General features: G+C 36.9%; 1 pseudogene; it reads left to right on the forward strand.

Moving 5' to 3' along the window:
* Positions 1–27,036: 27,036 nt before the first annotated feature.
* On the forward strand, positions 27,037–27,137 carry LOC112445228 (uncharacterized; annotated as a pseudogene).
* The last annotated feature ends 44,952 nt before the right edge of the window (positions 27,138–72,089 follow it).

A 72,089-nucleotide genomic window follows, 5' to 3' on the forward strand; every position in this document is an offset into this window, starting at 1 on the left:
AAAGTAACCATCTCCCTTTAAACAATCTCCAAGAAAGCATGTGATGTCACTCAGCTTTCCTGTTTCACTTGATTTATCAGCAGCAAAAGCCCTTAGATGGTAATCTGCACAATATAAAAAGGAGGGCCAACAAAATACAAATTTTCTCATCCTCACTCTAACAAAAAAGTTATTCACAAGAACTTAGATCTCAGCCATTCTGACTGGCCTGAAATGGTACCTCATTGTGGTTTTGATTTGCATTTCTCTGATAATGAGTGAAATTGAGCATCTTTTCATGTGTTTGTTAGCCATCTGTATGTTTTCTTTGGAGAAATGTCTATTTAGTTCTTTGACCCATTTTTTGATTAGGTCGTTTGTTTTTCTGGAATTGAGTGGCAGGAGTTGCTTGTATATTTTTGAGATTAGTTGTTTGTCAATTGCTTCATTTGCTATTATTTTCTCCCATTCTGAAGGCTGTCTTTTCACCTTGCTTATAGTTTCTTTTGTTGTGCAGAAGCTTTTAATTTTAATTACATCCCATTTGTTGATACTATTTCATGCCAGTCAGAATGGCTGAGATCCAAAAGTCTACAAGCAATAAATGCTGGAGAGGATGTGAAGAAAAGGGAACCCTCTTACACTGTTGGTGGGAATGCAAACTCGTACAGCCACTATGGAGAACAGTGTGGAGATTTCTTAAAAAATTGGAAGTAGAACTGCCATACAACCCAGCAATCCCACTGCTGGGGATACACAACGAGGAACCCAGAATTGAAAGAAACATGTGTACCCCAATGTTCATCACAGCACTGTTTATAATAGCCAGGACATGGAAGCAACCTAGATGTCCATCAGCAGATGAATGGATAAGAAAGCTGTGGTACCTATACACAATGGAGTATTACTTAGCCATTAAAAAGCATACATTTGAATCCGTTCTAATGAGGTGGGTGAAACTGGAGCCAATTATACCGAGTGAAGTAAGCCAGAAAGAAAAACACCAATACAGTATACTAATGCATATATATGGAATTTAGAAAGATGGTAACGGTAACCCCATATGTGAGACAGCAAAAGAGACACTGATGTATAGAACAGTCTTTTGGACTCTGTGGGAGAGGGAGGGGGGGATGATTTGAGAGAATGGCATTGAAACATGTATAATATCATATAAGAAACAAATCGCCAGTCCAGGTTCGATGCAGGATACAGGATGCTTGGGGTTGGTGTACTGGGATGACCCAGAGGGATGGTATGGGGAGGGGGGTGGGAGTGCATTTCAGGATTGGGAACACGTGTACACCCGTGGCAGATTCGTGTTGATCTATGGCAAAACCAATACAATATTGTAAAGTAATTAGCCTTAATTAAAATAAATAAATTAAAAAAAGAACTTAGATAACCCTGGGTACTGGTTGAAAAGAGAGAAATACTGGGAACTTTGTAAATCAATAGACTGAATTGCTGAACTTCCTGATATTTCCCATAGGGAAGGCATAAGCATTTAATATATTCAGAAGTTTGATATTTGAAACTTTCTTTACCCAGAATTTCATAGGAAGTTTTTAATCTCATTTTTTATTCCACAGCGATTTAGATCAGCACTTTGCATGTAAGAGGTATTTGGTAAATGTTTATTAAGTTAAAATGACTTACTACCTCCACCTACATCCCATGCAACTAGTGAAGGATTTTTTTTTTAATCTAAGTTCATGTGTAGTCTGAAATTTTATTTCAATGGCTTCCTAACTCTTGGAACCTTTTGCTGTTGTTCACTGCTCAGTCTCTCAGTTGTGTCCAACTCTTTGCAACCCAATGGACTGCAGCACACCAGGGTTCCTTGTTCTTCACCATCTCCTGGACCTTGCTCAAACTCACGTCCATTGAGTCAGTGATGCCATCCAACCATCTCATTTTCTATTGTCCACTTTTCCTCCTGCCTTCAATATTACCCAGTATAAGGGTCTTTTCTAATGAGTCAGCTTTTCTCATCAGTTGGCCAAAGCATTGGAGGTTCAGCTTCAGCATCAGTCCTTCCAATGTATACTCAAGATTGACTTGCTTTAGGATTGACTGGTTGGCTCTCCTTGGTGTCCAAGAGACTCCAAGAGTCTTCTACAACACCACAGTTCAAAAGCATCAATTCCTAGATGTTTATCCTTCTTTATGTTCCAACTCTCACATCCATATATTACTACTGGAAAAAAAGTACAGACCTTTTTTGGCAAAGTAACTTCTCTGCTTTTTAATATGCCATCTAGAATTGTCACAGATTTTCTTCCAAGGAGCAAGCATCTTTTAATTTAATGGCTGCAGTTACAATCTGAAGTGATTTGGAGTCCAGGAAAATGAAGTCTGTCACAGTCTCTCCATCTATTTGCCATGAAGTGGTGGGACCGGATGTCATAATTTTTGGTTTTTCAATGTTGAGTTTTAAGCCAGCTTTTTCACTCTCCTCTTTCACCTTCATCAAGATGCTCTTTACTTCCTCTTCGCTTTCTGCCATAAGGGTGGTGTCATCTGCATATCTGAGGTTTTTATATTTCTCCCAGCAATACTTTATTCTAGCTTGTGCTTCATCCACCCTGGCATTTTGCATGATGTACTCTGCATATAAGTTCAATAAGCAGGGTGACAAAATACAGCCTTGACATACTCCTTTCCCAGTTTGGAACCAATCTGTTGTTCAATGGCCAGTTCTAACTATTGTTTCTGTAACTGCATACAGGTGTCTCTGGAGGCAGGTCAGGTGGTCTGGTATTTCCATCTCTAAGAATTTTCCACAGTTTGTTGTAATCCACATTGTCAAAGGCTTTAGCACAGTCAATGAAGCAGAAGTAGATGTTTTTCTGGAACTCTCTTGCTTTTTCTATGATCCAGCAGACATTGGCAATTTGATCTCTGGTTCCTCTATCTCTTCTAAATCTGGAAGTTCTTGGTTCACATATTATTGAACCCTACCTTGGAGATTTTTGAGCATTACCTTGATAGTGTGTGAATTTAGTGCAATTGTGCATTACTTTGGACATCATTTGGCACTGTCTTTCTTTGGGATTGAAATAAAAACTGACCTTTTCCCATCCTGTGACCACTGCTGAGTTTTCCAAATTTGTTGGCATATCGAGTGCAGCACTTTCACAACATCATCTTTTAGGATTTGAAATAGCTCAGCTGGAATTCCATCACCTCCAATAGCTTTGTCCATTGTCATGCTTCCTAAGGCCCACTTGACTTCACACTCCAACCTGTCTAACTCTCAGTAAGTGATCACACCATTGTTGTTTTCTGGGTCATTAGATTTTTTTTGTTTGTTTAGTCCTTCTGGGCATTCTTGCCACCTCTTCTTAATATCTTCTGCTTCTCATAGATCCATACCATTTCTGTCCTTTATTTTGCGCATTTTTGCATAAAATATTCCCTTGGTCTCTCTAATTTTGTTGAAAATATCTCTACTCTTTCCCATTCTATTGTTTTCCTCTATGTCTTTGCTTTAATCCCTGAGGAAGGCTTTCTTATCTCTCCTTGCTATTCTTTGGAACTTTGCATTCAGATGGGTATATCTTTCCTTTCTCCTTTGTCTTTTGCTTCTCTTCTTTCCTCAGCTATTTGTAAGGCCTCCTCAGACAATCATTTTGACTTCTTGCATTTATTCTTCTTGGGGATGATTTTGATCACAACCTCCTGTACAATGTTACAAACCTCTATCCATAGTTCTTCATCCACTGTATCAGATCTAATCCCTTGAGTCTTTTTGTCATTTACATTGTATAATTTTAAGGGATTTGATTTAGGTCATACCAGAATGGCATAGTGGTTTTCCCTTCTTTCTTCAACTAAAGGTCTGAATTTGGCAATAAGGAGTTTATCATCTGAGCCACAATCAGCCTCTGGTCTTGTTTTACTGCCTGTATAGAGCTTCTGCATCTTCAGCTGCAAAGAACATAACCAATCTGATCAGCATTGACCATCTGGTGATGTCCATCTGTGCAGTCGTCTTTTGTGTTGTTGGAAGAGGGTGTTTGCTATGACCAGTTTTTTCTCTTGGCAAAATTCTGTTAGCCTTTGCCCTACTTCATTTTGTACTCCAAGGCCAAATTTGCCTGTTACTCCAGGTAACTCTTGACTTCCTAAATTGCATTCCAGTCCCCTACGATGAAAAGGACATCTTTTTTGGTGTTAGTTCTAGAATGTCTTGTATGTCTTCATAGAACTGTTCAACTTCAGCTTCTTCAGCATTACTGTTTGGGGCATAGACTTGGATTGCTGTGATATTGAATTATTTTCTTGGAAATGAACAGAGATCGTTCTGTCATTTTTGAGACTGCACTCAAGCACTGCATTTCAGACTCTTTGTTGACTGATGAGGTCTTCTCCATTTCTTCTAAAGTATTCTTGCCCATAGTGAAAGTGAAGTTGCTCAGTCGTGTCCAACTCTTTGCAACCCCATGGACCCCATAGGGCTCCATGGACCTCTTTGTAGCCCACCAGGCTCCTCCATCCATGGAATTCTTCAGGCAAGAATACTGGAGTGGCTTGCCCACAGTAGTAGATATTAAATTCACCCTTTCTGTTCCATTTTAGTTCACTGATTCCTAAAATGTCAATATTCACTCTTGCCATCTCTTTGTTGACCATTTCCAATGTACCTTGATTTATGAACCTAACATTCCAGGTTCCTATGCAGTATTGTTCTTACAGCATCAGACTTTGCTTCCACCACCAGATAGTTCCAGAACTGGGTGTTGTTTACGCTTTGGCTCAGCCTCTTCATCCCTTCATGAACAATTTTTCTGATCTTGTCCAATAGCTTATTGGGCACCTAGCGACCTTTGGAGTTCATCTTTCATTGCCACAATTTTTTGCCTTTTCATATTGCTCATGATGTTCTCAAGGCAAGAATACTGAAGTGGCACGAATATGTGGCATGCTGGTATAAGTTCTTTTGATGAAGGTCACTGTTACTGCCACTACTGGAACCATCAGGCCAAACTACAGGGAGGGAACACAGCCCTGCATGTCAGCAGATAATTGGATTAAAGACTTACTGAGCATGGCTTCACCCACCAGATCAAGATGCAGTTTTCCAGCAGCCAGTCCCTCCCAGCAGGAATCTTCCACAAGACTCAACCTCATTCCTCAGAGGGCAGACAGAATGAAAAACACAATTCCAGAAAAATAACCAAACTGATGACATGTATCATAGTCTTATCTAACTCAATGAAACTATGAGCCATGACATGTAGGCCACCCAAGATGGACAGGTCAGAGTGGAGGGTTCTGTCAAAATGTGGTCCACTGGAGAATGATACTTTTGTAGAGAAACATTTATGTGAATTTCTATTTCTTTTTCCCCTGTTCTTAATGCCTATGAGACTATTAATCTCTTTTATTGCCATTCTTTCTATACCTTCTAGTTATCATTGACTCCTACTCATATGTTGCAGTCACTGTTAAAATAAATTGTCCATTTTTGCTCATTTCTCCACTGCATCTCACTTTCAGACTCTAAAAGTGTTTTGTAATGTTAAGGTCTACTCCAGTGTTCCACTGATTGTGTAACAACGTCCACAATGATTTCCTTGCAATTCATTACTTGATAGTGGGAAAAGAGGTGACAGACAGAAAGTCAGTGAGGGTAGGAGAGGAAGCAATTGGGAAAAACCTTGAAGAAAAATATTTTTAAAAGTCCTTCCTATAACTTCAATAAACCATCATGTAATATCATGAGGGAAGAAAAATAACTTCTACACAATCAAGTGGATGGAAACTGAACAATATAATAATCTTTTCAAAAGAGAGAATGTTAGAATGTAATAAAAAAGAGAGTCATTCTCTGGCTTCTTGTAATATTCAATATGACTATTTATAATATACTATTGTGAAAGTAAATGGACATTTATCTTCTAACAATAAACTATTCATAACAGTAATAAAATAACAAGCCAGTTATTTGTAAACCAGTGACAAATGCTTTGGGTGGTGACCAGTGTGCAGGAGAGGCCATTGGATTAGAAAATTACTATAATTTAGAGTGATGAAAGAGATGGCAATACCAGACCACCTGACCTGCCTCTTGAGAAACCTGTATGCAGGTCAGGAAGCAACAGTTAGAAATGGACATGGAACAACAGACTGATTCTAAATAGGAAAAGGAATATGTCAAGGCTGTATATTGTCACCTTGCTTATTTAACTTATATGCAGAGTACATCATGAGAAACACTGGGCTGGAAGAAGCATAAACTGGAATCAAGATTGCTGGGAGAAATATCAATAACCTCAAATATGCAGATGATACCACCCTTATGGTAGAAAGTGAAGAGGAACTAAAGAGCCCCTTGATGAAAATTAAAAAGAGCAGAGTGAAAAGTTGGCTTAAAGCTCAACGTTCAGAAAACTGAAATCATGGCATCTGATCCCATCACTTCATGGCAAATCGATGGGGAAACAGTGGCTGACTTTATCTTTGTTGGCTTCAAAATCAGTGCAGATGGTGATTGCAGCCATGAAATTAAAAGGCACTTACTCCTTGGAAGGAAAGTTATGACCCATTTAGAGAGCGTATTCAGAAGCGGAGACATTACTTTGTCAACAAAGGTCCGTCTAGTCAAAGGTACGGTTTTTCCAGTAGTCATGTATGGATGTGAGAGTTGGACTATAAAGAAAGCTGAGTGCCGAAGAACTGATGCTTTTAACTGTGGTGCTGGAGAAGACTCTTGAGAGTCCCTTAGACTGCAAGGAGATCCAGCCAGTCCATCCTAAAGGATATCAGTCCTGGGTGTGCATTGGAAGGACTGATATTGAATCTGAAACCAATATTTTGGCCACCTGATGTGAAGACCTGATTCATTTGAAAAGACCCTGATGTTTGGAAAGATTGAAGGCAGGAGGAGAAGTGGACGACAGAGGATGAGATGGTTAGATGGTATCACCGACTCAGTGGACATGAGTTTGGGTAAACTATGGGAGTTGGTAATGGACAGGAAGGCCTGGCATGCTGCGGTTCATGGGGTCACAAAGAGTTGGAGACGACTGAGCGACTGAACTGAACTGAGAGTGATTAATAGGTTTCTGCCATCATCCCATTTATATTTCACTTGAATTCCTGGGAAATTATAATTATGAACCACTTGGATTATATTTTGAAAAAATAAACAGCTCCCCACCTATGAGCCTGACCTAAGCAAGTTAATGAGGATAACGGTGTTTTAACCTTCTTTCATTCTTGGCATACCCTAGGGAGAAATTGCAGATGATAGTGAAAAATTGCTACCAGTTTAGAAAGGAAGAAATGCAACTGAAGAAATCCAGCTGGAGCAGACTGCTTCATATTTAGCAAGAAAAGCACATTTTGGGTATATAAATGAAACAATGATAAGGAAACATGTAAATTAAAACTATTGATATTTTACCGTCGACTAACCTTAAGTGAGAACACAATATTAGAAAGAATAGATGGAAATAGATTTTAAAATAAATGGGAAGGTAGATTCAAATAATGTTAATCAAGTAAGCAATTTACTTTTTAAAACAAGATACAAGCATACTTTGTCTTATTTTAACTAAACATATAAATAATTTTGAATTTAAAATGTTACACGACTATAATTATAACAAATTATGGACAAAATATTTTTCAGGCAGAGGTACATCAATTTTAAAGGCTGCATTCAATTTTACAAGTTTGTCAAGCTTCTAGCCTCTGTAAATGATGAGACAAAATAAATAGAATAGATAAATCTAAGGATGTAATACATTAATATATGTCTTATCTTCCCAGTAAAATGTCTTTTGTTTGCATGCATATTTTCTACACTTTTACTTATGGAAGTGAGAGTCACTCAGCCATGTGTGATTCTTTGTGACCCCATGGCCTGTAGCCTACCACACGCCTCTGTCCATGGAATTCTCCAGGCAAGAATACTGGAGTGGGTAGCTATTCCTTTCTACAGGGGATCTTCCCAACCCTGGGGTTGAACCCAGGTCTCCTTCATTTCAGGCAGATTCTTTACTGTCTGAGCCACCAGGGAAGCCCCTCTCTTTATCATAGTGTTCAACATAACACAGGGAAGAATCTTTCCCTTATAACACATGAAGATGAATATTGAAAATACTAATTTCATTTTTTATTACTCCAAGGGGGGGGGGAAACTCTATGAACCTTATTTTCTCCATATAAAAAAATGGAGATGACAAAAGACCCCCTTGATCAAGTTTTTATGAGAATCAGATGACAAACATACTTATAAACATGTAAGGAGGTTTACAAAGTGAGATATTTTGGTAACTTCCTCATAGTCACCATCATTCTGATAAATCTGCCAGGGGTGAAAGGATGATCAAATTAATAATGATCTAGAATCATTCTGGAACAACAGAGTTTTCTATATTTTGGTCAATCACCTCTATATTATAAATCAAAAAAATAAATATATATATGTACATATTTACTTATTTATATTTTAGATTATGAGGTTATAACCATGTAAATCTGAAAGAATATTTCATTTCACTTAATAATAGTGAACCATAATATAATATTTATTATGAACCAGGTACCATTTAATGTGTTTTACATAAAATAACTCATCTAATTCTCTACATAACTCTCTGAGTTAGATACTGTTAATATCCTCATCTTACAGATGCAGCAACTTAGGCAAAGAGAAGTTGAGTAATTTGGTCCCTCAGTTAGTGGTTGGACTAGATTTGAAACAGAAATCTAAGATCTTGGTATCTGCCACTATGTGATTCTGCCTCATTTCAATATTGATTGAGCAAGTATTATATGAAGTATGCAGTGCCAGGAAATAGAGCTATAATGCTGTACAAGATAAACAACATCATTGACCTCATGGACCTTAAAATGCAGAGTAGAGAGACATTTACCAAATACCCAAATGTAAAACTTCAACTTTGACTAGTGATATAAAAGAGTAGTACAGCATGCTCCAAGAACAGGAGCATTTGACCTAGTCCAAGAGGTAACTGAATGATTCCATGAGGAGTCTCAAGCTGAAATATGAAAGATGAACAGAATAACTAGGTGAAGAATAAAGGGAAGAACATTTCAAAAGGAGGAAATAACATGTGCAAGAGCTTTGTTATGGGAAGGAATATGGCACCATAGAAGACTTGAAAGACCAATTCCACCAACTTGCAGAAATGTAGGAGTGAGCGGAGAAATAGGATGAGACAGTTGTAATAATCATCAGGGTCCAGATCAAGCCAGGCCTCATAGCATTTATTGAAACTTTTGATTAATGATTTTTAGAGCCATGTGAATCTATTGACATGTTAAAAAAGAGTTTACATGCTAAAATTTACATTTTTAAATGATTATTCTGGCAGTTGAATGTAAAATATTTTGTTCTTTCCAAGATGGTAGTTTAGCACAAAATGCTAGATATCTATCTCTCAAATTCCATTATCCACCAAGTTTGATCCTGAAGGAATTTCACAGATGAATATCCTAGAATATAGGAAGTATAAGGAAAAGTGAAAAAAAATTCTGGAGACACAAAAAGCTATTTTGAACTGGAGAGACAGTGCTGAAGATTGTGAAGAACAATAAATTTAACCTCAAGGATACATACAGGAATTTTCAATCAACAATTAAAGAATATATATTCTTCTCAAGCACATATTGGGCATTTTCAAAAATGGAACATGTACTAGGTAACAGAATATATTAATTTTCAATTAATTAATTTTCAGTACTTGATAACAAATCAGTGTTGGTTTAGCTATATTTTCATCTGGTGACTAAAGTAGGAAAGAAGTCACTTTCAAACCCCTTTTGAAAATTGGCATGTTCATTTCCTTATGGCTGTACAAATCATGACAACTTTCTTCAAAGCCAAAAAGAAAAGAGATTTTCTATAGGTTCAAGTCACTAACCTCTAGATCTTCTTGTAAGGACTCAACTTATTAGGTCAGGTCCACCCAGGATAATCTTCCTTTGATTAACTAACAGTCAAGTAATTAGGGATTTTAATTACATTCTCAAAATGTCATCATCCTTGCCTTATAAGGCTTATATGGCTCTTCCCTGGTGGCTCAGACAGTAAAAGCATCTGCCTACAATGCGGGAGACCCAGGTTGAATCCCCGGGTTGGGAAAAACCCTGGAGAAGGAAATGGCAATCCAGTCCAGTACTCTTGCCTGGAAAGTCCCATGGACAGAGGAGCCTGATAGTCTACAGTCCACAGGGTCACAAAGAGTCGAACACGACTGAGCAACTTCACTTGTACTTTCACTTTCACCTTATAAAATAAATGAATCAGGTAGCAATAACCCATCACCTTGGCCATAGACTGTTGGTTTGAAGTTACAGGTACCATCCACATTTAAATGGAATTGATCATACGAGAGCATGACTCACTGCAGTTACCAAAGATGTGTCTGTAAGATACAATTGAAACAAAAACTTGTAAGAACAGATAATATGAAGACTATATTTTGATTCCTAACAGAAACAAGGTAGAAGTTAGTAACAATAAGACAAATTTAAATATCTATTATAAATATAAAACATTTAAGTCTAATTCACAGGACAAAAGAAAACACTTAAAACTGAATGATAATGAAGCATTATATATCAAAGTGATGGAATTGAGAAACTTTAAATCAGACACAATACAAAGACTGCCACTATCACTGATTTTATTCTATTACATTATAATGGAGATATAACCAGCAAAACTGAAAAGGAACAATTAAGTCATAAGGATTAAAAAGGAGGTAAATTGCCATTATTTGCACATGAAATAGTTGTCTACATAGAAATCCCAAAGTACACTACAGAAAAAATATTAAAATGAATAGAAGGGCAGCATTGGGCAGCTAGAAATCAATATTCAAAAGTCAAATGACATTTTATAAACCACAAATAACTAGGATCATTAAAAATTATAACAGCATCAAAAATGATCATTCCCTAAATATGTATCTAAAGACATTGATCATCTCTATAGGGAAAATAATAAAATTACATTGATATATTAAGGAAGACTTACATAGAAAGAGAGATATACCTGTTCAGGATAGAAGGTGATATAATAATGGTAGCACTTTTCCTTAATCTACAGATTTAGTGCAATTCCATCAAAATTTCAACAGTTTTTCATGCAGGTTGATAAGCTAGTCATAGGATTTTGTGGAAAATTATTCTAAAATTAGCTAAGATACTTCTGAGAAAAACAGCAGATTTGCTCTACCACTGCTTGGAATTATTATGAATAGAGTAGGGAAAGGGATCCAATGTTTTTCAAACTGAAGGGTTTGACACATTATCCCACTTTCACCATAATGATATATGTCTGTGGCAAATAATCTGATGAGAAAGAATCCAGTAGAAAGAATCCATAAATTTTCACATCATTTGTGGATCTAAATGTAGAGACTGATGGCTACAGTGTTTTTCTGGTTGTTGATCTTGTATCAATAAGGAACTTTTTTCATATGACCTAGATTCCCTGTTTTTTAATATATATATATGTACACATACATATATGGCATAAATATCATAAATGTATCTATAGCATATATATGGTATATAATTATATACTATATAATATATACTATAATTATGTAATATGTATAATTATAAAATTTTAAATAATTGTATTCATATATACACACACATGCACATACATATATACATAATATACATGTGAGTTATTCACTTAGTCATGCCCAACTCTTTGGGACCCAATGAACTGTAGCCCACCAGGCTCTTCTGGCCATGGGATTCTCCAGGCAAGAATACTGTAATGGGTTTCCATGTCCTTCTTCAGGGGATCTTCCCAACCCAGGGATCAAACCCAGGTCTCCTGCATTGCAGGCGGATGCTTTACCATCTTAGCTACTAGGGAACCCCATAATATAAATATGTTATGTATATAATTATATATTTTATATATACATGCACATATACATAATATATATTAATATAATGCAATTATTAAAATATTTTATAATTATACCATAATATATAATTATATACCATATATATGCTATAGATATATTTATACTGTATATGCTATATATAAGTCATAGATAAATAGATATAGATATATATAGATATAAAAACAAAAGGCATTTAGGTCACATAAAAAGAGTTCCTAATTGACATAACCAGATCAACAACCAGAAAAACACTTGCAACCACCAGTTCCTACACTTATACCCACTGATGATATGAAAGCTTATGGACTCTTTCTACTGGGTTGTCAGGTTATCTGCCACAAACAAGGGGTGCCTAACAATGAATTTCCTTTATTTTTTATACAAAAGTTAGGCAATCACCCTCTGTTCTCCCTCCTTCCCCCCAAAAACAGTGAAAAACCCCTTTGCTTGCTTAAGATTAAATGGAAAGTATCCTTGGTTCTTACCCTCACCTTCTGGAATATAAATGCATCTTTCCAAGTGCTAAATAAGCCTCAATTGTCTATTTTAAAACAGAAACATTGCAAGTTCTGGGCTTCAACCCTTTGGCATGTAAATACCAAGGGAGACAGAGTTCTAGTCTTCCTGGAACTTTGGGACTTATCCTAGGAGTCTAATCAGGACTGTAACTATTAGACCCTCTCTGGAAGAGATGGAGACATTTTATTGTTCCTTTGGGTCAAAGCAATTAACAGGGACAAATAGCTCCAATCTTATTCTTGTGTATGTGAAAAGCAAAATGGTCCTAGGAGAAATTAAGACAAATATTTTCTATCTTTATGTTTTTATGTCTCAGGAGGTTAAGGCTTTTTAACAGGAGAAGTGAGAACTCTAGAAAACTTTATTTCCTCACATCCACACATATATAAAAATTTGATATGTCAAATATAGCATAGTAGATAAATAGGGAAAGACTATTCAATAAAAGCAGGTGGAGAAAACGTTTATTCATAGGGAAAAACTGAATTTGGACCATTACACCATTAAAAATTAAATTTATGTAAGAAATTAAAAACCTTACATATAACAATAAAATGGTATAATGTTTAATGGGAAATATAGGTGAATATATTCCTGACTTAGGGGTAGAGACGAACTTCTAAAGAAAAAAAAATTTTTTTATGACATGATAAATTTGACTATATTAAAAGCAAAACTTCTGTCCACTTAGCAAATCTTTTAGGAGAGTAAAAACACAACATACACACACACACACACACACACACACACACACGAAAGAAAAGCAAAAAAATCACAAGCCATAGACTGGGAGAAAAAAAATGTATTAGAGCACATATAAACAAGAAAGAATAGTAACTGAAAAATATGAATATCATGTAAATCAATAAGAAGACACTAAATATACTCATAGAAAAATCAGCGAAAAAAGAGATATTTCAAGTGAAGGAAACATTTACAACCAATAGAAAGAGATCCTCTATTCCATTGACAATTAAGAAAATACACATAAAACTACAATGAGAAAACCCTATACTCTTTCAATTGGCAAAAATGTAACATTCGAATCAGTTCTAATGAGGTGGATGAAACTGGAGCCTATTATACCGAGTGAAGTAAGCCAGAAAGAAAAACACCAATACAGTATACTAAAGCATATATATGGGATTTAGAAAGATGGTAATGACAACCCTGTACGCGAGATAGTAAAGGAGACACATGTATAGAACAGTCTTTTGGACTCTGTGGGAGAGGGAGAGGGTGGGATGATTTGGGAGAATGGCATTGAAACATGTATATTATCATATATGAAGCGAATTGCCAGTCCAGGTTAAATGCATGATACTGGATGCTTGGGGCTGGCGCACTGAAACGACCCACAGGGATGGTATGGGGAGGGTGGAGGGAGGGGGTTTCAGGATGGGGAACACATGCATAGCTGTGGCGGATTCATGTTGATGTATGGCAAAACCAATACAATATTGTAAAGTAATTAACCTCCAATTAAACAAATTTATATTTTAAAAAATATAAAGTAGCAGCACGAAAAAATGTAATAAAATAAAACAAAAAGTATTCAATAAAAATAAATCAGGACAAGGCCAAGATTTAGAGACAGAGTGAATCAATAGGCTATATATTTCTGGTGGGAGAACATTTTCTTAATACAACCTTTTTGGAAAATAATTTTCATTATATTAGTTACATGTACAAAATATATGCTTGCAAATGTATACCATAAGACATGTAAAAACAGAAATATTAACAACAGTAAACAAAGCTGGAGCAACTTGAATGACAGCATATGGGGAGAAAATAAACAGGGATTATTCATTCAGTTCAGTAGCTCAGTCATGTCTGACTCTTTGCAAACCCATGGAGTGCACCATGCCAGGCTTCCCTGTCCATCACCAACACAGAAAACTTGCTCAAACTCATGTCCACCGACTTGGTGATGCCATCCAACCATCTCATCGGCTATCATCCCCTTCTCCTCCTGCTTTAAATATTTTCCGGCATCCGGATCTTTTCCAAGGAGTGAGTTCTTCACATCAGGTGGCCAAAGTATTGGAGTTTCAGCTTCAGCATCAGCCCTAATGAACACCCTGGACTGATTTCCTTTAGGATTCATTGGCTTGATCTCCTTGCAGTCCAAGGGACTACTCAAGAGTCTTCTCAAACACCACAGTTCAAAGGAATCAATTATTTGGTGCTCATCTTTCTTTATAGTCCAATTCTCACATCCATACATGACTACTGGAAAAACCATAGTTTTGACTAGACAGACCTTTGTTGGCAAAGTAGTGTCTCTGTTTTTTAATATGCTGTCTAGGTTGGTCATAGTTTTTCTTCCAAGGAACAAGCATCTTTTAATTTCATGGCTGCAGTCATTATCTGCAGTAATTTTGTAGCCACTGCCCCCCCAAATAAAGCCTGTCACCGTTTCCATTATTTCACCACCTATTTTCTATGAAGTTATGGGACTGGATGCCATGATCTTAGTTTTTTTAATGTCGAGTTTTAAGCCAAGTTTTTCACTCTCCTCTTTCACTTTCATCAAGAAGCTCTTTAGTTCTTTGCTTTCTGCCATAAGGGTGGTGTCATCTGAGTATCTGAGTTTATTGTTATTTCTCCTGTCAATCTTGATTACAGCTTGTGCTTCAACCAGCCCAGCATTTCACATGAGGTAGTCTCTATAAAAGTTAAATAAACAGGATGACAATATACAACCTTGATGTACTCTTTTCCCAATTTGGAACCAGTCTATTGTTCCATGTTTGGTTCTAACTGTTGCTTCTTGACCACCATACAAATTTCTCAGGAGACAGGTCAGGTGGTCTGGTATTCCCATCTCTTTAAGAATTTTCCAGTTTGTTGTGATCTGCACAGTCAAAGGCTTTGGTGTTATAAATAAAGCAGAAATAGATGTTTTTTTCTGGAACTCTCTTGATTTTTCAGTGATCCAGTGGATGTTGGGAGTTTGATCTCTGGTTCCTCTGCCTTTTCTAAAACCAGCTTGGACATCTGGAAGTTCATAGTTGACATATTGTTGAAGCCTGGCCTGGAGAATTTTGAGCATTGCTTTGCTAGCCTGTGAGATGAGTGCAATTGTGTGGTTGTTTGAACATTCTTTGGCATTTCCTTTATTTGGAATTGGAATGAAAACTGATCTTTTCCAGTCCTGTGGTCACAGTTGAGTTTTCCACATTGGCAGACATATTGAGTGCAGCACTTTAACAGCATCATCTTTTAGGATTTTAAATAGCTCAACTGGAATTCCATCACCTCCACTAGCTTTGTTTATGGTGATGCTTCCTAAGGCCCACTTGGCTTCACATACCAGGATGTCTGGCTCTTGGTGAGTGATCACATCATTGTGGTTTTCTGGGTCATGAAGATATTTTTTGTATAGTTCTTCTGTCTTCTTGCCATCTCTTCCTAATATCTTCAACTTTTGTTAGGTCCATAGCATTTCTTTTCTTTATTGTGTCCATCTTTGTATGAAATGTTCCCTTGGTATCTCTTATTTTCTTCAAGATATCTCTAGTCTTTCCCATTCCTTTGTTTTCCTCTATTTCTTTGCATTGATCACTGAGGAAGGTTTTCTTATCTCTCTTTGCTATTCTTGGAACTCTGTACTCAAGTGGGTATATATTTCCTTTTCTCCATTGCTTTTAGCTTCTCTTTTTTCTCAGCTATATTTGTAAGGCCTCCTCAGACAACCATTTTGCCTTTTTGCATTTATTTTTCTTGGGGATGGTTTTGACCTATCTCTTGTACAATGTCACGATCCTCCTCCCATAGTTCTTCAGGTACTCTGTGTATCAGATCTAATCCCTTGAATCTATTTGTCACTTCCACTGTATAATCATAAGGGATTCGATTTAGGTCATGCCTGAATGGTCTAGTGGTTTTCCCTACTTTCTTCAATTTAAGTCTGTATTTGTCAATAAGGAGTTCATAATCTGACCCACAATTCAGCTCCCAGTCTTGTTTTTGCTAACTGTATAGAGCTTCTCCATCTTTGGCTACAAAGAATATAATCAATCTAATTTCAGTATTGACCATCTGGTGATGTCCATGTGTATTGTTCTCTTGTGTTATTATTCATAAGATGAATATTCTTATGAGATGGATTATTTATAAGATGCAATATTTTTCATCAGTCAAAAAGTATAAACTGCAGTTACTAGGGAGTGGAACTGAAGAACATTGTCAATATTTCCCAGATGTGACTACACCAAATAAGCACTTCTGTATGAAAATTCAGTCTTGCTCCATGATAACTTTGAAATTGGTTATATAATTTAAAAAAATAAAAATAAAACAATATCATTCTATAGAACACTTAAGGAATGTAATATTATTTGTGAACTAAACATAACACAATATATGGAACAACAAGTAGACCTGAGGAATGTAAAAAGGAAGAGGTTAACAAAGTAAAAGAAAAAATAAAGTAGGAAACAGAGAAAGAGTAATAGTTTTGTCTTTAAAAAACATAGTGAAAACATGAAATCAAGAAAAGCAAAGATTAAACACGATCATATAACTTGAGAAAAAGGATAAAATTACAAAAATATAGGAATGATACATGAAAGATAATGTTAACATATTAGCAAGTTTTAATGAAATAAACCAAAGGCCCTAAATATGTGGAAACCTGAATGTTTAATAACTATCGAGAAAAAAAGAATGATAACCATCTCCAATTTCCCAAATATTTCCTAACTTAGATTGTTTAAAGTGTAAGATGTATTATATCTCCAATGAAAAATTATACGACTCAAAGTATTATGAAGCATATGAAACAATGTAAAATTTAGTAGCACAATCCTGATATTCAAACTTTTCAAATAAAATCCAAATAAAAAGGAAGTAAGAAAAGAAAACCAAGGATAAAACTTCACTACGAATATGTATAATATAAAAACCTAAATAAGATATTATCAATTTAAATCCATCATTAACTCAAAGTATAATCACAACGATAATGGCTGAGTTACAAAGTTATATGATTTTCACAGAACATGCAGAATCAGTTATTCCTGCCTGCTGCCTTCAAGCTCCTTGTATTGAGCTTAGATCAGGAGTCAGATTTCCTTCTCATTTATTTTTAATTGTCTCTCAGGGGCTCCCATCATATTTCTTTTTTTTTTTAATTTAATTTTATTTTTTAACTTTACAATATTGTATTGATTTTGCCATATATCAACATGAATCCACCACAGGAATACACATGCTCCCCATCCTGAACACTCCTCCCTCCTCCCTCCCCATAGCATCCCTCTGGGTCATCCCAGTGCACCAGCCCCAAGCATCCAGTATCATGCATTTAACCTGGACTGGTGACTCGTTTCATATATGATATTATACATGTTTCAATGCCATTCTCCCAAATCATCCCACCCTCTCCCTCTCCCACAGAGTCCAAAAGACTGTTCTATACATCTGTGTCTCTTTTGCTGTCTCGTATACAGGGTTATCTTTGCCATCTTTCTAAATTTCATATACATGTGTTAGTATACTGTATTGGTGTTTTTCTTTCTGGCTTACTTCACTCTGTATAATAGGCTCCAGTTTCATCCACCTCATTAGAAATGACTGTATTCTTTTTTTTTTTATTCAATTTTAATTTAAAAAAAATTATACATGTGTTCCCCATCCTGAACCCTCCTCCCTCCTCCCTCCCCATACCATCCCTCTGGGTCATCCCAGTGCACCAGCCCCAAGCATCCAGTATCATGCATTTAACCTGGACTGGTGACTCGTTTCATATATGATATTATACATGTTTCAATGCCATTCTCCCAAATCTTCCCACCCTCTTCCTCTCCCACAGAGTCCATAAGTCTGTTCTATACATCAGTGTCTCTTTTGCTGTCTCGTATACAGGGTTATCATTACCATCTTTCTAAATTCCATATATATGCGTTAGTATACTGTATTGGTGTTTGTCCTTCTGGCTTACTTCACTCTGTATAATAGGCTCCAGTTTCATCCACCTCATTAGAACTGATTCAAATGTATTCTTTTTAATGGCTGAGTAATACTCCATTGTGTATATGTACCACAGCTTTCTTATCCATTCATCTGCTGATGGGCATCTAGGTTGTTTTCATGTCCTGGCTATTATAAACAGTGCTGTGATGAACATTGGGGTACACGTGTCTCTTTCAGTTCTGGTTTCCTCAGTGTGTATGCCCAGCAGTGGGATTGCTGGATCATAAGGCAGTTCTATTTCCAGTTTTTTAAGGAATCTCCACACTGTTCTCCATAGTGGCTGTACTAGTTTGCATTCCCCCAAACGGTGTAAGAGGGTTCCCTTTTCTCCACATCCTCTCCAGCATTTATTGCTTGTAGACTTTTGGATAGCAGCCAATCTGACGGGCGTGAAATGGTACCTCATTGTGGTTTTGATTTGCATTTCTCTGATAATGAGTGATGTTGAGCATCTTTTCATGTGTTTGTTAGCCATCTGTATGTCTTCTTTGGAGAAATGTCTATTTAGTTCTTTGGCCCATTTTTTGATTGGGTCATTTATTTTTCTGGAATTGAGCTGTAGGAGTTGCTTGTATATTTTTGAGATTAGTTGTTTGTCAGTTGCTTCATTTGCTATTATTTTCTCCCATTCTGAAGGCTGTCTTTTCCACCTTGCTTATAGTTTCCTTTGTTGTGCAGAAGCTTTTAAGTTTAATTAGGTCCCGTTTGTGTATTTTTCCTTTTATTTCCAATATTCTGGGAAGTAGGTCATAGAGAATCTTGCTGTGATTTTTGTCAGAGAGGATTTTGCCTATGATTTCCTCTAGGAGTTTTATCGTTTCTGGTCTTACTTTTAGATCTTTAATCCTTTTTGCATTTATTTTTGTGTATGGTGTTAGAAAGTGTTCTAGTTTCATTCTTTTACAAGTGGTTGACCAGTTTTCCCAGTACCACTGGTTAAAGAGATTGTCTTTTCTCCATTGTATATTCTTGCCTTCTTCGTCAAAGATAAGGTGTCCATAGGTGCGTGGATTTATCTCTGGGCTTTCTATTTTGTTCCATTGATCTATATTTCTGTCTTTGTGCCAGTACCATACTGTCTTGATGAATGTGGCTTTGTAGTAGAGCCTGAAGTCAGGCAGGTTGATTCCTCCAGTTCCATTCTTCTTTCTTAAGATAGCTTTGGCTATTCGAAGTTTTTTGTATTTCCATATGAATTGTGAAATTATTTGTTCTAGCTCTGTGAAGAATACCGTTGGTAGCTTGATAGAGATTGCATTGAATCTATAAATTGCTTTGGGTAGTATACTCATTTTCACTATATTGATTCTTCCAATCCATGAACATGGTATATTTCTCCATCTATTAGTGTCCTCTTTGATTTCTTTCACCAGTGTTTTATAGTTTTCTATATATAGGTCTTTAGTTTCTTTAGGTAGATATATTCCTAAGTATTTTATTCTTTCCGTTGCAATGATGAATGGAATTGTTTCCTTAATTTCTCTTTCTATTTTCTCATTATTAGTGTATAGGAATGCAAGGGATTTCTGTGTGCTGATTTTATATCCTGCAACTTTACTATATTGATTAATTAGTTCTAGTAGTTTTCCGGTGGAGTCTTTAGGGTTTTCTATGTATAGGATCATGTCATCTGCAAACAGTGAGAGTTTTACTTCTTCTTTTCCAATTTGGATTCCTTTTATTTCTTTTTCTGCCCTGATTGCTGTGGCCAAAACTTCCAAAACTATGTTGAATAGTTATGGTGAAAGTGGGCACCCTTGTCTTGTTCCTGACTTTAGGGGAAATGCTTTCAATTTTTCACCACTGAGGATAATGTTTGCTGTGGGTTTGTCATATATATAGCTTTTATTATGATGAGGTATGTTCCTTCTATTCCTGCTTTCTGGAGAGTTTTTATGATAAATGGATGTTGAATTTTGTCAAAGGCTTTCTCTGAAAAGTCATTAAAGCACATATAGGTTAGTGGTGTGAGAACAGATGGCATGAGACACGATGGTAACTGTCTGCAGCTCGGACAGTTCCCATCGTATTTCATGCCCTCTGTTCTCATACCACTCCCCTATATGTGTTTTAATGACTCTCAGTTTCAAAGAAAAATAACTGGGATCCAAATTCATTTTCTCTTAGAGGACCCCTTGTCAATATCAGTTACAGACAGATATGTGTAGGAAGCAATCATCCCCATCCCACGGTTGCCAAAAGCAAAATTCACAAGGAAATTTGGAATAGAGGCTACACATATCATCATATATTACCAAGCCAAAAATACTGTTACATGTAAAATGATCTTGTAATACTTTTACAAACAGAAAAATAAATGATGAATGTATAAAGCAACATTAAATTTTGTATGCTGATTTTGAAAAAAAAGTAGCTTTGTTTTCTTGTGACTAATTTTATAAGCCCTCAATTTTTTTATTTATAAAATTTTAATTTAATTACTCTGAAATAAAATTACTAGTTATCATTATTCTTTTCATGGAAGTTTTAAAATCTATCAGTTCCAATCCTCTCACTGGATTGCATTACATGTCTCATTATCTATTTCTTAATATTTTTTGTATGGTATAGGGATTATAAATAGCTTTCTTCAGAGTTTAATCTTTGCATTCCAAAAAGAGCTCTTATAAAAGAAAAATCTTAACTTTCAAGACCTTTTTATCCCCCTTGTACTATAAGAGTCTGTTTTTGGAACTCAAGGCTACAAATTTGACTCTACGATCTCTGAGGTCTTCTGTGATCTCAGACACTATTCTCCAGAAAAGCAGGCAGTATACAGTTAGCAAAAAATGCCTCCTGGTATAGGAAGAATAATACTGCAATTATATTATTGATGGAGTATTTTTCTTAATTTAGTTTTATATTCCTTGATCTCAGACTCAAGAACATTGTAACAGACTGATCCCTTGGAGACAATGTTCCCTTCCTTTCTCTCATTTCATATTTCTGCCTATCCCCTTCTCCAAGATAATGCTAAATCTTGCTTTACTATATGAATGACAAAAGTAATGTGATTTAAACTGCAATGCTTAGTGGTAACTGAGAGTATTTCCTTTGTTTTTAAATGCTCATGTTTAAGGAAATGATATTTGGATTATGTATAGCTTCAATTTATTTACAATTTAACTCTGAACTCAATGTTCTTCTCTTCTCTATCCATGCACACTTTCCAATTCATTTCATTCAGTCTCATGGTTTTAAATGACATTTATGACTCAAAAATGCATAACTGCAGCCCTGATATTATGGATGTCTATTTAATATCTACTGTTAGATGTCTAAAAGGCATCTCATATTTAACACTACTGGTTAAGACTTCTAGGTATCAAAGTCTGAAGTAAAAATAAATATGATGGCATAATTTGAGAGGACAAATCCAGTTTAGTAAATGCAAGGAGTAAAAGGATAACGAAATGCAGTTTAGATTCATCAACAATGTTCACTTAATACACAGACATCTCAAGGTTTGCAAGATCATACCTCAGAGCAGCCCACAGTGGGAATAAAGACAGAGATTTACCTTCCAAGTCCTTTCTGTAGGGGGCATGAACATGTGCTTATGCATAACTGCATTCAAGAAAGGATTTGTTGACCCGCTGCTGGGAATGCTATAATGAGTCACACTCCAGCTATCACCTCCTTCAGAGAGCCATCTAATCCAATAGCACACATTTCCTGTGGCAGCTCACAACCAAAAGTGGATTACATAGGTAGAAAATTTAGGCCATATTGGTCTACTTCAGGACATTTCTAATGGGCTTTACATGCCTACCATAGGGTTAGCCAGTTTTGTTGAGTGTTTCTCACAGTTAAAATTCTCCCTCTATCTCATCTTACTTCTGTATCCTTCCATACAAGTGATAACCAACAATAAATATACAACATGCTAATGTAAGTATTTCTATGTTCCAACAAAGATTGACAATTTGATCTCTGGTTCCTCTGCCTTTTCTAAATCCAGGTTGTAAATCCAGGAAGTTCTCAATCCTTCAAGCTAGCTGAAGCCTAGCTTGAAGGATTTTGAGGATAACCTTGCTAGCATATGAAATGGGCATGCTTATATGGTAGTTTGAACATTATTTGGCATTGGTATTCTTTGGGATTGGAATGAAAACTAATATTTTCCAGTCCTGTGGCCACTGCTGTTTTCTAAATTTGCTGACCTGTTGAGTGTCACACTTTAACAGCATAATAACTTAGGATGTCAAATAGCTCAGATGGGACTCCATCACCTCCAATAGTTTTTTTTTTTTTGTAGTAATGCTTCCTAAAGCCCATTTAAATTAACACTCCAGTATGTCTGGCTCTAGGGGAATGATCACACCATCCTAGTTACCCGGGTCAGTAAGATCTTTTTTTAAAAGTTCTTCCATGTATTCTTGCCACCTTTTCTTAATCTTTTCTGCTTCTGTTAGGTCCTTACCGTTTCTGTCCTTTATTGTGCCCATCTTTGCATGAAATATTCCTTTGGTATCCCCAGTTTTCTTGAAGAAGTCTTTAGTCCTTAGAATTATGTTGTTTTCCTCTATTTATTTTTATTGTTCACTTAGGAAGGCTTTCTTATCTCTCCTTGTGATTCTCAGGAAATCTGCATTCAGCAAGATGTGTCTTTCTCTTTCTCCTTTGCCTTTTGCTTCTCCTCTTTCCTCAGTTATTTGTAAGGCCTCCTCAGACTACCATTTTGCTATTCTTGCATTTCTTTTTCTTTGAGAAGGTTTAGGTCACTGCCTCCTGTACAATGTTATGAACCTCTGTCCATAGTTCTTCAGGCACTCTATCTACCAGATACAATCCCTTTAATCTATTCTTTACCTCTGCTGCTGTATGATCATAAGGGATTTGATTTAGGTCATACCTGAATGACCTAGTGATGTTTCCTATTTTCTCCAATTTGAGCCTGGAGTTTTCAAAAAGGAGCTGATAATCTGAGCTTCAGCCAAATCCAGGCTTTGTTTTTGTTGACTATATAAAGCTTGTCCATCTTCAGCTGCAAAGTACATAACCAATCTGATTTCAATATTAACCATCTGGTGATGTTCACGTGTAGAGTTGTCTCTTGTGTTGTTGAAAGAGGGTGTTTGCTATGACCAATGTGTTATCTAGGCAAAACTCTGTTAGCCTTTGCCCTGCTTCATTTTGTACTCTAAGGCCAAACTTGCCTGTTACTTCAGGTATATCTTGACTTCCTACTTTGTATTCCAATTCTCTATAATGCAAAGGACACCTTTTTTGGTATTTGTTCTAGAAGGTCTTGGAGGTCTTCATAGAACTGATCAACTTCAGCTTCTTCAGCACTAGTGGTTGGGGCATAGAATTGGATTACTGTGATGTTGAATGGTTTTCCTTGGAAATGAACTCAGATAATTCTGTCAATTTTGAGATTGCACCAAGTACTACATTTCAGGCTCTTTTCTGGCTATCAAGGCTGCTCTATTTCTTCTAAAGGATTATTGCCCACAGTAGTAGATATAATTATCATCTGAATTAAGTCCGTCCACTTTAGTTCAGTGATTCCAAAATGGTGACATTCACTCTTGCCATTTTCTATTTAACCACTTTCAATTTACCTTGCTTCATGGACCTAATATCCCAAGTTCCTATGAAATATTGGTCTTTACAGTATTGAACTTTACTTTCACCACTAGACATATCCACAACTGAGTGTCATTTCAGCTTTGGCCCAGCCTTTTCATTTTTTCTGGAGCTGTTCATTGGGTTCTCAAGGCAAGAATACTGGGGTGGTTTGCCATTCCCTTCTCCAGTGGACCACGTTTTGTCAGAACTACTTCTGCTTCATTGACTACCATAAAGCCTTTGATTGTGTGGATCACAATAAACTGCAGAAAATTTTTAAAAAGACAAAAATACCAGACCACCTTACCTGTGTCCTGCATGAAGGTCAAGAAGCAACAGTTAGAACCCAACATGGAACAATGGACTGGTTCAAAATTGAGAAAGGAGTATGTCAAAGCTGTATATTGTCGTCATGCTTATTTAACTTCTGTGCAGAGAACATCATGCAAAATACTGGGCTGGATGAATAGCAAGCTGGAATCAAGATTGCTGGGAGAAATATTAACAACCTCAGATATGCAGATGATACCATTCTAATGGCAGAAAGTAAAGAGGAACTAAAGAACTTTTGATGAGGTTGAAAGGGGAGACTTAAAAAGCGGGCTTGAAAGTCAACATTAAAAGAACTAAGATCATGGCATCCATTCCCATCACTTCAAATAGAAGGGAGAAAAGTAGAAGTAATGAAAGATTTTATTTTCTGTCCATATAGTCAAAGCTATCATTTTTCCAGTAGTCATGTACAGATGTGAGAGTTGGGCCATAAAGAAGGCTGAGCGCTGAAGAATTGATGCTTTCAAATTGTGATGCTAGAGAAGACTCTTGAGAGTCCTTTGTACAGCAAGGAGATAAAACCAGTCAATCCTATAGGAAATAAACCTTGACTATTCATTGGAAGGACCAATGCTGAAGCTTAAACTCCAGTACTCTTGCCACCTAATGTGAAGAGCTAACTCATTGGAAAAGACCCTAATGTTGGGGAAAATTGAGGGCAGGAGGAGAAATGGGGAACAGAGAATGAGATATTTAGATGGCATCATAAACTCAATGGAAATGAGTTTGAGCAAACACCAAGAGATAATGAAAGACAACAAATCTTGATGTGCTGCAGTACATGGGGTCTCAAAGAATTGGCCATGACTTAGAAACTGAACAACATCAATGTAAGTATTTGTATCCAGAAAAGTCAGCCTACAACATCATCTGTCTCTCATTTCTCATTAGTCAAAGTCCATTTGATAAACAGTTAATTCCCCAAACATATGATATATCATCTGACCCCTTGGTAGTTACTTAAGGGCAAAATAGCATTCTAGTTCACTGGGGACTGACAGAGTTTTAGCACTGATAGTCCTGCTTGCTCAAACCTGGGCAATGCATAATAAATTTGTCACTATACTCAGGAAGACAGATCCCACACTACCTGGTGTGGAATTTCATTTAAATTTAGACATGGAAGAGTAAGTAGCAACTTGATACAGTACAGTTACCAATCATAAGACAGAAATGAGGCAACTGAGGAAATCTGAAAAGGAGCATGCTTTGTTTGTCCAGTTCATTGTCCAGAATTGCACTAATTCATACATACTTTCCAAAATGCTCCTCTCATTCTTCCTTATGTTGGTATGCAACACTGTCATTCATTAGTTGCTGAAGGCAAGAACTTTGGACTTCTCTTTTTCTCACAATCAATATGTAGTCCATCCTCAAATCCAGATGGTTCTACCTTCAAAATATATCCAGGATCTTATCCCTCCTAACTTTTCCCATCACTATCACCATATAGAAGTTACCATGATTTTTTTCCTGGACTTCTGCAAGACACTGCTTGACTGGTCGTCTTGACTTTAGTTTTCCCAATTCAATTAGTTCTCTAAACATTAAGCAGATGATTGTTTAAACAAGCAGTTCCGATAATGTTAGTCCTCTACTTGAATTTCTCTGAATACTCACCTTCACCCTTAAAATCTACAGTCTTGAGAGAACAAGATGGTGGGATAGGAGGGCATGGAATTCACCTCCCTTCAATGAAAACATCAAAAATACATCCACATGTGAAGGAATTTTCACTGAATAAAACTGGAGACTGAGAGAAAGACTATTTTCTGTAATAGTCTCTAAGTAAGATTTACACTGAGTTTAGAAGGAAGGGAAGACAAGCAATAAATTTGGGGCCTGCACCTCTTTGACAGAACACAGAAGAGGAAAATGATTATACAGGCTTGAAGATTCTCTCTGGGGAATAAGAAGTTTGAGCCTCATATTAAGCAACCCAGTCCTGGAGTTGAACACTGATAGTACAAATCTCCTTAATTTGAAAACAAGTGGGACTGAGAGCAAGACTGTAAGAAACCTAGACACCACTTATAAAGGGTATATACACATTTGTATAATCCCAAAATAAGGAGGAGTAAGAAGATTGAAACTGCCCAGGATCATGGCTGACTCTTCCCCACTGCCCTGGTATGTGCCCCAGCCTGAGCTACATGCCAGCTCTGCCTCCTCCTGCTCCATGGTGAAGGAATATAGTGGCTGAGAGGAGTGTACAATTGTGAGGAAACAAGTGGCTCAGACTCAGAAAGTCATCTAAACAGGGCAGGGGGAACCAACAATTTCTGGTGCTTATTTTGGGAGTAGACTGGATATCTGGTGCCAGGACCACTGCAACCCATACTCAATCCATGCCAAGTACCTGTATCAGACCCTTTTACTCCAGCACTGCTCCCCTTTAGAGTGAGGGTGATGATACTGGGAGATGGAGGGCACACATTTAGAGGGAACAGAGCCAACATGGGCCAAAAGCTCAGGGCTTATGCTCCAGGAACATGGAATCCAACCCCTCTACCAATAGGATGGTGTTCGCCACTGAACAGAAGAGGTGCCCCAGGTCAAACTTGACCATGATTCTAGAAATTCCATCTCCAGCCTCACCTATCCCCAAATGGCAGCACACCTAGGGGAAATATATGACCCATGTTCACTTCAAATCCAGATTTCTCACTGAAGAAACTGTGAACAGACTGTATAGGGACACTCCCACACAAGGATACCACATCAAGATCATCATATGGTGCTCACTGTGGCAGCACATATACTAAAATTGGGACAATATAGATTAGCATGGCCCCTGTGCAAGAATGACTTGCAAATTTATAAGCATTCCATATTTTTTATTTGAAGAATCAGTATTGTCAAAATGACTATACAATCCAGAGCAATCTACAGGTTCAATGCAATCCAAATAAAATTACCAACGGCATTTTATAGAGAATTAGAATTTACAAATTTACAATTTGTATGGAAACACAAAAGACCATGAATAGCCAAAACAATCTTGAGAAAGAAAAACAGAACTGGAGAAATCAGGCTCCCTGACTTCAGACTATAGTTAGTACAAATCTACAGTAATCAATACAGTATAGTCCTGGCACAAAATGGAAATACAGATCAATAGAATATGATATAAAACACAGAGATAAACCCACACACCTATAGTTACCTAATCTGTGACAAAGGAGGCAAGAATACATGGTGAAGAAAAGACAGTATCTCCAATAACGTGTGCTATAAAACATTACAGCTCTATGTAAAAGGATGAAACAAGACTCCCTAATACCATACACAAAAATAAATTCAAAATGGATTCAAAACCTAAATATAAGGCTGGACACTCTAAAACTTTTAGAGTAAAACATAGGCAGAACACTCTCTGACAAACATCACAGTGTGATCTTTTTTGATCTTCCTCCTAGAGTAATGAAAATAAAAACAAAAATGTAAAAATGGGACCTAACTAGACTTAGGGCTTCCCTGGTGGCTCAGACAGTAAAGGTAAACTTAGGGCTTCTCTGGTGGCTCAGACAGTGAAGAGTAGGACACAATTGAGCAACTAAGCACAGCACAACTAAATTTAAAAACTTCTGCACAGCAAAAGAAACAATAAACAAAACAAAACAAACAAACAAACAAAAAAACAAACAGAGAATTAAAGAATATTTGCAAATGAAGCAACCAACAATGATTTAATCTCTAAAATATACAAACAGCTTATGTAACTCAATATCAAAGAAGCAAACAACTCAATAAAAATGAACAGAAGATCTAAATAGACATTTTTTTTTCCAAGAATACATACCGTTGGCCAAAATGCACATAAAAAACTATTCAACATCACTAAATATTAGAGAAATGCAAATCAAAACTACAGTGAGGTATCATCTCACACTAATCAGAATGGCCATCATCAAAAAATCTAGAAACAATAAATACTGGAGAGAGTGTGAGAAAAGTGAACCCTTTTGCACTGTTGGAAGGAATGTATTTAAATAGCTAAAACCATTGTGAAGAACTATGGGGGCTCCTTAAGAAACTAAAAATAGAGCTACTGTATGATCCAGCAATCCCACTCCTGGGCCTATATCCAGATAAAACCATAATCTGAAAAGATTTATACGCCACAATGTTCACTGTAGCACTATGAACACAGAAAGAACCTAAATGTCTATCAACAAGTAATGGATAAAGAATATGTGGTACATATATGCAATGGAATATTAGCCATAAACAAGAACAAAATAATGTCATTTGCAACAACATGGATGGACCTAGAGATTGTCATACTGAGTGTATTAACTCAGACAGTGAAAAACAAACATCATATGATATTGTTTATATGTGGAATCTAAAAACAAAGTGGAACAAATTAACTTATTTACAAAACATATCTAGAGTCACAGATGTAGAAAACAACTTACAGTTGCTGGGGGGTGAGTGTAGAGGAGGATTAAATTGGGACATTGGGATTGACACATACACACTACTAAAATAGATAACTAATAAGAACCTACTGTACAGCACAAGAAACTCTTCTCAATACTCTGTAATGACCTATACAGGAAAATAATTTTTTAAAGTGTAGATACATATATGTATTAACATAACAGATTCATTTTACTGTACAGAAGAAACTAACCTAACATCTTAAATCAACTATACACCAATATTTTTTGAAGGAGTGCATAGGAAATATTTTAACCTCCTATTAAAATAAATTTATATTAAAAAAATAGAGACCATCATAACTAGCTGTTTCACATAATTTCATAGTGACAGTAAAAGATGACAGAGGAATTTATGTCAAACAAAGGACTAAAAACACACTGAAAAAAACAATGAAAAAAAAAAAACAATAAAAGAGATAATTTACCAGATGGGGTTCAAAGCATTAGTAATAAAATGCTAACAAAACTAGGGAAAGGAATAGATAAACACAGTGAGAATCTTAATAAGGAAGTAGAAAATATAAAAAGGAATCATCTGGTTAAACATAAGACATGACACCATAAAATTTGTAGAACAGAACATAGGCAAAACATTCTCTGACATAAATTGTACCCAAGTTTTCTTCGGTCATTCTCTGAAGGTTATAAAAATAAAAGCAAAAGTAAACAAATGGGACCTAATCAAACTTACAAGGTTTTGCACAGCAAAGGAAACCATAAACAAAACCAAAAGACAATCTATGGATTGGGAGAAAACAAACAAACAGTGTAAAAAACATAGGATAAATTTCCAAAGTATATATATAGCTCATACAACTCAATAGCTCAAATAGTTCAATCAAAAAATGGGTAGAAGACCTAAAAAAAATGTATCCAAATAAGACATACAGATGACCAACAGGCAGAAGAAGATACTCAAAGTCACTAATTACTAGAGAAATGCAAATCAATACTACAACAATGTACCCTCTCACACCAGTCAGAATGGCCATCATCAAAAATTCTACAATGAATAAATGCTGAAGATGTGGAGAAAAGGGAACCCTCCCACACTGTTGGTGGGAATATAAATTGGTAAAACCACTATGGAGAACAGTATGTACATTCTTGAAAAAACTAAAAATGAACTACTATAAGATTTAGCAAACTTACTTCTGGGCATATACCCAGAGAAAATTGTAACTTGAAAAGAGGCATACAGTGCAATGTCCATTGCAACACTATTTACAATAATGAGGACATGGAAGCAACTTAAATGTCCACTGACAGAGGACTGGATAAAGAAGGTATATATAATGAGATATTCAGTTCAGTTCAGTTCCATTGCTCAGTCATGTCTGACTCTTTGCAACCCCATGAATCACAGCACTCCAGGCCTCCCTGTCCATCACCTACCCCCAGAGTTCACTCAGACTCATGTCCATCGAGTCAGTGATGCCATCCAGCCATCTCATCCTCTGTCGCCCCCTTCTCCTCCTGCCCCCAATCCCTCCCAGCATCAGAGTCTTTTCCAATGAGTCAACTCTTCACATGAGGTGGCCAAAGTACTGGAGTTTCAGCTTTAGCATCATTCCTTCCAAAGAACACCCAGGGCTGACCTCCTTCAGAATGGACTGGTTGGATCTCCTTGCAGTCCAAGGGACTCTCAAGAGTCTTCTCCAACACCACAGTTCAAAAGCATCAATTCTTCAGTGCTCAGCTTTCTTCACAGTCCAACTCTCACATCCATACATGACCACTGGAAAAACCATAGCCTTGACTAGACAGACCTTTGTTGGCAAAGTAATGTTTCTGCTTTTCAATATGCTATCTAGGTTGGTCATAACTTTTCTTCCAATGAGATATTAGGCAGCCATAAAAAAGAATCAAATAATGCCATTTGTAGCATCATGGGTGGACCTAGATATTATCACATGAAATGAAGTCAGAGAAAGACAAATACCATATTATATCAGTCATATGTGGAATCTAATATTTTTTTAAATTGATACAAGTGAACTTATTTACAAAACAGAATCAGATTTACATATATTGAAAACAAACTTATGGTTACCAAAGAGGAAATGTGTGTGTGGGGGGGTGGAAGGATAAAACAAGAGTTTGGGAGTAACATACACACTACTATATATACAATAGATAATGAACGAGGACCTACTGTATAGCACAGGGAACTCTCCTCAATATTCTGTGATAACTAATATGAAAAAATCTGAAAAAGAATAAATATATGCATATGTATAACTGAATCACTTTGTTGTACATCTGAAACTAACACAAATTTGTAGATGAACTAATACTCCAATAAATATTTTAATTCAAAAATTTATTTATTCAATCAGAAAAAAGGGAAAAATCATTAGTACTACTCAATATCATCAAAATGAAAAATAACTTCAATAATTTTCACAGTATCAGCATATCTAAAATATAACTAGTCAAAGTTAGATGAATCTAAGTCATTTTTTTTCTTCTAATACCTTTCTTTTTTCTAGAGAAGTTATACATTTATAATATACAAAAGTAAGCACAAACAAAGTTTGTGAGCATGAGGTTTCTGAGAATATGGGTTGGGAATCCCAAAATATGGCTAGATTGGAAGTGCAATGGGTTTCTTCCTTTGGTAGTGCTAGCTCTTAGTAAACCAGAGAAAACTCTCCAGTGGCTTCTGTCTTAACTCCCTAGATATTCCTTTTGTGGAATCTGTGAGGATGAATTGGAAGGATTGACCCTAATAGCTCGAGGGCAAAAATCACTTTTTCTTTGCTGGCCGACCCTCCATCACCTCTTTTGTTATCACATATACTGGCTTCCCTGGTGGTTCAGACAGTAAAGAATCTGCCCACAGTGTGGGAGACCTGGGTTCAATCCCTGAGTTGGGCAGATCCCCTGGAGGAGGGCATGGCAACCCACTCCAGTATTCTTGCTGGAGAATCCCCAAGGACAGAGGAGCCTGGTGGACTACAGCCCATGGGGTCACAAAGAGTCAGACACAATTGAGTGACTAAGCAGAGCACAAACACAATGAGTCCCCAAGCTATTCTGGACTTAAGGCAACAGTTCTAAATGTTCTAAACCTTGCCATGTGTGTCTCACACTATATTCATTCCACATAGTCGATGGCTTGTTTCCTTAGCATTTTATTGTTGTTGCTGCTGCTGCGGCTGCTAAGTCACTTCAGTCGTGTCTGACTCTGTGCGACCCCATAGACGGCAGCCCACCAGGCTCCCCCATCCCTGGGGGATGAACACACGCAAGAATACTGGAGTGGGTTGCCATTTCCTTCTCCAATGCATGAAAGTGAAAAGTGAAAGTGAAGTCACTCAGTCGTGTCCGACCCTCAGCGACCCCATGGACTGCAGCCATCCAGTCTCCTCTGTCCATGGGATTTTCCAGGCAAGAGTACTGGAGTGGGGTGCCATTGCCTTCTCCAATTTTAGTGTTGAGTACTGCACTTTATACTGATCCTTGTACTCAAAGTTCTGCCTGTAAATATTGCTATTATTTTTTCCTTTCTCCTCCTCCTTCTCCCTCTACTTTCCTGCAACTCACTTTATTACTCTACCCCAACCCTAGATTATCAGTGTTTATAGCCTGGTATGCATGCCTCAATATTTTTCTCAGTCCTCATAAAATTATTCACATACCTATACAACGGTATAGGAGAAGGCAATGGCACCCCAACATGTATGCTGCTAAGTCGCTTCAGTCACGCCATCTTCTTTAAATACACTGAAGGTACAAACAGGCCTATAGAAATTTGGGCAAGAGGATAAATACTATGTATTTATCAATTTTGTTTATGTATATTTTGCCATAAAACATTTTTTGTTTTATATTGTCAAATATCTCGATCTTTCCTTTCAAAGCTTCTGGATTCACTTTCTTCAGTTAGAAATATTTGCCCAACCCATACTTTACACTACAATCTCCTAAATTTTCAGCATAATTTCTAGTGCATTGTTTAAACTTACATGTTTATTTATCAGTACTAATTTTTGCTTGTACCAAGGCAATATATTTAAATAAATCATTCTCCTTAACTGAAATTAAACCATTTATTTTCATAGATTCTATTCTCAGGTATGTATAGATTTATTTGTGGGCCCCTTATTTTATTCCAACTTGCCTATACCCAATCTTAAAGCTATAACACCTATTATTATTTTCTTTTTTTCATTATTTCTTTCCTGTACTCATGCATTTATATGTCCATATAGACTTTGTTATTACTTTAAGCAAATTTTTAAACCTGGAATTTTATTGGAATTTCTTTGACTTCTATATGTAGCTCTGTTTTTCTCTAGTAGAGAGAAACACCCTTGAACTCTGGGTATTTATCTAAATATGCAGCTTCGCTGGTGGCTGACATGGTAAATAATCTGCTCCAATGCAGGAGACCCAGATTTGATCCCTGCCTTGGGAAGATACACTGGAGAAGTCAATAGCAACCCACTCCAGTATTCTTTCCTGGAGAATCCCATGGACAGAGAGGCCTGGCAAGCTACAGTCCATGCGATTGCAGAGTCAGACATGACTGAGTGACTAACACACAGTTAATTTACAAAACGACCTTATAAATACTAAACATTTATTTTCTAAAGTAGCATGATGATAGAAAATAATATTTTCCATTACTTGTATCAATATTTAATTTTCTTTTTTGTATTATAATTTATTTTAAAATAATAATGATAATAGTATTCTGTTATTTTAATATAAATGGCTTCAGCATTTTGCCACATAAAATTACTTCTGCTATTGGTATTTTATGAAAAATTTTCCTCAGATTTCATTATTTCCTTTCCTTTTCTATCATATGTCAATTTTTGTAAGGAATGCTGCTGCTAAGTCGCTTCAGTCGTGTCCAACTCTGTGCGACCCCAGAGATGGCAGCCCACCCGTTCCTGTGATTCTCCAGGCAAGAACACTGGAGTGGGTTGCCATTTCCTTCTCCAATGCATGAAAGTGAAAAGTGAAAGTGAAGTCACACAGTCGTGTCCGACTCTTAGTGACTCCATGAACTTCAACCTACCAGGCTCCTCCGTCCATGGGATTTTCCAGGCAGGAGTACTGGAGTGGGGTTGCTGAATTTTATCAAATGAATCTATTAGCATGATCACATTTTCCCAGGAATCTGTTAATTAAATATAATATTAGATAGCCTGATGTTGATAAATCCTTATAGTTCTAGAATAAATTTTGTTTACATGTATTATATTTTTTATACTGAAATATTGAATATTATATTTAATTTATAACTTTATTTATATTTTTACTTTTATTTTATTTTTTAACTTTACAATATTGTATTGGTTTTGCCATATATCAAAATGAATCTGCCACAGGTATACATGTGTTCTCCATCCTGAATGCTCCTCCCTCCTCCCTCCCCATACCATCCCTCTGGGTCGTCCCAGTGCACCAGCCCCAAGCATCCAGTATCTTGCATCAAACCTGGACTGGTGACTCATTTCATATATAATATTATACATGTTTCAATGTCATTCTCCCAAAACATCCCACCCTCTCCCTCTCCCACAGAGTCCAAAAGACTAACTTTAGCATTCATATTATTAAATAAGTTTTGTTCATAGTTTTCTTTTGATACTATTTTTTTCCAAGTTAGAACATTAGGGTCTATTGGATTTATGTTTTGAAGCTTTTTCATAACAGCACTGAATGGCTTAGATAAAATTGTTTCATTTAGTCTATCTTTTATTTTCTCTTTTTTTAGTTTTTTTTTTTTTTTTTACTCAGCATATTGGCATACTAGGAAAAGGTGGATAATACCTTGATATATTTTATGATTTTTTAATAAATTTATTCATTTTAATAGGATACTAATTACTTTACAATACTGTAGTGGTTTTGCCATACCTTGCCATGAATCAGCCATGGGTGTACATGTGTTCCCCATCCTAAAACCCCCTCCCACCTCCCTTCCCATGCCATCCCTCTGGGTGATTCCAGTGCATCAGCCTCGAGCACCCTGTTCCATACATTAGACCTGTACTGGCGATCCATTTCATATATGATAATATATGTTTCAATGCCATTCTCCCAAATCATCCCACCCTCGCCCTCTCTCACAGAATCCAAAAGACTGTTCTGTACATCTGTGTCTCTCTTGCTGTCTCGTGTATAGAGTCTTCATTACTATCTTTCTAAATTCCATATATATGCATTAGTATACTGTATTGATGTTTGTCTTTCTGGCTTACTTCACTCTGTATAATAGGCTCCAGTTTCATCCACCTCATTAGAACTGATTCAAATGTATTATCTTTAATGGCTGAGTAATATTCCATTATATATATGTACCACAGCTTTCTTATCCATTCGTCTGCTGATGGAAATCTAAGCTGCTTCCACGTCCTATCTATTGTAAACAGTACTGCGATGAACATTGGGGTACACGTGTCCCAATTCTGGTTTCCTTGGTGTTTATGCCCAGCAGTGGGATTGCTGGTTCATATGGCAGCTCTATTTCCAGTTTTTTAAGGAATCTCCACACTGTTCTCCATATTGGCTGTACTAGTTTGCATTCCCACCAACAGTGTAAGAGGGTTCCCTTTTCTCCACACCCTCTCCAGCATTTATTGCTTGTAGACTTTTGGATCGCAGCCATTCTGACTGGCTTGAAATGGTACCTCATTGTGATTTTGATTTGTATTTCTCTGATAATGAGTGATGTTGAGCATCTTTTCATGTGCCTGTGAGCCATTTGTATGTCTTCTTTGAAAAAATGTCTGTTTAGTTCTTTACCCATTTTTTGATTGGGTCGTTTATTTTTCTGGAATTGAGCTAAAGTAGTTGCTCGTATACTTTTGAGATTCTTTGTCAGTTGCTTCATTTGCTATTATTTTCTCCCATTCTGAAGGCTGTCTTTTCACTTTGCTTATAGTTTCCTTCGTTGTGCCAAAGGTTTTAAGTTTAATTAGGTCCTATTAGTTTATTTTTGCTTTTATTTATGTTACTCTGGGAAGTGGGTCATAGAGGATCCTGCTGTGATTTATGTCACAGAGTGTTTTGCCTATGTTTTCCTCTAGGGGTTTTATAGTTTCTTTTTTTTTTTTTTTTAATTTTATTTTATTTTTAAACTTGACATAATTGTATTAGTTTTGCCAAATATCAAAATGAATCCATCACAGGTATACATGTGTTCCCCATCCTGAACCCTCCTCCCTCCTCCCTCCCCATACCATCCCTCTGGGTGGTCCCAGTGCACTAGCCCCAAGCATCCAGTATCGTGCATTGAACCTGGACTGGCATCTCGTTTCATACATGATATTTTACATGTTTCAATGCCATTCTCCCAAATCTTCCCACCCTCTCCCTCTCCCACAGAGTCTCTGATCTTACGTTTAGATGTTTAATCTACTGTGAGTTTATTTTTGTGTATGGTGTTTGAAGGTGTTCTAGTTTCATTCTTTACAAGTAGTTGACCAGTTTTCCCAGCACCACTTGTTAAAGAGATTGTCTTTTCTCCATTGTATATGCTTACCTCCTTTGTCAAAGATAAGGTGTCCATAGGATTTATCTCTGGGCTTTCTATTTTGTTCCATTGATCTATATTTCTGTCTGTGTGCCAGTACCATACTGTCTTGATGACTGCAGCTTTGTAGTAGAGCCTGAAGTCAGGCAGGTTGATTCCTCCAGTTCCATTCTTCTTTCTCAAGATTGCTTTGGCTATTCGAGGCTTTTTGTAGTTCCATACAAATTGTGAAACTATTTGTTCTAGTTCTATAGCTTGATAGGGATTGCATTGAATCTATAGATTGCTTTGGGTAGTACACTTATTTTCACCATATTGATTCTTCCAATCCATGAACATGGTATATTTCTCCATCTATTTGTGTCCTCTTTTATTTTTTTCATCAGTGTTTTATAGTTTTCTGTATATAGGTCTTTTGTTTCTTTAGGTAGATATATTTCTAAGTATTATATTCTTTTCATTGCAATGGTGGATGGAATTGTTTCCTTAATTTCTCTTTCTGTTTTCTCATTGTTAGTGTATAGGAATTCAAGAGATTTCTTTGTGTTAATTTTATATCCTGTAACTTTAATATATTCATTGATTAGCTCTAGTAACTTTCTGGTGGAGGCATTAGAATTTTAATTTAGAGGATCATGCCGTCTGCAAATAGTGGGAGTTTTACTTCTTTTCCAATCTGGATTTTTTTTTTTTTTCTTTTTCTGCTCTGATTGCTCTGGCCAAAACTTCCAAAACTATGCTGAATAGTAGTGGTAAGACTGGGCACCCTTGTTTTGTTCCTGACTTTAGGGGAAATGTTTTCAATTTTTCATGATTGAGGATAATATTTGCTGTGGGTCTGTTATATATAGATTTTATTATGTTGAGGTATGTTCCTTCTCTGCCTGCTTTCTGGAGATTTTTTTTTTAATCATAAATGGATGTTGAATTTTATCAAAGGCTTTTTCTGAATCTATTGAGATAATTGCATGGTTTTACCTTTCAATTTGGTAATGTGGTATATTACATTAATTGACTTGCAAATATTGACGAATCCTTGCATCCCCAAGATAAAGCTCACTTCGTCATGATGTTTGATCTTTTTAATATGTTGTTGGACTCTGTTTGCTAGAATTTTGTTAAATATGTTTTCATCTATGTTCATCAGTGATATAGGCCTGTAGTTTTCTTTTTTGGTGGCATCTTTGTGTTGTTTTGGCATTAGGGTGAAGGTGGCCTCATAGAATGAGTTTGCAAGTTTGTCTTCCTCTGCAATTTTCTAGAAGAGTTTGAGCAGATAGGTGTTAGATCTTCTCTAAATTTTTGGTAGAATTCAGCTGTGAAGCCATCTGGTCCTGGGCTTTTGTTTGCTGGAAGATTTCTAATTACAGTTTCAATTTTCATGCTTGTGATGGGTCTATTATGATTTTCTATTTCTCCCTGGTTCAGTTTTCGAAGGTTATACTTTTCTAAAAATTCATCCATTTCTTCCAGGTTGTCCATTTTATTGGCATACAGTTGCTGATAGTAGTCTCTTATGATCCTTTGTATTTCTGTGTTGTCTGTTGCGATTTCTCCATTTTCATTTCTAATTTTGTTGGCTTGATTCTTCTCCCTTTGTTTCTTGATGAGTCTGGCTAACAGCTTGTCAATTTTATTTATCTTCTCAAAGAACCAGCTTTTAGCTTTGTTGATTTTTGCTTTGGTCTCATTTGCTTCTTTTGCATTTATCTCTGCCCTAATTTTTATTATTTCTTTCCTTCTACTAACCCTGGGGTTCTTCATTTCTTCCTTTTCTAGTTGCTTTAAGTGTAGAGTTAGGCTATTTAGTCAACTTTTTCTTGTTTCTCGAGTAAGCCTGTGTTGCTATGAACCTTCCCCTTAGCACTGCTTTTACCATGTCCCATAGGTTTTGGATTGTTGTGTTTTCATTTTCATTTTCGTGTCTATGCATATTTTGATTTGTTTTTTGATTTCTTCTGTGATTTGTTGGTTATTCAGCAGCGTGTTGTTCATCCTCCATATGTTGGAATTTTTAATAGTTTTTCTCCTGTTATTGACATCTAATCTTACTACATTGTGGTCAGAAAAGATGCTTGGAATGATTTCAATTTTTTTGAATTTACCAAGGCTAGATTTATGGCCTAGGATGTGATTTATCCTGGAGAAGGTTCCATGTGCACTTGAGAAAAAGGTGAAATTCATTGTTTTGGGATAAAATGTCTTATAGATATTAGTTAGGGCTAACTGGTCTATTGTATCATTTAAAGTTTGTGTTTCCTTTTTAATTTTCTGCTTAGTTGATCTATCCATAGTTGTGAGTGGGTTATTGAAGTCTGCCAGTATTATTGTGTTATTGTTAATTTCCCCTTTCATACTTGTTAGCATTTGTCTTCCATATTGTGGTGCTCCTATGTTGGTTGCATATATACTTATGATTGTATATCTTCTTCTTGCAGTGATCCTTTGATCATTATGTAGTGTCCTTATTTGTCTCTTTTCACAGCCTTTGTTTTAAAGTCTATTTTATCTGATATGAGTATTGCTACTCCTGTTTCTTTTGGTCTCTATTTGTGTCGAATATCGTTTTCCAGCCCTTCACTTTCAGTCTGTATATGTCCCTTGTTTTGAGGTGGGTCTCTTGTAGACAACATATATAGGGATCTTGTTTTTGTATCCATTCAGCCAGTCTTTGTCTTTTGGTTGGGACATTCAACCCATTTAAATTTTAAGGTAATTATTGATAAGTATGATACCGGTGCCATTTACTTTGTTGCTTTGGGTTCGAGTTTGTACACCCTTTCTGTGTTTCCTATCTTGAGAAGATCCTTTAGCACTTGTTCTAGAGCTGGTTTGGTGATGCTGAATTCTCTCAGCTTTTGCTTGCCTGTAAAGCTTTTGATTTCTCCTTCGTATTTGAATGAGATCCTTGCTGGTACAGTAATCTGGGTTCTAGGTTTTTCTCTTTCATCACTTTAAGTATGTTCTGCCATTCCCTTCTGGCCTGAAGAGTTTCTATTGAAAGATCAGCTGTTATGCTTATGGGAATCCCCTTGTGTGTTATTTGTTCTTTTTGCCTTGCTGCTTTTAATATTTGTTCTTTGTGTTTGATCTTTGTTAATTTGATTAATATGTGTCTTGGGGTGTTTTGCCTTGGGTTTATCCTGTTTGGGACTCTTTGGGTTTCTTGTATTTGGGTGAATATTTCCTAGCCCATTTTAGGGAAGTTTTCATCTATTATTTCCTCAAGTATTTTATCATGGGCTTTCTTTTTATCTTCTTCTTTTAGGATTCCTATGATTTGAATGTTTAGCCATATAACATTGTCCCAGAGGTCTCTAAGGTTGTCCACATTTCTTTTAATTTTGTTTCCTTTTTTCCTCCCTGTTTCATTTATTTCTACCATTCTATCTTCTACCTCACTAATCCTATCTTCTGCCTCAGTTATTCTACTGTTGGTTCCCTACAGAGTGTATTTGATCTCATTTATTGCATTATTCATTATATATTGACTCTTTTTTTAATTTCTTCTAGGTCCTTGCTAAACATTTCTTGCATCTTCTCAATCTTTGTCTCCAGGCTATTTGTCTGTAACTCTATTTCGTTTTCAAGATTTTGCATTATATTTACTATCATTATTCTGAATTGTTTTTTCAGGTAGATTTCTTATCTCTTCCTCTTTTGTTTGGTTTGGTGGGCATTTATACTGTTCCTTTACCTGCTGGGTATTTCTCTGTCTTTTCATCTTGTTTAAATTGCTGTGTTTAGGGTGGCCTTTCTGTATTCTGGCAGTTTGTGCTTCCTTTTTATTGTAGAGGTTCCTTGCTGTGGGTGGGTTGGACAGGTGGGTTGTCAAGATTTCCTGGTTAGGGAACCTTGTGTTCATGTTCTGGTGGATGGAGCTGGATTTCTTCTCACTGAAGTGCAATGAAGTGTCCAGTAGTGAGTTTTGAGATGTCAGTGGGTTTAGTGTGACTTTGGGTAGCCTTTATATTGGAGTTCAGGGCTATGTACATGTGCTGCTGGAGAATTTGCATTTTATGTCTTGGTATGGAACTTGTTGGCTCTTGGGTGGAGCTTGGTTTCAGTGTAGGTATGTAGGCTTTTGGATGAGCTCTTGTTGATTAATGTTCCCTGGAGTCAGGAGTTTTATGGTGATTTCATGTTTTGGATTTAAGCCTCTTGCCTCTGTCTTTCAGTCTTATTCTTACAGTAGCCTCAAGACTTCTCCATCCATACAGCATCGATGATAAAACATCTAGGTTAATGGTGAAAAAATTCTCCACAGTAGAGGACACCTTTAGAGGCTCACAGAGTTACATGGAGAAGAGAATAGGGAGGAGGGAGATAGAGGTGACCAGGAGGAGAAGAGGGGGAATCAAAAGGGGAGAGAGTAATCTAGCCAGTAATCAATTCCCTATTTGCTCTCCACAGTCTGGGCTCCTCAGAGATGTTCATGGAGTAATACAGAGAAGAGAAGAGGGAGGAAGGAGACAGAGGTGACCAGGAAGAGAAAAGGGGGAATCAAAAAGATAGAGACAGATTGAGCCAGTAATCAGTTACCTAAGTATTCTCCACAGCCCTGAACACACATAGAGATTCACAGAGTTGGACAGAGAAGAGAAGGTGGAGGGAGGAGATAGATGCTACCTGGTGGAGAAAAAGGAGAGTCAAGGGGGAGAGAGTGGTCAAGCCAATAATCACACTCCCAAGTAAAAACGGGTACTGAAGATTGGGTTCTAAAGGTATAAAATTGATAACAAATACTAAAAAGCATAGATTAAAAATCTAGAGTTTAGACTCTCAAAAATACAATATAAAAAAAAAAAAGTCACAAACATTATAATATACAGAGTTTGCTTTAAAAATAGGGTCATTTTTTGCAAGGTAATAGTAGATTATAAACATGAAAATTAGAGTAATAGAGAACTTGATTTTTTTTTAGGACTTAATTTTAAAAAATAAATTAAAAAATGATAATAGTAAAAATATATCTAGGAATTTCTCTGGAGCTGTTGCAGACAGTATAGGATAGGTTCAGTTTCAGATAGTTTCTTGATCTGGCTTATATTTCTCAAGATCTATAGGCCCCTTCCAATGTAGTCAGTGCTAATTACAGGGTTTTAATCTGTTGTGCCTCTCACTTCCAAAGCAGTTCCCTCTGTTTATTTTAGCTTCTCTGTTTGCTGGTCTCTTCAGTGTTTAATTTTCGCCCTGACACAAGGGGGCAAAGGTGGTCACTTGTTCAGTTGTGCTGTGGGGAGGGAGGAACACTGAAAACAAATATCACTGGAGTGTGTGGGGAGTGCTCACAGTATTTCAGCTGCACTGGGTTTGCACCCGCTCATGGCGTGTGTGCTTTCATGGTCTACATTTCTCAGGCTCTAGGTTGCTCTGCTGGGAACTGTCTGAGGCAGATCCTGGATTGTGTGCACTTTCCAGGTCTAAGCCACTCAGGTTCAGGTTCTGGAGTACTCCCCAAAGGCGTAAGCCACTCAGGTTCAGGTTCTGGAGTACTCCCCAAAGGCGTGGACTCTGTTGTGCCTGAGTTCTGTGCCCTTCCCAGGTCCTAGCAGCTCAGGTGACCAGGTGTTTGGTGAGCGTAGTCACCCCCAGGTGGGCGGTGCATCTTATCACCTCCCCTGTCCCAGCTGCTTGGTTTTCTGGGTGTACAATGTGCATGCCTTCTCAGGTGTGCCATATGTCTCTTCTGGGGAGCTGATCTCTGACTGAGATCCTCCCAGCTGATGTCAACCATCCAGAATCCCAAGAACTCTTGGTTAGCAATGGAGCCTGTTTGCATTTTGGTAGAGTATGCCTCTCTGGGGCCATGATTGCCACTTTCTGGCTCTGGCTTACCTTTGTGTGCTTGTCTCTGGTGGGGAATGGGCCACTCCTCAGCCTGCTAGCTCTCCTCTTGTGTTTGCTCAGTCCTTTATTCTGTGAGCAGGCCTGTCAGTGCCTGAGGTTAGGGCTTTTCTCCGGATAGTTCTCTCTCTCTCTCTCTCACTCTCTCTCTCTTTTTCTCACTTTCAGACTATCCTACAGTTTGGGTTGCTATCTCACGTTAGTTCCTTCAGATTGCCCTCAGGGCATTCTGGCCCAGTCCTTACCCTAAGCAATGCAGCCCACGTCTCCCTATTCAGCCCCTGCTTGCTGGTGGCAGCTGTGAGTGCTGGGAGTTGCCGTTAGGCACGTTATCTGTGGGTTTTAATTATTTGTTTATCCTCCCGGTTATGTTGCCCTCTGAGATTCCAAGATTACCCACAGACCCGCCGGTGAGAGTGTTTCCTGGTGTTTGGAAACTTCTCTTTTAAGACTCCCTTCCTGGTACAGATCTCCATGCCTACCTCTTTGTCTCTCTTTTTATCTTTTATATTTTGTCCTGCCTCCTTTCAAAAACAATGGGCTGCCTTTCTGTGTGTCCCATGTCCTCTGCCAGCATTCAGAAGTTGTTTTGTGGAATTTGCTCAGCATTCAAATGTTCTTTCAATGAATTTGTGGGGGAGAAAATGGTCTCCCCATCCTATTCCTCCACCATCTTTGGTTGGGCCTCCCTCATTTAACCTGTCTTTTAAAGGTTAAATGAAACTCAATTATTGGATGTTCTGGGGTTAACATCTTTTAAAGTGGCATACTTTTATTCTTATTTCAGTCAACTTATGGATATATATAATAAACATTAATATATAAGAATAATTCAAATTGTACAAAATTTTATAGATATTGATTAGATTTATGTCATTAGTTATATCATTCATTTCCTCTTTTCTTCCTAATGGACATTTCTTACTTGGAGTATCTTTAAAATCTTCCACTATAATAGTAATTTTATGATTTTCCAACCACTTAAAATATTACCATTTAACAAATGCTGTGTTGATAGTGCATGACTGTTATGTCTTCTTTGTAATTCATGCATTTTGTCATGTCAGCACTTTTAATCTTAAATTTTAATTTGAGAAGACAGCAGAGTAGAAAGAACCTGACCGCATCTCCTCTCACAAGCACACCAAAATCACAACTATTTACAGAACAATCTTAGATTAAAATGATGAAAGTTACCAGAAAAGGTATTTTTTACGGGAACCTACCAGAAAAGATCTACATAAGACATTATTAAAGACATAAGAAGACAAAGAAGAGGGGAAACTCATAATATAATCAAGTCCCATGCCCCTGGATGGGTGATTTCCAAACTAGAGAGTAATTACATTGCAGACATTCTTGCACAAGAATGAGAGGTCTGAGCTCCATATTAGGCTCCTTAGCCTGGGGATCCAACAACAGGAAAAGCCTCTAGAGCATTTCACTTCAAAGAGAACTGGGGGGAATAGAGATTTCACTTTTAAAAGGTGTACACAGAATCTCACATGCCCCAAACCAAAAGCACTAATTTGATAGGAACACTGGGATACCTCAGGACAAGCAACTAACTACGCAAGGACACAGCCCCACCCATCAATAGACAGATTGCTTTAACAACCTCTGAGCCCACAGCCACCTCTGAACATGGCCCTGTCCACCAGAGGACCCAGGAAACACTTCTAACCACCAGAAAGAAGGCTTCAGTTCCAGAAAGTCCTGGTCCCTGGCCCTGCCCTCCAGGAAGCCTGGTTTTGCTTCTGGACCAGCCTTACCCACAAAAGGGCAGACAACAGGGCAAGAAAATAATAATCCCACATCCTACAGATTAAACCTGCCCATCAGAAGGCCAGACCTTGCCCTGTGACCAGTTGGGCCCAGGCTTTGTCTATTAGCAGGCCAATACAAGCTTTGGGACACCCCAGACCCCATAATCAAATGAGTCAGGAACTGGTCACGTCCCCCACCAGCAATCTGACACCATCTCTGGACTCCTGGGCCTTGCCACCAGACTTCAGCATATGGCTTTGCTGTCAGTGGTCCAGCACTAATGCCAGGACCTGGCTTCACCCACAAGTGGGTAGGCAATAACCCTAGAGCCTTCTGGACCCTGACTCTGCCTACCAATGAGCCAGCACTAGCCCCAGGATCCCCTGAGTATCCTTATGGGTATCCTTATGATCCAGCCCCACCAACAGCAGGGCCTGGTAAACCAGACCAGGGGCAAACCAAGCCTATCACAATGTTCACACAGTCAGCACACCACAAGGGAAGGACATACACAACCCTCATAGAGGGAAATCATAGAACATATAGCTTAGGTGATAAGGAGAGTACACTTCTGGGACACACACGACCTCTCCTTCAGAGGGTCACTTCTCCAAGGTCAAGAAAAGTAACTAAACTACCACATACATACAAACAGCAACTTAGGCAAAATTGAGGTGACAGAGGAACATGTTCCAGATGAAGGAATGAGACAAAATCCCAGAAGAACTAAGTGAAGTTGAGACAGGCAATACACTCAAGAAATAGTCCAGAGTGGTAACTGTAAAAATGATCAAACAACTTAGGAGAAAAATGGATGAAAATGGAAAAATGGAGAAAAAAGCAAACAAGAAGCTAAAAATTTTCAACAAAGATTTGGAAATTATAAAATAAAAATAACCATAGATAAAGAATATAATAACTGTAATGAAAGATATGCTAGAATGAATCAATAGTAGATTAAATAATACAGAGTAATAGATCAGTGAGCTAGAAGACAGAGTAGTGGAAATCACTGACGTTGAACAGAAAAAAAAAAAAAAAGAAAGAAATGAAGAAAGTTTAAGAGACCTTTGAGACAACATCAACTGCACTAATATTTGCCTTTTAGGGGACCCAGAGGAAGAAAAGAGAAAGACCTGAAAACATATGTGAAGACGTGATAGCTAAAACTTCCCTAACCTAGGAAAAGCAACAGACATCCTTGTATCACTATAATAAATCCCACTTGATCATGGTACATGATCTTTTTGATGTATTGTTGAATTTGGTTTGCTAATATTTTGTTGAGGATTTTTGCATCTGTACTCATCAGAAATATCGGCCTACAATTTTCATGTTTATGTTGTCTTTGTCTGGCTTTGGTATCAGGTCGATTGATGCTGGTGATATAAAATGAGCTAGAAAGTATTTAATTCTCAATTTTTTGGAAGAGTTTGAGAAGGATAGATATTCAATCTTTGAATGTTTGATAGAATTTGTGAAGCCATCTGATCCTGAACCATTGCTTTGAGGATCTTACAAACAATTGTTTCAATCTCTGTACTAGTGACCTGTCTATTCAGATTTTATATTTCTTACTGATTAAGTCTTGGAAGGTTTCTTGATTCTAGAATTTGTACACTTATAGGTTGTCCAATTTTCTTATGTATAACTGTTCAGAATAGTCCCTTATAATCATTTATACTATTTGTTATCTGTTATTTCTTCTTTTATCTCTGATTTTATTTATGAGGGCTTTCTCTCTTTTGTTCTTAGTAAGTCTGGCTAACAATTTGTCTTTTTTTTTTTTATCTTTTAAAGAAACAGCTCTTAGTTTCATTGATGTTTTCTACTGTCTTTTTAGTCTCTATGTCATTTATTTCTTCTCTGAACTTTATTATGGCCTTCCTCCTACTAATTCTGGGCTTCATTTTTTTCTTCTTTTTCTAGTTCATTTAAGTGTAAAGTTAGATTTTTTTTTTTAATTTGAGTTTTCTTGTTTATCCAGGTAGGTCTGTATTCCTATAGATTTCCCTCTTAGTACTACTTTGGCCATTTCTCATAAATTATAGTATGTCATATTTTCATTTTACTTGTGTTCAGTTAAATTTTTATTTCTCCTTTGATTTTTTTATTGACCCAATAGTTATTCAGTAGCATGTTGTACAGTCTCCACATATGTGTGGTATCTTAAAAATATGTCTGTTTTATGCTAGTATCTTTGATCACCTACAAAACTCTACCCTTTTATTGCCTTCATTTTATGTTTTTGATGTCACAATTTGCCTCTCTTTATATTGTGTATTAATTAAAACATTATTGTTGCTATAATTAGCTTTAACACTTTCATTCTTTAATCTTTATACTAGACTTAAGTGGTTAACACACCACTATATTAGAGTATTAGACTATTCTGATTTTGATTATATACTTACCTTTACCAGTATGTTGCCTGTTTTCACATGTTTTTATGTTACTAATTACTGTCCATTCATTTCAGCTTGAGGAGCTTCTTTCAGCATGTCTTGTAAAGCAGGTCTAGTGGTGATAACCACTCTCAGCTTTGTTTCTCTGGGAAATCTTTATCTCTCCCTCATTTCTGAAGGACAACTTTTCAGGATAGAGTATTCTTGATTGGCAGGAACTTCTTTTTCTTTTGATTCTTTGAATATATCATCTCACCATCTTAGACAAGAGATTGTACTGAGAAATTAACTTAAAGACATATGGGAATTCTTTAGGGAATTCCCTAAATAAATACTTTAGTTTTTAAGGAACTTCCATACTGTTCTCCATAGTTGCTGTATCAATGTACATTTCAAGCAACAGTGTAGGAGTGTTCCCTTTCCTCTACAGCCTCTCCAGCATTTATTTGTACGTGTTTTGATGATGGCCATTTTGACTGGCATGAGGTGATGCCTCACTGTACCTTTAATTTGCATGTAATTTCTATCAAACTACCGATGCCATTTTCACAGAAATTAGAATAAAAATTTTTATAATTTGCATGGAAACACAAAAGACCATGAATAGCCAAAATAATCTTAAGAAAGAAAAATGGAGCTGAAGGAGTTAGGCTCCCTGACTTCAGACTGTACTACAAAGCTACAACAATCAAAACAATATGGCTGTGGCACAAAAACAAAAATATAGATAATTCTGCTTGTAAGAGTCTCTCTCCTTTTTATTTTTCCAGTAAATTAAATTTTTATTGAGTTATATGTGGCATACAAAATTACATTGGTTTCAGTTGTACAAAATTGTGATTAAATATTTTATATATTTTGAAATAATGTCAATAAATGCAGTTATAATCTATTACTATATAAATTTTTTATTGGTTTATCCCTTATTTGTACATTATATCCCCATTCTTTATTTACTTTAACCTCTTTAGTATAATATGTCTTGAAAAATATATCTTTGAGTTTGTTTGGTGATCCATGAGCTTCATGAACTTGCATATCCAAATCTCTCCTCAGATTTTAGAAGTTCTCAGCCATTATTTCTTTAAATAATCTTTTAACCACCTTCTTCATTTTTCTCCTCTGAGAGTCCAGTAATTCCCAGGTCCTTCTTTCAATTATATCCCATATATCACATTGGCTTTATTCACTCTTTTTTGATTCTTTTTTTCCTCTGACTGGATAATTTCTATGTTCCTGTCTTTTAATTCATAGATTTTTTTCTTCCTCTTGATCCTTTCTTATGCTGATGTCCTCTATTGTATTTTCATTTTATTCATTATACATTTCATCCCCCAAATTTATTTCTTTTTTATGATTTTTACCTCTCTTAAACTTCTCCTTTTGTTCATGTAGTTTTCTTGAGTTCATTGGATAGCCATTCTGCATTTTCTCAGAGGCCATTGAGCTTCTTAATCAGATAAATCACAAATCTTCATGTCTTTGTTCTCAGTTCAGTTTAGTCGCTAAGTCATGTCCGACTCTTTGTGACCCCATGAATTGCAGCATGACAGGCCTCCCTGCCCATCACCAACTCCCAGAATTCACTCAAACTCACGTCCATCAAGTCGGTGATGCCATCCAGCCATCTCATCCTTTATCGTCCCCTTCTCCTCCTGCCCCCAATCCCTCCCAGCATCAGAGTCTTTTCCAATGAGTCAACTCTTCGCATGAGGTGGCCAAAGTACTGGAGTTTCAGCTTTAGCATCATTTCTTCCAAAGAACATCCAGGGCTGTTCTCCTTTAGAATGGATTGATTGGATCTCCTTGCAGTTCAAGGGACTCTCAAGAGTCTTCTCCAAAACCACAGTTCAAAAACATCAATTCTTCAGTGCACAGCTTTCTTCACAGTCCAAATCTCACATCCATACATGACCACAGGAAAAACTATAGGCTTGACTAGATGGACCTTTGTTGGCAAAGTAATGTCTCTGCTTTTGAATAGGCTATCTAGGCTGATCATAACTTTCCTTCCAAGGAGTAAGTTTCTTTTAATTTCATGGCTGCAATCACCATCTGAAGTGATTTTGGAGCCCAGAAAAAATAAAGTCTGACACTGTTTTCACTGTTTCCCCATCTATTTGCCATGAAGTGATGGGACCAGATGCCATGATCTTAGTTTTCTGAATGTTGAGCTTTAAGCCAACTTTTTCACTTTGCTCTTTCACCTTCATCAAGAGGCTTCACTTTCTGCCATAAGGGTGGTGTAATCTGCATATCTGAGGTTATTGATATTTCTCCCAGCCATCTTGATTGCAGCTTGTGCTTCTTCCAGTCCAGCGTTTCTCATGATATATTCTGCATATAAGTTAAATAAGCAGGGTGACAATATACAGCCTTGATGCACTCCTTTTTCTATTTGGAAACAGTCTGTTCCACGTCCAGTTCTAACTGTTGCTTCCTGACCTGCATATAGGTTTCTCAAGAGGCAGGTCAGGTGGTCTGGTATTCCCATGTCTTTCAGAATTTTCTACAGTTTATTGTGATCCACACAATCAAAGACTTTGGCATAGTCAATAAAGCAGAAATAGATCTTTTTTTAGAACTCTCTTGCTTTTTCTCAGTTACTGGAAGATTATTGTGATCCTTTGCTGACATCATGTTTCCTTGATTTCTCATTTTCTTTGAAATTTTGTGTTATTTTCTTCACATTCACAGTAGAAGTCCCCTCCTCCAGTCTTTACAAACTTCAAAAGAAAAATACTTTCCACCAGCCCTGCTAGGGATTCTTATACTTCTTCAGACATTCTGTGGATATGTCTGCTCCATGCTTTTTGCTTCTAATTATGGTGGAATTCTTAAGCTTGTACGCCATTTCCTGATGCTGCAATGTACCAGGTCTGGTACTGAGAGCCTCCTTTTTCCTTGTCCAATGGTGGAGGTACAGCTCAAGTGTGGGATAGTTCCTTTGCCATGGATTTTGGCTGACATTCTGCAGGTGCTGAATAGCCATCTGCAAAATCTTGCTATTATCACAGTGAGGAGCACATACAGAGTGCCAGTTATAAGGCAGGAGGTGTGAGTGAGGTGCACAGAGTGCTTGGTATTCTCATGGGCCATTTGGAGGATCCATGGATTAAACATCCCCAGTAGCTCATCAATAGGTTTCATGATGAAGTCCAAAACAGTTAGTAGGACCTGTGTGCCTTTAATGTCCTCCTACCTATCTATCTACCTCTCTCACAGCTTCTTCCTGACACCAAGTCATGCAGCTCATGATTCAGTTTACTGGATGGAGTGAGAGGAAAATGGGCCTCTTTTGCAATGTCCCACATAGGTGAGGAAGCCAGGCACTCACTCACTTGTTCTCACTTTCCCTGCAAAGAGAAACCATGGATTATGAAGGCTCTGATTTGTTTCCTTAGAGGATAAGTAACATGTATAAAGTCAAATTGTTTCTCTTATTCTCCCCAATGCATCCAAACTTTTTTTTTTTCCTCCAAAAGTGTGCTGGTACTTCTCTGGTGGAAGCCTGGGTTTCCACACAGATTGTCTCCTCTGAGGGTGATTGTATAAGACAGTTCTCTTCATGGGCTCCCAGACCATGACCAAGAGAAGATATAGACAGTTTACAGATCATTGCAGTATCTACAGCTGGGACTGAACTCTGTATGCCTATTACCTGATACATGGGTGGGCAAGACTCCTCCTTGGGTCCTTAGTGTATGGGGCTGGATCTCACAAATTCTAGAAGAGAATATTTTTGTTCATGGATGAATGCAAATTGTTATTAAGGGGATGGACATGATAAGGGATGTGTTATTCAGCCACATTGCTGACATTATTCTCAAAAGGATATTTTTCTTAAGTCATGAATGTTCATTGAACATTAGTGAATGCTTTTTTTTATCTATTACAATGAACAGTTCAATTGGTCTACTTTAATCTGTTAATATTTATGATTTTAATGATAATATTAACCAACCTTACATTAATAAGTTAAATCTCACTTTGTAACAATGCATTGTTTTAATATTTACTTCTGGATTCAATTTGTTAATATTTTATTTAGGATTTTCACATCCCTGTTCACAAGCGAGCTTAATCTTGTTTTATGCTTTTTTTAAAGAAAAATTCTGTTCTTGTTCTATCCTTGTCTGGTTTTCAATTCAGGTTTATGGTAATTGGCTCAGTTTCCAATTAATTCCTAGAAAATGCTATCTGAGTAGTCAGAGTAAAATTTATTTACTCAACTTCATATTTGTTTACCACATCCAGTACCATTGTGCAAGACTTCAGAAACCTCTCTGCCTGTCATGTACCATGTTTTACTCTGAATAATATCAGAATCTAATCTTATGTTGTAACTTTCCGTTCAGGATGCAAAAAAATGCCACATGGATTAGCTGAGTTGTAAATTCTCAACTTGCTGCTTCACATTTGTAATCCATAACTTGTCCTGTGTCCTCAGATATTGACTATTGTGTACTGCTCATCTAGAATCTCTTGCTAGTTGGCCTGTGGTTGGTTTTGAATAATAGTCAGAGCTGATAAAAGATGGGAGGACAGAGGGAGGAAGAGGTTCTGGGTTTTCTTCACTGCTTCTTTGCTTCTACAGATTGAATTGTGATCTACACCCCCCTTCCCCCACCCCTGATCCATACATTGAAGCCCTAATCCTCAAAGTGACTATATTTGGGTATAGGGCTTTTAGGAGACAATTAAGCTGAATAATTGATGGTTTTGAACTGTGGTGTTGGAGAAGACTCTTGAGAGTCCCTTGGACTGCAAGGAGATCCAACCAGTCCATTCTGAAGGAGATCAGCCCTGGGTGTTCTTTGGAAGGAATGATGCTAAAGCTGAAACTCCAGTACTTTGGCCACCTCATGTGAAGAACTGACTCATTTGAAAAGACTCTGATGCTGGGAGGGATTGGGGGCAGGAGGAGAAGGGGACGACAGAGGATGAGATGGCTGGATGGCATCACTGGCTGGATGGCATCACTGACTTGATGGATGTGTCTGAGTGAACTCTGGGAGATGGTGATGGACAGGGAGGCCTGGCGTGCTGTGATTCATGGGGTCGCAAAGAGTCAGACACGCCTGAGCGACTGAACTGAACTGAACTGAAGCTTAAATGAGGTCATAAAAAAGGAGTCCTAATCCAGTAGGACTGGTGGTCTTAAAAAAAGAGGAAGAAATATCTTATTCCCTCTCCTTTTTTCACCTTTCCTCTCTTCTTTCTCTCTCTTTTCTCTCTTTCCCTAAGCACGCACACTGAGGAAAGGCTATGTGAATTCACATTAAGAAGGTGGCCATCTACAAGCCAGGGAGAGAGCTTTGCGAGGACACCTTAATCTTGGACTGGTGCTTTAATCTTGGACTTCTCAGCCTCCAGAAATGTGAGGAAAAAATTCATATTATTTAAGCCACTCAGCAGTGTATGTTGTTTTGATATGGGCACCTAAGATAACAAATACATCTCCCATTTTGACACAATGTCTCTGGTAACAGCTGCATTCACCCATGAACACAGTTTCCCACTGGGAAACTTTCCTGCATTATGACCCTTTCTGCTGAGTTTTGACAAGATTATTTCCTCCTGTTGTTCCTAGGAGTGGTGGTAGTTTTCCATAACTGGTTATCTATAAGTATTTTAATGTTCCTAGTTTATCCCTTGAGCCCTACTTACAATTCACTAATGGTCCCTTAGGTAAAAGTCCCTTCATTTCTACCATCTATAGTAAATTCTGTTCTCTGTTAGGATGCTGGTTACCTTCCCAAGAGAAAGCATCCTGTGATTTTTAAGAGGTACTACCAAAGCTAGCAGTTACAAAACATTGCTTAGTATATCAAATATATCCTACCATAGTATTTAAGAAAAAATTTAGATTCCAGAATTGTTCTTCTCAACTTTAAGACCCTTAGTAAAGTATCCAGATACATTTTCCAACTATATGAAACTACAGTCCCTAACCAAAAGATAATCACTGTGGTTACCCCCTCTCATTATAGGAGTTCAAATATAGAGACTACCCTACCCTTTAAATCAAACTTTATTTTGATGACAGAGATTGAATTAAAAGAAATGGATATACCTGATGCCTTTATATGGCCAAGTCCAGTTAGGTGGTACTCTTAACAGTAGGAGAGTATAATATGTTTGCAAAGCCTCAATAAGTAATGTGCAAGTGTCTTACATAAAAAGCACAGTCACAATCAGAAGATCAAATACAGGTGGCTTCTAAGAAAAAAGAATATAATGAACAAAATCATTGTAAATTTTACACTGATTGAGATATACCACCAGAGAATCTGTTAGTCTTTCAGTCAGCAAGCTTGGTTGGGCAACTAGGTTAACACTCACAGCACATAGATAAATTTAATACTTATGTTTCCAACAACGAATTACTAAGGTATTTTTAATGAGATAAAGAAATGATTTGATTAGGTGGATTTTAAGGCAGGATGGTAGAAAATTAAAGCAAAAGTGGGAGGGGGGTTCAGGATGGAGTGGACACATGTATATCTATGGCCGATTCATGTTAATGAATGGCAAAAATCAACACAATATTATAATTATCCTCCAAATAAAATATATAAATAAATATTTTAAAATATTTTCTACTCTATAACTTGAGATTTGATATGTTTTCTTACATACAGTGATCTATGTTGAACATATTGTTCACATACTCTAAGGTGAATATAAAGATAAGCAACAGTGGGGAACAGGGAATGTACAAGTACATTATGGTCTCTGTTGAATATACTTGGGTGAATAGTTTGCTTTGGAAATGAACTGAAATAATTATGTCGTTTCTGAGATTGAATTCAAACACTGCATTTCATTTTTTTTTAATTTTTAATTATTATTATTATTTTTTACTTTACAATGTTGTATTGGTTTTGCCATATATCAATATGCATCTGCCACAGGTGTACATGTGTTCCCAATCCTGAACCCCCCTCCCACCTCCCTCCCCATGTCATCCCTCTGGGTCATCCCAGTGCACCAGCCCCAAGCTTCCTGTATCCTGCATCGAACCTGGACTGGCGATTTGTTTCTTATACGATATTGTACATCTTTTAATGCCATTCTCCCAAGTCATCCTCCCCCTCCCTCTCCCACAGAGTCCAAAAGACTATTCTATACATCGTTGTCTCTTTTGCTGTCTCGCATACAGGGTTGTCATTACTATCTTTCTAAATTCCATATATATGTGTTAGTATACTGTATTGGTGTTTTTCTTTCTGGCTTACTTCTCTCTGTATAATAGGCTCCAGTTTCATCCACCTCATTAGAACCGACTCAAATGTATTCTTTTTAATGGCTGAGTAATACTCCATTGTGTATATGTACCACAGCTTTCTTATCCATTCATCTGCTGATGGACATCTAGGTTGCTTCCATGTCCTGGCTATTATAAACAGTGCTGCGATGAACATTGGGGTACACGTGTCTCTTTCAATTCCGGTTTCCTTAGTGTATATGCCCAGCAGTGGGCATTCAAGCACTGCATTTCAAACTCTTTTGTTGACTATGAGGGCTACTCCATTTCTTCCAAGGGATTCTTGCCCACAGTAGTATATTGTATGTTGTCACCCTGCTTATTAATCTTATATGCAGCATGCATCATACAAAATGTCAGGCTGGATGAATACAAGCTGGAATCAAGATTGCCAGGAGAAATACCAATAACCTCAGATATGCAGATGATTACCATTCTAATGGCAGGAAGTGAAGAGGAACTAAAGAGCCTCTTGATGAGGGTGAAAAAGGAGAGTGAAAAAGCTGGTTTAAAACTCAACATTCACAAAACGAAGATCATGGCATCTGGTCTGATCAATTCATGGCAAATAGATGGAGAAACAATGGAAGCAGTGACAGACTTTATTTCTTGGGCTTCAAAATCACTGAAGACAGTGAGTACAGCCATGAAATTAAAAGACACTTCCTCCTTGGAAGGAAAATTGTGAAAAGCATAGATAGTGCATTAAGAGGCAGAGATATAACATAGCTGACAAAAGTCCGTGTAGTCAAAACTGTGATTTTTCCAGTAATCATGTATGGATGTGAGACTTGGACCATAAGGAAGGCTGAGCAGCAGATAATTGATACCTTTGAATTGTAGTGCTGGAAAAAACTTTTGAGAGTCCCTTGGACTGCAAGGAGATCAAATCAGTCAATCCTAAATTAAATCAATTTTGAATATTCATTGGAAAGAATGATGCTAAAGGTCCCATACTTTGACTACCTGATGTGAAGAGTTGTCTCATTGGAAAAGACCCTAATACTGGGAAAGATTGAGGGCAGGAGAAGGGGGAAACAGAGAATGAGATGGTTGGATAATATCACTGAATTAATTGCCATGAGTTTGAGAAAACTCTAGGAGATAGTGAAGGACAGGGAAACCTGGCCTGCTGCAGTTTATTTCATCTCAAAGAGACATGACTTAGCAAGTGAACAACAACAACACTGAATATACTGGTTAATGGAGCAGTGAACAACCTTTCTAGTGGTTGAGTGCATTTTGTTCATAATATGTTGTTCTTTTTCTGTCACTCCTTACCTGTCACTTTCCACTGATATGTACTGTATTTCAGGTACTGAGTCTAGTTTTCTTGCCATTGTTATTGATTTCTGTTCCATTCAATTAAGTTCCTATAAAAATACTTGTGGCATCTTGACATATGTCTGTGGCTAATAATTGCATTGATCTATCATGTCCTGGGCTAAGTAAAGGACAGTATGCTGCTGATTAAAAAATCTGAAGCTTATTAAAATTTATAGGAAGAGTAATTTGACTGATGATCAAATTAAGTAGCATGTAAAGTTCCTAAGATAGTGACTAGCTATTTTTATTAATCTAATTTTTTAGTATCAAATTTCATTGAATATCAAACAAAAATTAATACATATGATGTATACATGTGAAATGATAAACATGTTGCATGAACACCCCATTTATATGTCATTTTACATATATTGTATACATATATAGTATATGCACACATACACACACATATATATATGTTATATACATATATGTGTATATATATGACTTATTTTAAGAAATTAAGCCATGTGATTGTGGAGAATGGCAAATCCTAAACCTGCAAGATAGGCTGGCTAGCAAGAAATTCAGTTAAGAGTTAATGCTACAATCTTGAATCCAAAATCTACAGGGCAGGATAGCAAGCTGGTAATATAGGCAGGATTGAATTGATTAATTTTTAAGACATTTCAATCTTTGCTATCAAGGTTTTCAACTGATTGGATTAGACCCACTCATATTAAGGAGGGTAACATTAGTTACTCAAATACTACTGATTTAATGTTAATCATTCATATATATATATATATATATATATATATATATATATATATATATGTGTGTGTGTGTGTGTGTGTGTGTGTGTGTGTGTGTGTGTGTGTACAACAGTACATACATTGGTGCTTGACCAAACAAACTGCCACATAGCCTAGCCAAGTTGACATGTGAAACTAACCACCACAATCTGTGATGTTATCTCTCAAAATCTTTTAAGATAACAAATTTAATTTTATTAGTTCAGCTCAGTTTAGTCACTCATTCATGTCCGACTCCTTGTGACCCTATGGACTGCAGCACGTAAGGCTTCTCTATCCATCACCAATGACTAGATCTTGTTCAAACTCATATCCATCAAGTCATTGATGTCATCCAGCCATCTCATCCTCTGTCATTCCCTTCTCCTCCTGTCGTCAGTCTTAACCAGCATATGGGTCTTTTCCAATGAGTCAGTTCTTCAAATCATATGGTTAAAGTAATGGAGCTTCAACTTCAGTCCTTCCAATGAATATTCAGGACTGATTCCCTTTAGGATTGACTGGTTTGATCTCCTCGCTGTCCAAGGGACTCAAAGAGTCTTTTCCAACACCACAGTTCACAGCATCAACTCTTTGGTGCTCAGCTTTCTCTATTGTCCAACTCTCACATTCACACATGACTAATGGAAACATCATAACTTTGACTAGATGGAGCTCTGTTGGTAAAGTAATGTCTCTACTTTTAAATACACAGTCTAGGTTGGTCATAGTTTTTCTTCCAAGGAGCAAGCGTCTTTTAATTTCATGGCTACATTCACCATTTCCAGTGATTTTGGAGCCCAAGAAAATAAAGCCTCTCACTGTTTCCATTGTTTGCTCATGTTTTTACCATGAAGTGATGGGACTAGATGCCATGCTCTTAGTTTTCTGAATGTTGAGTTTTAAGCCATCTTTTTCATTCTTCTCTTTCAGTTTCATAAAAATGCTCTCCACTTCCTCTTTGCTTTCTCCAATAAAGGTGGTGTCATCTGCATATCTGAGGTTATTGATATTTCTCCTTGCAATCTTGATTCCAGCTTGTGCTTCATCCAGCCCGGTATTTCACATGATGTATTCTGCATAAAATTTAAATAAGCAGGATGACAATATATAGCCTTGACGTACTCCTTTCCCTATTCCCAGTCTGTTGTTCCACGTCCAGTTCTGACTGTTGCTTCTTGACCTGCATACAGATTTCTCAGGAGGCAGTTATGGTGGTCTGGTATTCCCATCTCTTGAATAATTTTTCACAGTTTGTTGTAATCCACACAGTCAAAGGCTTTAGTGTAGTCAATGAAGCAGAAGTAGATGTTTTTCTGGAATTCTCTTGCTTTTTCTATGATCCAACGGATGTTAGCAATTTGATCTCTGGTTCCTCTGCTCTTTCTAAATCAAGCTTGAACATATGGAAGTCCTTGTTTCACTTGCTGTTGAAGTCTAGCTTGGAGAATATTAAGCACTACTTTGCTAGCATATGAGACGAGAGCAATTGTGTAGTAGTTTGAACATTTTTTGGCATTGTCTTTCTTTGTGATTGGAATGAAAACTGACCTTTTCCAGTCCTGTGGTCACTGCTGAGTTTTCCAAATCTGTTGGCATATTGAATGCACCACTTTCACAGCATTTCTTTTAAGATTTGAAGTAGCTCACCTGGAATTAATTTTATCAAAATTTGAGCATATTTTAGAGCCTGAATTTGAGAATTCAGTTTTGAAATTTTTTTAAGAGAATCAAAGCCATATTATCAAAAATTTTGACAAATCATATCCATATTTGGGCATTTTAAATGTTAACAATTTGTTTAAAGTGTCCATTTGTAATTCTAAATTAAAATATGTAATTAGATAATTGCTTAGATTTGTGAATTTAAACTGAAATCTTTCTAAGCTTATGTATAAAATGGGAACATTTAGAATGAAAATTCCCCAAAGGCAGGGATTTTCTTCCCCTTAATCTACTGCTATCATATAGGTTCCAAGAACAAAGATTTACTCAATAATAAGGTCTTTACAAATATTTGTAGGATAATTCTAAGAAAATTCAAGATTCATCAGACATTCGAGCTTACCAAGACTTTTTTTTTTCAAGTTAGTTGAGTACTTAAAGGAAATAAAATAATGACATTTATAAATCCAATTTAGAATATTTAGTCAAGTTTAAGTTTTAAAACACCTTTCCAGTTGACTTTTATAATTAGCTATATACATATACTTGCAAACTAATATGAAAACCTCAAGGAATAGCTGGCTTATTGAGTTTGTAACTTTTATAAACTAAATATTAATGTTATAGCTAGTGAAACTTGTGAAATTTTTTTCTGTGCACCATAATCACCTTCAAGAACATAAAAACCCTCAAACTTGAAAGATAGGTCAATATTTCCTATACTTATAGATGGCTTAATATTAATCTCATTGACTTTTTGCAGGAAAAAGTGCAAGGAAAAAGATTAAAGAATTATTGCATTTCAAATAAATGTTTCATTGTAACAATAGACAATAATTGTTAAAAGAGTTCCTTAAAGTTAAAAAATATTGCAATAATTATTAAAATATATTTTAATACATACATATATATATATATATATATATATATAGTAGGCAATATATGAGAAGGCAATGGTACCCCACTCCAGTACTCTTGCCTGGAGAATCCCAGGGATGGGGGAGCCTGGTGGGCTGCTGTCTATGGGGTCGCACAGAGTTAGACACAACTGAAGTGACTTAGCAGCATATATATATTATATATATATATATATATATATATATATATATAATATATATATATTTTGTAACTCAGTTTTCTACCTTAGGCAACATAGCAAATTCTTGAAAAGCACAAACACTCAAATTTTCTAGATCTGAAATACCTCTACCCCTTACCAAGGTGGCAAGTTACTCAACTTATGTCTGTCTTAGTTCCCTTTCCATTAAAATAAGAAAAATTGTAATGCCTGTCTCCTAACATTACTGTGAGGATTGCACAAAATTATTCCTGTCGAGTACTTTGAGCAGTGCCTGGTACATATGCCTTTTATTAGGTATAATTTCTATTAACTTGCTGCTAGAAAATAGAAAACTATCCCACATTTCTCCAAAAGTATCTACACCTATTCTTCAGTTTTATTAGTAACAAAGTTTGAAAATATAAAAATGATTGAATAATTTTTATAATCACTTCAAGTAACAATTATCCCCACAGTTGTTTTGTTTTAGTTCTATCTAAAAATGTAAAGGGGTCTTCCCTGGTGGTCCAGTGGCTATGATCCATGCTCCCAATATATCTGGCCCAGGGCCAATCCCTGATTGGGGAACTAGATCCCACATGCTGCAACTAAATATTCATGCTGCAAAAAAGATTTAAGACTCTGTGTGCTGCAACTAAGAACTTGAGCAGCCAAATAAATAAAAGAAAAAATATATATATATATATTTTAATGGAAAGGAATCAATGCATGCAACTAGTACTTTTATTGAGGCTTTTCTATTGCTTGACTCTTAATCTACATTAATTTTTCATTGACTGTAATCATAAAATAGAGTATTTTTATTGTCTGGTTGTTGTTGTTTTTAAACTCATGGGCATCAAATTTCCTAATCTCTTGCATGTTTGAGACTGTCTTCTGCCTTCCACTATAGTTAACCATACATGGTTAACTGTTGAGGTTCTTTAATGGACCAGAACCTGGTGGTCTGGAGTCGACGATAAGAAAGTAAAAGAGAGAAAGAGGATGACATTCCTTGGTTTACACAGAAAACCAAAAAAGCCCTTGACACGGGGCTTTCACTGCTTCACGTAGGCACAGGGCATCCTTTTGTGAGGGTCTTGCAAGTCCAGCAAGAAAGTGAGCTCATCGGGCTTCTGAGCTCCAAAAAATTAGCCTGAAACAGAGAGAAAGAAAGGGAGAGAAAAAGAAAGAAAGACATGTGGCCCAAGCTCTGATGGATCAAGGGTGTTTTATTCAACATAGTGTGGGTATATATACTGTCTTACAAGGTAAATTTGTTTAGCAAAGATATAGATCAAAAGTCCAGACTTAGAAATTGTCAAGGAACCATAAGACAATCCATATCAAAGAGAGAGGGTTGTAAATAATCACTTTTATCCTTCATAAAAAGAAAGAGGGTCGTAAATAGTTACTTATCACCATATGGAAAAATTAATGAAGGAAATGCATGCATTCCTCAGCCCTAGGATCTGTTTGCCACTCCTCTTAATTCCTGAATATTCAGGAATTTATAAGGAACAGAAAATTCGTGATAGATCCAAAACAGCACACAGGAAGCCTCCTGTTAAATGCTTCCTGACAATTCCCCCTATTTTATTATATTTGTAAAAAAGGTCCTGACCAATTGAGTTTGTTTAGTATTAACCAACCTTATAGAAAGGCAACAATAAAGAACAAATATAATTACCAAGACAATCACCAAAGTTACAGTTCCAGACCTGATGCTGTGGGTAATAGTTTGAAACCATCCTCGTGGGTTTAGCCCAGATAATTGACCAGCTAGTTGTTCAGCTAAAGTTTCCAAATTACTGGAAGAGGGCAGACATTTAGAAAAGGTTTCAAAGATATCCTTTTGCAGTAATTGTACATTCAGAGAGGCATTATCATCTATATTTTGCAAATGAAATTTGAGTTGTTCCCAGTTGTAGGCACTATGATTGAAATGGACAGGAGTAACACAAAATTGAGTTGAATTCCAATCACATTTTAGTATCAGTTGTTTTTGCAAATCTATTAATTGATCTCTGACCCATTTGATGGCTGTTTTTAGTTTCTGTATTTCCTCTTGAGTATCTTCATCTACCTGAGCCTGAGTAGCCCACATATTATGAACATCTTCAGTCCAATTTTGGATAAAATTATGTGCTTGAATTGTGGTATGTAAAGCAGTGCCAGCGACAGCAGCAGTGGTGCAAATAGCTGTTAACCACAAAATGCCAAGAATCAGCCATCCAATGAATCGTTTAGATTGTTGCAGCAGTTTAGTAAGTAATCTGGAAGCAAGTCCAGCCATGGGACCTTCTTCCCAGGGTCATTGGAGATTTATTGGCAACCACAAATTACATCGAGATCAAAGAATGAACAGGGAATAATTTCTTAAAGAAATAGAGGAGTTAAGACAAGTATATAGTTTGCAATTAATACAAGTTACAGAATGTAAAGTCTTATTAAATTGTAAATTTCCTATGGCTATAACAAAAGGAAGTGGGACACAGGCCTGTATAAAATATGATTGATTATAGTGAAATAAATAGTTACTATGACTATGACTGGTCCCTGTGAAATGCCCAGTCCAAGTTCCAAGTTCTTCAGTGCTCATAACAAGATTCCAAATGTCCCATTGTTCAGGCCCACTCTGTTTATTGAGGACGATCCTAGGATGAGATGGGGCTAATTCACCATCAAGCCACCAAAGAAGTCCTTTGCCATGATAATGCTCCATCATAGTGTCATTAACCTTCCATGCCACTTGAGTAGCATAGTCACACACAGTGCTGTTAACATCATCTAAGCAGTTAGATAACCACATACTATGGGGTCCCCAATTGACAATCCTATGATTAGCCACAAACACTAATTTTCCTGATTTGGCTTGACATTTGTCCCAATGAACAGGAGTATATGTAAAGTGCTTATAAGTAAACCCTTTGCATAATGATCTCTGTCCTTTCCCTAACTCTTTCCTTAAGGTCTCAGTAGTATAAACATGGTTCACAGACAAAGAAAGGGCAGTAAATAATCCAAGCAATGTCCAAAAATCCTTTTGGGGAGGCAGGGTGAAAGCCCAAGTTTGTCAGCTAATTTTTATGCATAATTCTGCTGGGCCCATGCACAAAGGAAGGACTTCATAACCTAGAGAAATATTAATTAGTTTTCCTTCTTCTTCAGGGTGTGAGGGCCCTTTAATGCTCCAGGGAGAAGGCATATGTATAGAGTCATTAGTTGAAATGATTGGCCGTCTCTCCATCCATTCAACCACCTGTAGTAGAGGGGGGTTGGGTATGTAAGCCCAGTAAGTATGATTAATTAGAGCTTGAACGAGGGAGGCACAGGCAAGCAGACAGAGCATTGCCAGGAAAATGTATTCAGGACTCCGAGGCATTCCTTGTTGAAAGATGAAGTTTTCAACTCGATTAGTGAGGGGTTTTATTTGTCCCCAAGTGGGGAGATCATAAGGTTGATGCCACCAAGGGTGGTGCTTCCTGGAAATCTTTAGAGCCGCCATGGCCGGTATTGGAATTTCTTCCTCCTGAGGCTTTTGTTGTTTTCTATCTATTTTGAAGGCCGGGGGCCCTCTTGGGTTGAATCTTCTGAATAGGAAGCCGTGTGAGTTTGTTGAATCCATCTGGGGAAATACAAGCATACCCCTTACCCTGTAAGATTAGTTTTCAAGATTTCCATTGTTTCGTTAGCCCATCTTAATACCAAATGGGCAGAGGAAAAGTGTCCTTCAATTCCTCAAAATGCATTTCTGTTCTTGTTAAGATATCTCCCTGTAGTAAGTTTAAAAAATTTAAAACAAATAAAGCTGCATTAACAATAGTTATAGATTTAGAAAATATCTTATGTTGGAATCTAGTAAAGTCTACTTTAGATAAGGAAGACAGTAGTGTTCTTGTGTATTCCCTCTTTTTAAATTTATTTTTATTTACAACTCTAATGTGTGATGTGCTCGTTCGACTATGCCTTGTGCCTGTAGATTATAAGGAATACCTATAATATATTTAATAGAAAAAGATTGTAAAAATTGTTTAAAGTGTCTAAAAATATAGGCAGGGCCATTGTCCGTTTTTATAGAACTAGGAGTTCCTATTACAGCAAAACAAGCTAATAAATGAGTTATAACATGTTGTGTAGCTTCACCATGAAGAGGTGTGGCCCAAACAAAAGAAGAATTAGTGTCGATACAGACATGCAAGAAAGGAAACGGAGAAAGTTCAGAGCAATGAGTTGCATCCATTTGCCATAGTTCATTAGGTTGCAAACCACGAAGATTAATACCTTGTGTGATGGGTCAAAGATGTAGGGGTCTACAAGTAGAGCAATTATTAATAATTTCTTTAGCCTAGCAGTATGGGATTTTCCATAACTGGTGTAGGGAGCCAACATTGTTATGCCACAGAGCATGCTGTTCCTCTGGAGTAGCAAAGGAAACCAGTTTATCAGCCTGCTCATTACCATGAGTCATGGGGCCTGGAAGGCAAGAATGTGCTCGAATATGTGTAACATAATTGCGGTTTCTAACAACAGATTGTAGTTCAAAAAAACGTTGTTGAATAATAGGTTGATTGGAGTTTATGGTGGAGGTTTATATATTTTTTAATACCAAAACTGAATATATAGAGCATATATATATTAATGGGGTAAAGATATAGGCAAATGACTTGAATAAGAGCATATAATTCCTTTTGTAGAGCAGAATGAAATTTAGTATAAAAGACTTTATATTTCTTTTTTTTTTCATTTTTTTTAAAATTTTATTTTATTTTTAAATTTTACATAACTGTATTAGTTTTGCCAAATATCAAAATGAATCCGCCACAGGTATGGGGAGGGAGGAGGGAGGAGGGTTCAGGATGGGGAACACATGTATACCTGTGACTTTATATTTCTTAAGAGACCAGAATGAAGCTTTGGCGTTTTTAGTTCTATCTATATAAAAATCCTCAGCTTGTAGTATAGGCTGTGAGCTGATAATGCGAGAAATAATAAATTCGGTACTTTTGAAGAAATTCCACAGCTTACCAGAAGGATAATGAAATGAAATTTCTCCAAAATATTCCAGAAAAGCTATTTAGAAATAGGTAGAAGTTTGTAATGTGCTCTCAAATTGAGATTTATTGATAGGTACTACAGTTTTATGAGAATCAGAGCCAATTAGAGTTTTAGTCCTATTTTTTCCATGGATAATGATTAGAGCAATAAAATCAAGGTAGGGTGTAAGTGACTTTATTCCCTTAAAACGGATATAGATCCATTCTACTGAGTGTTCTTGTTGGTCAAGCAGTCCTGTGGGAGAACGAAGAGAGGGGAGTATAAATAATTCTAGAAGTAAATCTAGTTTGATGAGAGTAAGAAATTGTTTTCATAATTTATTTTGCACTAAATAGAGTTCCTCTCATGCCTCTTGAGAAAGTGAATGAAGGCTATTTAAATCAGGATCTCCTTTTAAAGTATTAAATAGGTTATTCAGTTGATAAATAGCAATGCTTAAAGAAGGTCTAATACAATTTATATCACCTAAGAGCTTTTGAAAATCATTTAAGGTTGATAATTTATCAATATGGATCTGAGTTAGTTGGGGAGTAATATGTTGTCTATTAACAACAAACCCCAAGTAATGTAAGGTGTAGAGGTTTGAATTTTTCCAGGGGCAATGATTAATCCAGAATTTTTTAAGCATAATTGAGCTATATCAAGCATGTGTTGAGTTTCTAAGATTGATGGAGCCGAAAACAATATATTATCTATATAGTGAATAACAAGAAAGTTAGGAAATTGTTTTCTCACAGGCTCAAGGGCTTTAGCTACATATTACTGACACATGGTGGGAGAATTCATCATCCCTTGTGGCACTACAGTCCATTGGTACCGTTTATGAGGTCCAATATGATTAGGATAAGGGAGAGAGAAAGCAAATCTCTCTTGGTACAAAGGGTGTAAAGGTATATTAAAAAAATCAATCTTGTAAATCAATAAAAATAATGTGCCAATTTGAGGCATAGTGGTAGGTGATGGGATTCCTGGTTGTAATGCACCCATAGGTTTCATAGATGCATTAACTTTTCTAAGGTCTGTTAGGAGATGCCATTTGTTAGATTTATTTTTTATAACAAAAATAAGAGAGTTCCAAGGAGAACAAGATTCTTCAATATGTTTTAATTCTAGTTGTGTACTTTTAATTCCTTAGCCGCCTGTAATTTCTCTTTCATGAAGGGCCACTCCTCTGTCCAAATGGGCTCGTCATTCTTCCAAGTTGTTTTAATAATTGTATTGTTTGTTAAATGAGCAGTGGCTTCTAGGAAAAATGTGGAATGTATATCTGAGTTTGCCATTGCATAAGTAAGTCCCTTCCTATTAGATTAAGGGGTGCATCTATCACATAAGGTCTGAATGTTTCAGGTTGGCCTTCTGGTCTCTCACATGGATAAATCTGAGTACTCTGATAAACCTCTTCTTGTAGTTTGGTTTGAGAAATCCCGGCAATTTGGCAAGAATTTTTTTGTACAGGCCAGGATTTGGGCCATAAGTGTTTGGAAATAATAGTAATATCAGATCCAGTGTTAAGGAGACCAGAAAAATCTTTTACCATTAATTTTAATATGTATAGCTGGTCGGGCAAATTTGGATACTAATGATGTCAAAAAGGACTGTTTTTTTTTTTTTTTTTGTCTTTTTTTTTTTAACTTTACAATATTGTATTGGTTTTGCCATACATCAACATGAATCTGCCACAGGTATACAAGTGTTCCCCATCCTGAACCCTCCTCCTTCCTCCCTCCCCTTACCATCCCCCTGGGTTGTCCTAGTGCACCAGCCCCAAGCATCCAGTATCGTGCATTTAACCTGGACTGGTGACTCATTTCATATATGATATTATACATGTTTCAATGCCATTCTCCCAAATCATCCCACCCTCTCCCTCTCCCACAGAGTCCAAAAGACTGTTCTATACATCAGTGTCTCTTTTCCTGTCTCGTATACATGGTTATTGTTGCCATCTTTCTAAATTTCATATATATGCATTAGTATACTGTATTGGTGTTTTTCTTTCTGGCTTACTTCACTCTGTATAATAGGCTCCAGTTTCATCCACCTCATTAGAACTGATTCAAATGTATTCTTTAATGGCTGAGTAATACTCCATTGTGTATATGTACCACAGCTTTCTTATCCATTCATCTGCTGATGGATATCTAGGTTGCTTCCATGTCCTGGCTATTGTAAACAGTGCTGTGATGAACATTGGGTTACACGTGTCTCTTGCAATTCTGTTTTGCTCAGTGTGTATGCCCAGCAGTGGGATTTCTGGGTCATAAGGCAGTTCTATTTCCAGTTTTTTAAGGAATCTCCACAATGTTCTCCATAATGGCTGTACAAGCTTGCATTCCCACCAACAGTGTAAGAGGGTTCCCTTTCTGCACACCCTCTCCAGCATTTATTGCTTGTAGACTTTTGGATCACAGCCATTCTGACTGGCGTGAAATGGTACTTCTTAGTGGTTTTGATGTGCATTTCTCTGATAATGAGTGATGTTGAGCATCTTTTCATGTGTTTGTTAGCCATCTGTATGTCTTCTTTGGAGAAATGTATATTTAGTTCTTTGGCCCATTTTTTGATTGGGTCATTTATTTTTCTGGAGTTGAGCTGTAGGAGTTACTTGTATATTTTTGAGATTAGTTGTTTGTCAGTTGCTTCATTTGCTATTATTTTCTCCCATTCTGAATGCTGTCCTTTCACCTTGCTTATAGTTTCCTTTGTTGTGCAGAAGCTTTTAAGTTTAATTAGAACCAATTTGTTTATTTTTGCTTTCATTTCCAATATTCTGGGAGGTGGGTCATAGAGGATCCTGCTGTGATGTATGTCGGAGAGTGTTTTGTCTATGTTCTCCTCTAGGAGTTTTACAGTTTCTGGTCTTACATTTAGATCTTTAATCCATTTTGAGTTTATTTTTGTGTATATTGTTAGAAAGTGTTCTAGTTTCATTCTTTTACAAGTGGTTGACCAGTTTTCCCAGCACAACTTATTAAAGAGATTGTCTTTTCTCCATTGTATACTCTTGCCTCCTTTGTCAAAAATAAGGTGTCCGTAGGTGCATGGATTTATCTCTGGGCTTTCTATTTTGTTCCATTGATCTATATTTCTCTCTTTGTGCCAGTACCATATTGTTTTGATGACTGTGGCTTTGTAGTAGAGCCTGAAGTCAAGCAGGTTGATTCCTCCAGTTCCATTCTTCTTTCTCAAGATTGCTTTGGCTATTCGAGGTTTTTTGTATTTCCATACAAATTGTGAAATTATTTGTTCTCGCTCTGTGAAGAATACAATTGGTAGCTTGATAGGGATTGCATTGAATCTATAAATTGCTTTGGGTAGTATACTCATTTTCACTATGTTGATTCTTCCAATCCATGAACATGGTATATTTCTCCATCTATTAGTGTCCTCTTTGATTTCTTTAACTAGTGTTTTATAGTTTTCTATATATAGGTCTTTAGTTTCTTTAGGTAGATATATTCCTAAGTATTTTATTCTTTTCGTTGCAGTGGTGAATGGAATTTTCTTCTTAATTTCTCCTATTTTCTCATTATTAGCATATAGGAATGCAAGGGATTTCTGTGCTTTGCTTTTATACCCTGCAACTTTAGTATATTCATTGATTAGTTGTAGTAATTTTCTGGTGGAGTCTTTAGGGTTTTCTATGTAGAGGATCATGTCATCTGCAAACAGTGAGAGTTTTACTTCTTCTTTTCCCATTTGGATTCCTTTTATTTATTTTTCTGCTCTGATTGCCTTGGCCAAAACTTCCAAAACTATGTTGAATAGTAATGGTAAAAGTGTGCACCCTTGTCTTGTTCCTGACTTTAGGGGAAATGTTTTCAATTTTTCACCATTGAGGATAATGTTTTCTGTGTATTTGTCATATATAGCTTTTATTATGTTGAGGTATGTTCCTTCCATTCCTGCTTTCTGGAGAGTTTTTATCATAAATGGATGTTGAATTTTGTCAAATGCTTTCTCTGTATCTATTGAGATAATCATAGGGTTTTTATTTTTCAATTTGTTAATGAGGTGTATTACATTGATTTATGTACAGATATTGAAGAATCTTTGCATCCCTGGGATAAAGCCCACTTGGTCATGGTGTATGATCTTTTTAATGTGTTGTTGGATTCTGATAGCTAAATTTTTGTTAAAGATTTTTGCATCTATGTTCATCACTGATATTGGCCTGTAGTTTTCATTCCTTGTGGCATCTTTGTCAGGTTTTGGTATTAGGGTGATGGTGGCCTCATAGAATGAGTTGGAAGTTTACCTTCCTCTGCAATTTTCTGGAAGAGTTTGAGTAGGATAGGTGTTAGCTCTTCTCTAAATTTTTGGTAGAATTCAGCTGTGAAGCCGTCTGGACCTGGGCTTTTGTTTGCTGGAAGATTTCTGACTACAGTTTCAATTTCTGTGCTTGTGATGGGTCTGTTAAGTTTTTCTATTTCTTCCTGGTCCAGTTTTGGAAAGTTGTACTTTGCTACGAATTTGTCCATTTTTCCATATTGTCCATTTTATTGGCATGTAATTGCTGATAGTAGTCCCTTATGATACTTTGTATTTCTGTTTTGACTGTTGTGATCTCTCCATTTTCATTTCTAGTTTTATTAATTTGATTTTTCTCCCTTTGTTTCTTGATGAGTCTGGCTAATGGTTTGTCAATTTTATTTATGCTTTCAAAGAACCAGCTTTAGGCTTTGTTGATTTTTGCTATGGTCTCTTTTGTTTCTTTTGCATTTATTTCTGCCCTAATTTTTAAGATTTTTTTCCTTCTACGAACCCTGGGGTTCTTCATTTCTTCCTTTTCTAGTTGCTTTAGGTGTAGAGTTAGGTTATTTATTTGACTTTTTTCTTGTTTCTTGAGGTATTGCTGTATTGCTATGAACTTTCCCCTTAGGACTGCTTTTACCGTGTCCCACAGGTTTTGGGTTGTTGTGTTTTCATTTTCATTAGTTTCTATGCAAATTTTGATTTCTTTTTTGATTTCTTCTGTGATTTGTTGGTTATTCAGCAGCGTGTTATTCAGCCTCCATATGTTGGAATTTTTAACAGTTTTTCTCCTGTAGTTGAGATCTATTCTTACTACATTGTGGTCAGAAAAGATGCTTGGAATGATTACAATTTTTTTGAATTTACCAAGGCTAGATTTATGGCCCAGGATGTGATCTATCCTGGAGAAGGTTCCGTGTGTGCTTGAGAAAAAGTTGAAATTCATTGTTTTGGGATGAAATGTCCTATAGATATCAATTAGGTCTAACTGGTCTATTGTATCATTCAAATATTGTGTTTCCTTGTTAATTTTCTGTTTAGTTGATCTATCCATAGGTGTGAGTGGGGTATTAAAGTCTCCCACTATTGATCTGTACTGCTGAATCCCCCTGTCTGTACATCATTAGAGGTGTTAATAAAGGTCTGTCTAGTCAAGGCTATGGTTTTTCCAGTGGTCATGTATGGATGTGAGAGTTGGACTTTGAAGAAAGCTGAGCACCAACGAATTGATGCTTTTGAACTGTGGTGTTGGAGAAGACTCTTGAGAGTCCCTTGAACTGCAAGGAGATCCAACCAGTCCATTCTAAAGGAGATTGGTCCTGGGTGTTCTTTGCAAGGAATGATGCTAAAGCTGAAACTCCAATACTTTGGCCACCTCATGCGAAGAGCTGACTCATTGAAAAAGACTCTGATGCTGGGAGGGCTTGGGAGCAGGAGGAGAAGGGGACAACAGAGGATGAGATGGCTGGATGTCATCACCACCTCAATGGATGTGAGTTTGAGTGAACTCCAAGAGTTGGTGATGGACAGGGAGGCCTGGCGTGCTGCAATTCATGGGGTCGCAAAGAGTCGGACACAACTGAGCTACTGAATGGAACTGAAGGTAAAAGAAGTAATTGAGCAAATTTTCCCCCTTTTTGAATGGACAAATCTGAGATGACATTATAATTTCAATTTCTCTTTTATAATCTGAATCAGTTAGTCCAGGGTGAACAGTAATTCCTTTAGAATTCAAACTAAAACTGCCAAGTAAAAGACCGAAGTTTTGTAGGGACAGGGATCCAAAATATCCAGGAGGTATTATAGAGGGGACTGCTTGAGGGTAAAGGAGAAAGTCATTTAGGGCTGGTATATCGATGGCAGCACTGCCGGATATTGAGAGTTTGAGGGAGAAGATGGAATTTGCCCCTGGTTTTTGTTGAAGTGGACCTGGGAGGTCCCCTGCTTGAAGTTTCCCAAAATAGGTTTCCCTTCAATGTCAAATTTAGATTTACAATTAGTGCAGTCCCTTTTTAAATGGTTCTTATCTCCACATGTAAAGCATCCTTCATTTCCCTTTCTTAAGGCAGCAACCATTGTTTCAGCTAGCATTTGCATCTTTTGAGTTTCTGATCCTAGATTGCAACAAGCCTTCAAATAATCAATAATATTCCCTGTCTTATGAATTGGAGCTATAGCCTTTTGACATTCCTGATTTGCATTTACATAAGCAAGTAATTTCTCTAGTTGCCTTTTGGCTTCTTCTCCAATTACAGTACTGGAAGTAGCAGTTTCTAATCTAACTAAAAAAAATCAGTATATGTTTCATTAGCCTCTTGCAATGTTTTTGTATAGCTATCTTTAGGCTCCCCTTGAGGAGTAATTTGAGCCCAAGCTTCAAGGGACACTGTTTTTAATTGTTCATGTAACAAAGGAAGGCACTGTATTTGAACTTCTATAGCATCAAATTGTCCTGTATCAGTTAGCATCTCAAAAGTAATTTGATTTTGGGGATCACCAGCTCGAGCTTTTCTGTTAGCATGATATCTGGCTATATCGTGAAACCACATTATCCATTGAAGATATTCTTATGGTTTAAGGAGAGCTTTTATTAAAGTTCGCCAATCATGGGGAATAAAATTTCCAATGGAAGATGTTTATAGAATTTAGAATTACTTTACTTAAAGGTGAATGTAGGCCATACATAGTTGTAGATTTTTTAATTTGTTGCATGTAATAAAAGTTACTACCCTCATATTGAGGTATTATGTGCCCTTGAGCGTCAGGATTTCTAAAAACTGGTAAGGCAGAGAAACCATCAGCTTCGGAGACTTCTGGTTGCAAAGCCAGCAATTCAGAGAGTCTCTGTCGTGAAGGAGAGTGAGTAGGTAGCAAATTCTTACAATTAAGAGTATGTGGTAAAAACATATTGTTGTTATTCAGAAAGGTATTGTCGGTTTCAATATCAAAAAGTGTCTTAGGGGAGTCATTGCTGGAATTATTAGGTTCTAGCAAGGGAGAGACTTTGGGATTTGTGCCCGCTGGTAGGGGAGGAGGGCTTGGAGCAACTGGGGCAGGGGCTTGTAGAAAAATTCTGAAATATTTTATGTTGTTCTAATTGGGCCTTTTGTAAGGTTTTGTCATCTAATTCATATTCATGTAATAAGTGTTCTGCCTGTTGCCGAATATCAGGAGGGTTAGAATTACGTTGAAATTGCAGAATCACTGCTTTAATGAGAGCCCATAGGGGCCAGAAATCTATCGGAATATTTTTTCCCTGTCTGGCAGCTTGTTCAACATTCTCTTTGACCTGGTGCCAATATTCTAAATCAAAACTACCCTCATCAGGGAACCAAGGGTTACATTCAACCACAGTCTGAAGGCAAGCCTCTATTCACTGCCACAAAACTGAAAGTCCCTGAATGTTAAATAAGTGATGAAGTAAAGTAGAAAAGTGATGGGGCTTTCCAGCCATTTGACCCATGTCTTAGTACTTACTGACCTCAATATATCCTTGAGTCACTCCATCCGAATCCGCCACGTGTACCAGGCCCTTGTTCTGGGCGCCACTTGTTCAGGTCCTTTAATGGACCAGAACCTGGTGGTCCAGAGTTGATGATAAGAAAGTAAAAGAGAGAGAGAAAGATGCTGATATTCCTTGGTTTACACAAAAAACCAATAAAGCCCTTGACACAGGGCTTGCACTGCTTCACATAGGTGCAGGGCACCCTCTCGCGAGGGTCTTGCAAGCCCAGGTAAGAAAGTGAGCTCAGCGGGCTTCTGAGCTTCAAAGAGTTAGCCTGAGAGAGAGAGAAAGAAAGAGAGAGGAAAAGAAAGACAGAGGGATCCAAGCTCTGATGGAACAAGGGTGTTTTATTCAACATAGTGCGGATGTATATACTGTCTTACAAGGTAGCTTTGTTCAGCAAAGATAAAAATCAAAAGTCCACACTTAGAAATTATCAAGAAAACATAAGGCAATCCATATCAAAGAGAGAGGGTTGTAAATAATCACTTTTACCGTATGGTTCATAAAAAGGAAGAGGGTCGTAAATAGTTTCTTGTCACCGTATGGAAAAACTAACCAAGGAAATGCATACATTCCTCAGCTCCAGGAGTGGTTTGCCACTCCTCTTAGTTCCTGAATATTCAGGAATTAGTAAGGAACAGAAGACTCATGACAGATCCAAAACAGCACACAGGAAGCCTCCTATTAAATACTTTGTGACAGTTAACCATATGTTGTCCCAGAGCATTTGAAATGTAGTTACATCAAGTGAGATGGGCTATAAGTGAAAAATGGACTTCCTTGGTGGCTCAGACTGTAAAGAACCTGCCTACAATGAAAGAGACCTGTGTTCTATCCTTGCATCAGAAAGATTCCCTGGAGAAGGGAATGGTTACCCACTCCAGTATTCTTGTCTGGGGAATTCCATGGACAGGGGAGCCTGACAGGCTACAGTCCATGGGGTCACAAAGAGT

The sequence above is a fragment of the Bos taurus genome, chromosome X (genome assembly GCF_002263795.3).
Source record: "Bos taurus isolate L1 Dominette 01449 registration number 42190680 breed Hereford chromosome X, ARS-UCD2.0, whole genome shotgun sequence".
Lineage (NCBI taxonomy): Eukaryota > Metazoa > Chordata > Mammalia > Artiodactyla > Bovidae > Bos > Bos taurus.